Below are 72,089 nucleotides of genomic sequence, written 5' to 3' on the forward strand. Positions count from 1 at the left end.
CAAAACTTCAAAATGTATGTATACATTATTTTTTAGTTGTCAAAACATTAGTATAGCAGAGTTGGAAATCTCATTTCAGTCATTTGCTAGCAAATGCAGATGATAAATTAAGCTGTAATTGAAAGTTTCTGTGCTATTTTCAAACAAAGAAATATTTTGTTTAAACACATAATGGTTCTTTTTCTTCTGAGATACTTTGTATGCATACTGGAATCAAAGAGAGCACTTTTTTTATATAGAAGTTATCATGTCACAACATCTCAAGTGCATCACAGGTAAATCTGGTCAATTTTAGTGCCTGGTTTGTAGACAAACAAGCAGCCAATTCTGCACAGTTGATTCCATAAGCATCCATGAAATGAATGATCAATTAAACTGTAGTGATGAAGACAGTGGAAGTATTTGAAGGGCACAACATTATCCTCAATGATCACTTGAATTTGGACAAGTACAGTGTTGGTGTATTGTCTGTTTCACTCTATAAGTTGATGATAGAGGTCAACTCTTCAATGTTCCCAACAGGACTTTCAAAAGAGGTAGATACAGAAGAATGTTATCTTAACATTGACTGTCAGTACTTCCTTGGTTCCCATATCAAGCAGGGAAAATTGCATAACTCCATGATGAACATCTTCTACAAAGTTAAACACCTGACCTGTTGCCTCCATCATGTTCAGCTAACTTAATGTGTTAAGTCAGCCTTCTTCTCAAGATCAGTTCTACTCTCTTCTGATGCCTATGTATGATGCTTTCTTAGCTGGTCTTCCACCAACATTACCCTTGCTGCTAACGTTGGACTACTCATATCTCCATAAATTTTACTAGTTGTAAGAAATAAAAAAGAAAACTTGTATCATAATTTAATTGATACTCAGCCATACTTATTTTAGTTCTTCACAATATTCTATAGAAAGTAAATGTTAAGAAAAAACTTACTGGGAAAACTGCTGCAATTATGGACAAATCATACAACACCTGCTGAAGTATTGCCACCGGGAATTAATTTAAAGTTAGACCATTGGGTTTGGTACAATATTCCCTAAGATATTTCTAATGGTTGATTTTAGAGATTTACGGATCTCAATGCTACTCATTGAACCTATTCAAAAAAGCCACATGGAAAATCTGACACAAGGTTAAGGCCAACTTTTGCATCAAAATTTACAATTCTGCACCATTCAACCTGTCTTGGCAATGATTTTTTCACCAAACTGTACGGAATTTCAGCCCTCAAGAGTTCTGACGATTGACCGTAGATAAACTGTTAATTTATCATTCCCTTTCAAATGTTTGAAGATCAGCTATGGTTTACCAGAATTTCAGTTTGATACCAAACTATAATTTTGGGTGAATATCTGGGTTAACTATTTATGATATTACTCATTCAAAAAAAAGTCAAACAGATGGTATTACAAACACTGAATACTTAAATTGAGTCTCACATCAAGGTACAGCACCTTTCATGTCAGGATGACTTCTTGAAGCGAGTTTACTGTAAAATGTACAATGTGTATTTATAACCAAATACGCCAGCCAATCTACATGCAAAATGTCCACAAACAGCCATGATGTAAATGACCCATTGTATATGGAGGATTGTTGGCCAGACACCAGGAGAAATTCCCTTCCCTTTTCAAATATGCCATGATACCATTTAATGTTCACCTGCCAGGCTGACACAATCTCAGTTTAAACCATTTCATTTGAACAATCCATACTGCAACAATCCATACTGAATTGGACGGCTAGCCTAGACTGAGTTCAAAAAGTCGTGGCACAGGGCTCAAACCCCAAACTTTCTGACGCAGAGGCAAGAGTACTACCAACTGAGCTAAGCTGATACACAGATAACAGGTCAATAAGGGATGCTAAGCAAAGGACAACGCATGCTGATTTGTTCAATAGAAAATAGATGACTGTTGAGAAATGCAGCTGTTAGTTGAGTGAGGAGTGAGGTTTGAGGAAAGTGATATTGGTTTTGGATGAAATCATGCTGACTCATCGATTTCTTTTTCTTTCATTATTCTAAAATCAAAAGCAAGCAGAAAAAAATCAAGTCAACACATTTCAGCATTTGGTCAGCAGCATTTTACAGAAATGTTTCACAGCTTGATGCACTTGAGGGTTTAGCAGGTTAAGCAGAACACTGCACTTAACAAAATCAATTCTCCTGCCTTTAGCTTCATTGATGTAGGTTAATTCAACATCACAAGAGGTTCAGAAGAAGAAAGCCCTTTGTCCCTTTGTCCCATTTGATTTCATTATTAAAGAATAACAACATTGATGTCTTCCCATTGAAGTATCAATTTAGTTTTTAAATGGTTCGGTGCCCTGGCCTTATCAGCCTTCCTGGTCATTCATTCCAGTTGTTGATTATCCTCTGTGTAAAGAAATCTTTCCTGGTGTCCATCCAAAAGTAGCTCTTAACATCAACTACAAATACTAGATCTCTGTTACATGCTTTTTACAACTTTCAGCTAGTGTCTTTCTGGCTCAGTTGGTAGCAATCTCGCCTCTAAATCAGAAGGTTGTGGGTTGGAGCCCCAGGTTGGGACTCATACTTAACTGACACTTGAATGTAACACAGCCATGCTTCAGATGAGACATTAAAGCAATGTCCCGTCTTCCTATTCAGGTGGGCATTAAAGATACCATATCACATTTGAAAAAAGGTCTCCTGAATAAAATTGGTCATTCACATCATGGTTGATGTATGTTGTATGTTGCTATATGTGAATTGGCAGCTGCATTTGCGTACAGATGCACAATCATGACTGCACTTTACAATAAATCATGTGAAAGCTCTTTAAAATATCCCAATGATGTGACAGGGTGCTGTATTATCATAGAAACATAGAATTATAAAACGCTGCAAGTGATGGCTCTGCTTGGAGCAACCTTTCTCTATGCACCACATTTTTAACCTTAATTTATTTGACATTAAACTCCTATTAAGAGCAAGTTGTTTCTTAGCAGTGTTAATGCAATGACATTTGATAGCATGGCTTCTGGAATATGTTGTGTTCGACTCTGCTTCAAAGCAGACAGAGAGTCAGAGATAGAAGTAAAACATACATAAGCTTCATTTGTTGCCAACACCATATTTATTCATCTTAACATATGCAGCATTTTCTGAGACTGTCTACATTACTATAGTTTTATTGTGATAATTAATCCTGTATACATGTCCACACAGATTCACTGCCAGCTACCTGAAACATGTAAAATGCACACTTACAAACATGCACGTTTTGGGGAAAAAATAATCTTCACTCGAAGCACTGAATCATAATGGAATATAGTTCCATGAATGCTGACCACACTCCCATTCCTTGGTTTAGTGGCCATTCTTCATATGTGAATCCAGGCAATTGGGTGTTGAATGCTATTCAACCACAAAAGGGTGGAGGAAAATCATGCCAGCTGAATCTATTACTGCCATATAATACTGAATCTATCTTCAACTAATATTATACTGTCCACTGCGGTCACTAGATAATAATTAGTATAAGGAAAGATAGCTGATGTTTCTCCTCCTCAGTCCTTTAGCCAAAGGCATCTTTCACACCACTGTTGACATTTTCATATCAACTAACTCAGCTCAGACTTAGAATCAAAAATGGCATTTTCTTGTCTCTTTATCTCAGTTTCATATTGAACAGAAAATTGAGCAGCAGAAATTGAACAGAAATATCAGTGGAGCCCAAATATTTGTTAACTATTCACTGAACAAAGGACTACCCCATGTGAAGCGCGCAATATAAATACAAGTTGTTGTGTTCTTGTTTTTGACAGTATAATATTAGTTGAAGATAGATTCAGTATTATTTTGAAAATGGAGAACATGCATGAATGTAGCTTATGGAGACTAGATAAAGGTTATTGAGTAGTAACTCACAGTGAGTTATTACTGCTGACTTTTGTGCCCGGGTGTACAGATGCAGTGGATGTATTATAAGAGCTATAAGAGAAGATTGTAACTTGGGTGAGTTTCTGTGGTTGGTTAAATACTACTTTTTCACGCAGGTCTCAAAAGGTCTGTCTTTGAAATGAATTACAGAAGGATATAATTGAAACCTTGTATTGCCAGGCAACTAACTGGAAGCACTTCAGTAGCCAAAGGTACTGAATTCATTGCAGGCAAAACGAGGTTCCAGAGGGTCTCAGTGATCACTTGTTTCAGTGAAGTAGGCAATTTAGTTTGATTATTTTCAAACGGACATACTTAAGTCACTAAACTGCTATGCAATCTGTACAAGAGTGCAAACCCGCCATAGTTTACTTAACGTTGGAGTCTCCACACATACCACTGGTGAGGGCTTTCTCTTAAAACACCTAATAATCTGTGTGATTTTAAAAGACCAGACATCTATGAGGTTTAAGAATCCATCATCACATTTCCTTTGACCTTCTTTAACAGAACTGAAAGTGACCATGACTCCACTTTGGAATGTTGAAACCAAATTTGAGTTGCTGATTGTGGTTGTGGATAAATATCAGGTCGTGAGATCTGTGAGAAATTCACAAAACCTGTCAAAAAGCAGAAAAGGCTATCAAGCAAAATGACTGTGTTTCTCACAGGCATTTACTCTTCAGCTTTCTATAGGACTCTTACAGTTGCTGTTTCGCGAATCTCACAATCCAAATCATACAATCTTAACTACATGATCTGAATCTCACAATCTGATATTCCCAAGATGGAATGTCCTATTAGTAATTTAGAAACAATTTGCAAAATCTCATTTTGGACCCCAATGTAAAGGCATTTGGGGTGATTCCACAAAACAATTATAAGATCACACTGACAAGAGCAATAAATCTACTCCCCAAACTCTCATTTATAAAGCAGAAATTCAGCATTCCCATCTATCTTTGTATCTTATACCTTGCATTTTGCATTATATCTTATGATGTGAGACATTTGTTATTAAGATTATAAATTTCAATTAATTTACAGCCATAACTTTCTTCCCAGTACAAAGCTAAACTTTGTTTGCTCTTGTTTAGATTTACACTGGACCAAAGATGAAAGACCCGCAGAAGGTGATAGGGTTTGTGATTTGGTGTGAATTGGGTTGACAGCTTCAAGTGTCTATGTCCATTTGCAGTCTGCTACTGTCCTCCTCACTGTTTACTACTTTTCCTAGCTTTGTATCATGCTTATTAATCATGCTGTATTAAATGCAAAAAATGTTTAAAACTCTTTTTCAATGAAATAAAATGTTGTTGTGGGTTTGCATTCACTAGGTTATAAACATACCCAACATGTTTTCCTGTCTTGATTGTAATTTCATCCCCAATTTTCTCCTGTCATCCTGATGATTATTTCACTATTCCTTCCTTTTGTTTTAGTTATAACTCATCCAATACTATTATTTTATGTTTCTTTAAATCAGTTAAAACGTTTGGTCTTCCCTCATAATAACACAAAACTGCATGTATTTCATGATTTATGTCTAACGTTTGATTTTTTCTATTTCTATGCCTTATCTCATTTGTGCCCTCTTTACCATTTTCTTACCATGTTCAATTCATTTCTATTTTTTAGTTTTATTTCCTAATTGATCTTTCCAATTTACCCAATGGAAATGCTGTAAACTGTCCAGCACCTTGGGACGTCCACCCGACGTGAAAGGCGCTACACAAATGTAATCTTCTTGTTGTTGTTGTTGTTGGTGTTTCACATTTCTCCCCCATTGCCTTAAAATTAGCTTTGTTTCAAAACAGCTTCATTAATTTTATTATTTCTTATTCCAAACTATACAACAAGGTCAGATCTAATGAGATTAGGATGACTGTCTCACAACAACCCACAGAACTCTGCATTTTTCACAATCTCAGTCTCACTATTGAATATTAAATCAAGTGTGACAACTTTGCCAACCTTTCTTGGAAGCAATACTGTACAAGTTCTGTATATTTGCTTCCCCTTTGAAAGATCTCCACTATGAAATTGCTTCAATTCAGGCAAATAGTATCATCAATAATTTGCAGAATAAATAGTAACAGATTATTTCCACTGGTCAATAGGTCAGTAATGAGATGGTGTGCATTTTTAAAAAAAATGATCTGCTCTTTTTTTTGCCCTGCTCTCGCTGGGTTGTGATCCAACAAGGGTTAGTCACCCTCCATGTCCAAGTGGGTATTGTTAAATTGTGAGCCATGGCATTGAGAGTCAGCAGGCTATTCGACTATAGGTGGTATCAGAGGCCACCCAAATTTCACACATGCACACAGCCAATAGAATGTGCTGAAAAGTGACCAGGAGCAGGAATCATTACTGTTCATCCCCTTCATAACCCTGGGCTCCTATATTTTTAAGACAATTGCAAGAAGAATTAAAAAATGGTTGGAATGTGGATTTCTCTGCTATAATTTTTGTTGAATCCATCAAACTGTTTAAAAGTTAATTAGATAGATGCTTGCAAAATAAGAATATTAAAGGGAACAAAAGAGTGGGATTAGATGAGAAAGGTAACTTGGAGAAAAGCACCATTATTGACTCGATGGGATGTTTGGGTCTTGTAACTCTATGATCTCATCCCTTCCATTTATCTGAGGCTTTATTTATTTGGAACAATTATATTGACATTGCTCTGAAACACTATCCAAAGTGAAGGGCCCTATATGAATGCAAGTTGTTGTTGCTGCTTACTCAATTACAAATGTGAGGTAAAGCAGGCTGAATTAGATTATCAAAGAACACAAATAAAAATGCAATGCAACTTAATTAGTGTATAGTTTACACTTGTAGCTAAGAACTCAATTGTATGGTATAAAAATATACTATTTCCTATCATTCTCATTTGAATCCCTTAAGATTCTGCACTTGCACTTGTCGGATGTCAAATTACCAACTAGTGACTCTCCACATTCGGGGAGGTAAGTGGGGTCTCCTTGGAACTGAACTGGCTCCAAGGAGACTTGTTTGCCAACAGAATTTCAGAATCAAGCCCACCCTCTGTGGCGGACTTGGTAAACCAGTGCTGAGCCAGGCAGGTCTGCAGTATCCAGGACACTGCTATTGACAGCACAGCCAGCTTAGCTCATCGGCAGGACTCAGCTCCTGTCAACCTTGCAAGTCAAAGTCCCAATGAGTTGGGTGGTCCTAGCTGGACAAGCAGCATGAAACTTGCCAGAGAGTACGTTCAATGGCAAGGTTTAGCTGGTTAGACTCCAGCAATATCCAAATGCACATTTGGGATCACCAAGCCTTGGTTCTTTCCAGCCTGCATCTAATACTTTCTGGAATTAGGTAAGCAAGATGTATCCCTCGAGAGAGAGAGTACACATTCCATTCCAATAAACATCTCTGGAATTTCCTTATATAGATGGGATGCATGGAAGTCTGTTTGGTTTGGATACTCGTAAGTATGGTGATGAACGTGTCAAGTACCTGGCCGACTAAATAAAAATAATAATGTTTTGAATTTGCTGCTATGTTCCTTTAAACTTCTCTCTTGGCTTCCGTAATCTCTTTTAACTTATTTCTGTTCAGTTCACATACTCTAATCTTTACAGTAAATCTTGTGAAGACCTTTGAGACATCTCAATGATGTGATAAGCTGTTATATAAAATGCAAAGATTATTATTAACGTAGCTTGATTGATTCAAGATTATAACTTGTATTGTTAAAATAGCAGCATTTTCATTCCTTTTGTAATGGGAAATTCCATTTCAAAAACATTGAATGCAAAGGTAACTCAATGGCTTCCGGGATCTGTAATGATGCCCATAGCTATATTTGCAGGATCGGATTGCTTTCAGCAAGCAGAGCAGGATGCTCCCAGGAGACCAGAATAAATTGCATGAATTGATGAAAAGCATCAAGGTAAAACATTAATGCTAGTTTGGCATTGGCACACATTCTCATTAAGGAATATGTGCTTACAGAAACTCTATTGACATAGAATTGGGTAAATAAAATGGAAAAAAACTGTTTGTTATCCAGCAAGGTAAAATTCCTCTGTTGCCATTTGCTCAGATATTCCAATCCTGCAGATATAGCTGTGGCCATCAATACATATAATGTGCCTTCCTGGAAGCACTGGGCTATTTTTTCCAGTTGTCAAAGAGTAGACAATCTGTAGGACTTTGTAAACTGTGATGAATTACATATCTAATTTTTTGTGATTTACGTAAATCTAGTTTAAGTCTTAAGTGATTCAAGAATTTAGTTGTCATGTCCCTGAGCGATCTATGGACAAGTAGCATAAAAAATGTTTTTTGCTCTAAAGTTTGACATCTCCATCTGCCAATGGTGAAGATTTTGCACAATGGAGAGGATAGATTGTGTATAATTGACTTGGTTATGCCCCACTATCCCACAGGGCCAGTTTATTATAATACAGGTGTGAAGAGAGCCAGCATTAGCTAACCAATATGGTGCATTGACTCCGTGCCAAGATAAGTACCAAAATGAGTCAATAAGCATATATGTTATAGTCCCGCATTCAAGTGCTGTGTATTTCTAGTGGATCAGAAATTACAGCATTACCACTTTTTGTACGAGAAATATCAGCTTTTATAAAATTCACATGAATTTTAGCATTACGTATTTGAGTGTGGTAAGATCTGATTTATTACAACCAATGATACGGTCATATGATGTTGCAGGACAATCTTTCTTCCAAAACAGCAGTACGAGCTCAGGTTTAAACTGTTGCATTCATTCTTGTCTTTCTCTTCTATATACATATTGCAAGACAACAAGGCTTGTGTATAATGGGTCAGTGAGCAGGCATGAGAGTGTAGGGAAGAAATTTCACCCGGGGTTAGACTTACTCTATTTTTACATATCCAGATTTTGGTAAATCCAGATTTTGGCAAATTGTTGGATTCAGTTTTCTATAATCGTTAAACAAATTATCAGAAAACCGGCTTCAAAATGAAGGCTGTATTTAAAATGTTGCCAAATTTTGGAAGCTTTAAAATGCTATATAAATAATAATTCTAGAATAGAATCTTTCCTCGTATAATCAGTGGGGTATCTGTGGAACTGATATCTAGAATCTCTCTTGTGATTTTGTTTTGAAAGAACATTATTCAGCCACCAGCAGGAAGATCTGATGAATTTTGTTTCTTTTGGGGGTCTTTCACTTGTTCCTTTTGCCACTGCTCACCATTGTTGTTGTCTCTTTGTTGTTCAACAGAAACATACACTTACATAGCTGCTTTCACATTGGGTGAAGGTTTACAAGTACTTCACAATGATGGAAATCATTGAGAAGAGAGGACAGTCAAGTTTGAACAATTTGACCAAAGGCATGATAGAAGAGATTTTTTTTAAAGGAAAGAGTTTTTTGAATTAAAGTAGAGATGGTGCAAGGTTTGCAAGGAAGACTTTGAAAGAATGGAGGCATGGCAATTAAAGGCTCGGTCACTGTTAGTGGGACAGAGGGAATGAGGATGGAGGAGAGTATTTGTGGTTATTTCTGTTCCTTTTCCATTGCCTTTGTTTTGTTGCTCAGTTTCTGCTTTCCCTCCTGAATCCTATAAAAAGGCTTCTCTGGCACAATTGTTTTAGTTGAATAGTTTTTATGAAGGATCCTATCATCAACATTAGCCTGTATGTTTCTCTGCCAGACTCTGATTGACTTATGAACATTTTCTGTTTTATTTTAAATTTCCAGTGTTACTTACTATCTTACTATGGAAACAACCATCTCAATGTTCATTTTATGTTGGATGCTTAAAATAAGTAATCCTTCTCAAAATGAGCTGAATACCATTAGGTCAATTGTACTTTGACCAGCAAAGTGTAAAGACATTTTGAAGCTAGAGCAGCGATGGATAGCTCTGCATTGCTAAAGCAAAGACAAATGTTCAGAGAGTACAAACACATCAGAATTTGTAGCCTGATATGAAACTTGGCCAAACAAATATTCTGTTGATGTTGCGGATGTATTGTAAGCTGCTTTTTAAAATTAGCAATCTTTTTGCTGGATTTCCCATTATATAAAGAGTTGAAACCAAAATGAATTGAAACCAAAATGAATATTATGATAAGCACATAATTGTCTCTGTTGTGGTTCTGATTGTGAAGTTTGCAAGAAATGCATGAAAACGAATTTGCGAGCAGGCCTATTCAGCGACAAAGAAAAACATACTGGTAATGCTTCAGTTGTAATCCAACCATTCCTCCATTCAGATTGCTAAAGCAAACACGGCCCACAGCAGTGAAACAGCAGGATTTGATTATCATTAAGATTTGGTTCGGCCTCTGTGTTTAAGTTGCCTATGGGCAAAACAATGTTATATCAAGGGTTGGAATGCTGCTTGGGCAAACGGGTTCATTCCTTTGTTCCAAAGATCAGTGCATGTCTGAATTGCTCATTGTGCTTCATGTCAGACATCTCAGTCTTTGCATGGTTTGATCATCAGTTGTGCATAGAAATAAAGCAATTCACTTTGTAACAGCTCAGAAACTGGTGCAGCCTTTGCAGAAACTAACCCCCTGGAGTTACAAGCTGATTAATCTCCAAATAATAAGCCACTGCTGAATTTTTGCACACAAAAAATGATGGATTTAAATTTTAGTAAAACTGACATGTTCCCATGTTTCAATATTTATAATCTTATAAACTTTTTTTCAAATGCATTTCCATTTTGTTTTTGCATGATACGGCAATTCCCCCCCCCCCCCGAGCTTTACGTCGGCATATATAAATTTTCTCTTCTAATAATATCTGCATTTGATAAAAAGCATTATAGCATTGAAACATATAGAAGTCCTTCACACAACGTATTACTTTGAAGTGTGGTAATTATTGAGTAGACAAATCCGGCAGCTAATCTGCATAAAACCTCCCACAAACAGCAGTGAGGTAATTCATTTGATTTCATAATTTCAGCATCTCTGTCCTCCACTTAATTTTTTCCTTTGTCTTTCTTTACCCGCATCCTTCTTTGTGTGTCCTTACGAACTGCTCTCTTCCAATCCCCCCAGTTATGACGAAAGGTCATTGACCCGAAACGTGAACTCACTTTCCTCTCTCCAGAGATACTGCCTGATCTGCTGAGCATTCCTGGTGACTTTTGTTTTTACTTCAGATTTCCAGCATCTGCAGTATTTTGCCTTTAGTTATTTTTTTGCCTTTAGTTATTTTTAGATAATTTTTTCTTCCTCTCTGAATCAGGAGATACTGCACTGGGTTCTTCTTCTTGAAGAGAGCAAATTATACAATATCTATTTGAAAGCACACATATCCATTTGGGTCCATTGATAAAACTGCAATGTTTAAATTGTATTTCTTATATATGATCGTGCATAAAACAATTGTTTAAGGGCATATGCTTCAAAACATATTGTGTAATATTTAGAATTACTTGAATAATATGGTACCTACTGCTCATGCTTTTCTGCCAAGTCATCATCCTTCCTAAGCTTTCCCTCCCTCTTTGCATGTTATGGGATGCATCAAATTTGAAGGTGCTGGGGTTGTCACCTGATAACCTCTGTGCCATTTGGCAGGTGATAGTTTTGTCTTTGAACAAAGCAGCAAAGGAGATTAAGACTTGGTGATTCACTCCTTAGAAATGTCTTCTTATAGCACTTCCACTCTCTCACCATGACATAATCACTGCAATTTCATATTTGCTTTCTATATTACTGCCAGCATTTCTGTGTCAGTACAGCTTGTTATTTCATGTCAATTACAATGTCATCGTATTCTCATCTGCTTAAATATCTTTTGATTCCATGGTGTACAACAACAATGTACATTTATATAGCACCCTTCACATAGCATAATGTCCCAGAGCCAGGACAATGTACCATCATTAATATTTTTCCCGGGTGCTGTTCTTCAGCTTGTCCTGTTTCTGCTTCTGGAAGATCCTAAAATCCCATGGTTCATTTCTGCGCATTGTGGGCTACCACCCTCCCCATGTTATTTTATGTTGAGAGGGGTTTGCCCCCTCACTGCACTACATATTTGCTACTGTCATTCCATTATGATTTGTACAGCATTTCCCAACTACTTGCAGGGCCTCTTTCAAAAGTATCTTTCCACAAATTTGCTATATTTACAGACATATTTACAGATCCCTTTAATTATTTACATAATTGATAACATTAATAACAACTGATGAGGAAGAGTTTTGACTAACTTTTATTACTTAATGTTGGTTGTTCATTTCATATTCAGGGACACCGAGGAAGGTGCCAGCTTGGCTCAGTTGGTGGCACTTTCATGCCTGGGTTACAAAGTTGTGAGTTCAAGCTGTGAGTCAGGAATTTCAGTCACAGCCTAGGCTGACATTCTAGTGCAGTGCCTGGGGAGCGCAGCATTGTCAGAAGTTCTGCCTTTCAGCTGAGATGTTGGACAGTGTTCAAGTGTTGGCCTGCTGTTCAAGTGGATGCTAAAGATCTCATTAGACTATTTGAAAAGAGTAGCGAATTTAACCCAATCTACAAATTTACCCCATTGTGTCCTTAAATGGTGCACAACTGGAGTGTGTCGCTTTTTTGAAGCTGTCGTCATTCAACTGACCTGCTGCTATGCAACGTGGAATTAGATACTAAATCGGGTATGTCAGCATTGATTCCTATAGTTCTGCTAACTTTTACAAAATTACTATTCTTACAAGTGGCATTTAGAAATGTTAGGCCCTTATCTGATTTTTTAAAATGTTTCTCTGAAACATTTGTTTGACAGACCTTTTTTTGGGGGGGGAGGTTAATGGGAAATGGTTGTGTAGCATCCAGCGTACTGAGCAGCAGGAATGCACATGATCAGAAAACTTTGAGATGGAGTCTCCAGTTTTTCATAATGCATTCCTTTACGAAATGTTGGACACATTACCCTTTGTGTCCTTATAATAATCTTTATAATAATCCACAAATTTGGTATAGCAGCTTTCAAGTTGGGAGGATATCTCAATGGGCTTACTAGGATTTCTGTAAAGTGGAGTGACTGTATTTGTAGGCAAACACAGCAGTTCAATTGTGCACAGCAATCTCACACAAATGGCCATGAAGTGAACAACAAATTTTAGTTGGGGTTTATTGGCCAGGTTACCAGGAGAAATTCCCTTCTTATTTTGAATAGTACTACGGGATCTTTAATATCCATGTTAATAGGACATCGGTTTAATGTCCCATCGAAAGGACGGTGGCATATCTGACAGTGTAACACACCCCAGCACTGCATTGGAGTGTCAATTTTAGACTGTGTGAGTTCAAGTTTTGACTTGGAACTTGAACCCACAACCTTCTGACTCAGAGGTGAGAGTGTTACCAACTGAGCTTGGTTGACACAATTGGTTTGGTGCCGTGTATTTACGTATTCTAAGTGAATCTTATGTATGGGGAGTCAATGTAATGTGAAAGTCCTTCAAGCTAAGGCAGAATTATGATTCAACAAGGTAACTGGTAATCAAGATGAGCTGTATTATTTTAGTAATTGTCAGGATAACAAAATACTCAGTTAGAGGCTAACTATCACTATTAACATTCTCCCATTTTAACTCTTCTCTGAGATATTTCATGAATAATTAACAAGGCTTACATTGAAATATAGCTATGGGCCAATGGTGTTTTACTAAAGAACCACAGTTGATATGCTCTGCCAACCATAATATCTTTGTCCTTTAGCAGTCATATTAATTTATGTTATCCTTCCTGTTGAATTTTACGATTGGGATTTACTGTTTTCATCTTCCGATGCAGCATAAGATGCTACTGTAAGCACCACATGGGACTTGTGTTTGTTACAGAGAAGTGAAGCATTACTTTGCGACACATGTTGAATGTGTCACGCCTTAAATATGAGTGACAAAAATGTAGACCTCTTCCAGTAAATGGTAATACATCACACCAACCCATGGGACTTCTGCTCTCACAGGTTGATGGAAATTCTAAATTAAGGAATCTAGTTAATTAATACTACAAATTATACCCTCATTCCTGCCTGTAATCCTCTCCAACCTCTCATTATATGTATTCAAAGTTACAGAAAATATTATGCTATATCATATTTAATTCTGAATTGCGACCACACACCTTGTGGAGTCCTGTAGCTCAGTGGTTGGAGCACGTGCCTCGCAAGCGAGGGACCTAGGTTCGATTCCCGGTAGGGCAATATGCTGGGCAAGTTTCCTTACTCCACATACCTCTGTTTACCTAGCAATAAGTAGGAACCCAGTCGTGGAGTCCTGTAGCTCAGTGGTTAGAGCACTCGCTTTGCAAGCGAGAGACCTGAGTTCAATTCCAGGCAGGGCGAAACCTTGGGCAAGTTTCCTTACTCCACACGCCTAATAATAATCCCTCCAAAAACCAAAAACAATAATAAATTGGTAATTTTCAATCTACGACTGTTTGTGGGACATTGCTGTGCGCAATTGGCTGCCACGTTCGCCCACAAATATACAGTCAATTCACTTTACAGTGTGTGTTCTGTGAAGCACTTTGGGATGTCCTCCCGACGTGAAAAGCTCTATATCAAATGCAAGGATTATTATTATTATTATTATTATTGTTAGTTGATTGGCACATCGCTTTTCTGGGGATAATAATTACTTAAAAAAAAGAAAAAATTGGTCACTTCAATCCACGACTGTTTGTGGGACACTGCTGTGTGCAATTGGCTGCCACGTTTCGCCCACACAATATACAGTCAATGCACTTTACAGTATACTCTGTAAAGCGCTTTGAGACGTGATAAGGCGCTATATCAGATGCAAGGATTATTATTTATCAGTATTATTATTATTATCTTTGGTGATGTACATTTAGGGATCCTCAGCAGCCTTGAAGTGGGGTAAGATCTGCCTTACTGGACCTCACCAGAGATCAAGGCTGTACATTGCACAATCCAGCATCTCTTGGATGCTGTATAGCTAGAAATCCTAAACAAAAGCAGAGGCAAAGGTGATAGGTTACATATTACAGTATTTTGGGACTCTACATTTGTGAATCCTTGTGTAGGTGAAAGTGCTGAATTATATACCAATGTACCCCTGAGATATTGCAAAGTTATATTCGCAGTGGAAGTCAAGAATGTACAATTTTTACTGTAGCATCTAATTGATGTTGCATATTTGGAACATCCAGCTAGGTAAAGGTGGTTTGAATTGTACTGCCACATCTCTCCAAGTCGATGTTTTCTTGTTCACCAAACATGTCAAATGCCTCAAAGCCACTGAACAATCAAATGTTTCAAATTCTGTTTATGCAATAGCAATGCAGCTTACTCAATGTTTCAGTGTATATCTCAGCATTTCTCTGGGCTTCAAGCGTGTAATTACTTAAATTGCTAATGTCGGTTTGGATCAGTCGTTAGCTTTCTTGTCTCTGGTTCAGGAAGTTGTGAGTTTGAACTTCTTGTTAAGACTTAAATTCATAGTCCACATTCACAGAAGGAGTGCTGCCTTGTTGGAGGTGCTGAATGAAGAAAGTAATGTTAAACTGAGGTCTTTTTTGCCTGTTCTTCAGGTTGACTTTAAAGGTTCCGTGATACTATTTTTGAAGAGAAGGGAACTTTCCTGGTGTTTCTGGCCAACATTGGTTATTCACTTCATGATTGTTTTGTAGAGCCTTGATGGTAAATTCATACTTTCATATCGTTAGCCAGTTCTTAGGATTGCTTGATAAATTTGATGAAAATCTATTTGTTTGAGGTTAGGTCAGATTGTTTGGGGGTCGAGTTTGACCCAAAACCCTCACAGAGGGACAATCTTAAGATTTCTATTGCTGGACCTGGGGTGCTCTGTACCATTGGTTTGTTGTAACATAAGAGGGCTGGCTACTCATGCCCTGGGCCAATAAAAAATTGCGGGTGTACTTTCTCTGCATTTTCTGCTCCAACAACTCATGGCTGCTATAAGCAGCCCCTCGGGTACTAACCATTACATACAGTGCCCTAAGCCCCAGGCTTCTCGTGCTGTTTGCTCAATGCCGCTATTATGGCTGGAGTGACTCCAATTGCACATGCGTGGCGCGGTGAATTTTGGAATCGCGGAAGCGGCACGTTGCAGGAAATCGCCTTCGCTGGTGAGTGAACCTCAACAGCGAGAGCAGCTGCATCACACACTGCTGTACTGCCAGTGCTGTACTGTTCAAATTACAATATTGCATATTTTAAACATAACTACATTTTCAGGAAATATATGCCTATACTTTTAATCAGGGTTATTTGACTTTTTAGCTTGACCAATACAAAAATGTCCAAACATTTTTGTAAATCCCGTGAGGAAGCCAAGGGGCGGCTTGTCTCATTATCCGTCTGTCCCTCAGATTGAACTGCAATCTCTCAGATGACCTTTATGAAGAAGGGGTGTGTGGGGGGCGCAGTTGTTTTGCTATGTTTGCTGTCACACAATTGACCATGTTTACAAGTATACCATCAATGAGCACATAAAATCTCTGAAGCATTGTTAACTCAAGACAGCGGCAATCAAGAAAAAAATGCAGGTAAAATACTTTTGATATGTATAATATTAAATGAAAATGCATCATTAGTTGCTTTCACTTTAATTTTGAAAGAAAATCTTAATTTGTACGATTGCAAAGGATAATCTCCCTCCTTTTTGATTGAATTTTAAAAGCACATAAAACAACCACAGCAAACAAAAACAAATAGTCAGAACATTTCTAATGACAAATGCATCATGAAGATCAATTTTTATTTTTTCCTTTCTGGATGGATCTGGACCTCAGAGACAACTTCCTCTAACAACCTGCTTCTCTAGAGGCACTGCATCATCTATGGAGAGGAAAGAATTCATATTGGACTTTGGTGTTTGACTAGAGCAGACACACAGCTTGAAAAAGCTCCGGCCTTCCAAGAGTTTCTATGCAAGTACACAAAACAAGAAGGGACTATTTCAACACCATTGTAGCTTTGTAATACATACTTAAAGGAGCTTATTCCTGGGCATGAAGCATTTTGAAGAAACATGTTGAGGATATGGATGTGTACTTACTCCTGGATGATACCACTGATTGCAGTGGGTGCAGTGTTCTGGCAGTGCTGCCACAGCCATTGTAGAAAGTTGGGGAGAAGCCTCTTCTTATTGGAGTAGAAGTCTTGCAGTGAGTCAACCACTCCACTGTGTCACAAGCTCTTCTAAGCATTATAATGCAAAATTGGTTAACTTTTATAAAGTACTTGCAGTTGCCACAGACAGTGCAAGCTACATAATCAAAGCATTTAACACAATTCTGTTGGGATTGTTTCCTAATGAAAGAACAACAATAAAATTACAATTATCGAGCGCCTTTCACGTCAGAAGGATGATTCAAAGCACAGAACAGTCAGGTGTCGGGGCCCGAGCATGTGGGAGGGATGGTGTTGGGATGAGGGAAGGCAGAGAGGTTGGAGGGCGACCGAAGGCACAATCGAAGAGATGGGTCTTGAGACCGGCCTTGAAGGAGGCAAGGGAGGAAGCGAGGCCAAGGGACCATGGGATGGAGTTCCAGAGTGTGGGGGCAGAGAGGCTGAAAGCCCGGCCACCGATGATAGGGCGGGTCGGGCGGGAGACATGGAGCAGACCGGAGCCTGCTCCGGAGCGAGCAGGCAGGTTGATAGGGAGTCAGCAATACATGCAATACCTATTACATGCATTGCCCAGCTTCTGAACTTGATTTTAGAAATTTGGTCTGTTATACTGGAGGACTGAAACACAGTAGTTGCTGTGGTCAAGAAAGTCTTCTGCCAAAATCCAATGCGCCAGCATCTGTACTTGGAATTTATGGAGACGAAGGATAGAATTAAACCACAGATGCTAGTCTTTTGCGGTTCAGATACGTTGGTGCTCCTGGGTGAAGGCTGCTGAATATTTGTATGAGTACTTGCCTGTGTTCGCCGAATTTCTTCAAGGAATTGCATCAGAGGCTTTAGCAGTGAAAAAACTGAAAATGCTCTTGAACAATAATCCTGCAGAGTTGCAAGCCAAAGCAACCTTTGTCACAGAGCACTCATCTGAGCTCATAAAACTCATTGAAGAATGTCAGACAGCAGCTGTGCCTCAGGGCCACAGTCTGTACTTAAGGGTGCAAAATTTACATTTGTTTATTGATTTCTGTGCCACTGCTGATGCATAGGATTACAGACCAAAGACAGTGGGAAAGTTGGCAGCCTGTTCTGAGAGGGAGAGAGAGGCATCTGCCAACCTTTTCCAGAGAATCATGCAAGACAGCAGTGAAAAGTTGGGACTGGTTTTGAAAAAGCATCCATCAATTACTACCTATAAAGCAGTTCATATGTTTGATCCTCAACAGCTAGCAACAGTGGATGCCGAAAAGACTTACATAGTAATGTGATTCCTGTCCTTTCAACTATCTCAAACTTGGCATGTTTATAAAGCAATGGAGAAAATATTCCAGCTAACCACCAAATAGCAGCATTGTGGGGAGTTCAGCCTGAGCCACTTGTCACCTCCTGCCTGGATTACTCAAATGCACTCCTCGCTGGTCTCCCCAGATCCACTATTCAAAAGATCCAGCTCATTCAGAACTCTGCCGCCCGCATACTGACCTGACCACACTCCGTACCCACATCTCACCAGTTCTGGCCAGGCTCCACTGGCTCCCCATCACCGAACAGATCGACTTCAAGATCCTCACACTCGTGTTCAAATTTATTCATTCCCTGGCACCTCCCTACCTCTCCGACCTCCTCACTCCCCAATTTACCACCCGGCCCCTCTGCTCGACAGGCACCACATCTTGCTCATCCCTCGCACCCTCTGGCCCACCATCGGAGGTCACACTTTCAGCTACTACGCCCCAAAATTCTGGAAAACTCTCCCTCAATCCCTGGCCCCCTCTCTCTCCTTTTTCAATTCCCGCCTGAAACCTTCCTCTTCGACTGTACTTACGGCCACTACCCACCTCCCCGCTCGGAGTCAGGCTCCGCCACCGTTAGGCGCTCTGAGACGCTATGCTACGTGGAAGGCACTATATGAGCACAAGTTGTTGTTGTAAAAACTTGCTAAAATTTTATTTTAAACATCTTAATTTCTCTGCAAATTGTGTTGAAACTCCACTTTTGCATCTTTTGAAAGTTGTTATGTTCTGTGTTTGTTAAAGAAAACATTAATAAATTGTTTTTGGCCAATAATCTATGATGTGTTATTTCTTCATGTTTAGGTTTTAAAAAAGGGGAAAGAGAAAAAATGTAGGTCAGCAGCAAAGTGTGTCTTTGAATTAACCTCCCGCAATTTTCCGCAATATTTGTAAATGAAAATATTTCTGCACTTTTCTATTGGCCAAGCAATGTGGAATGGCTAAACGGCAATGGACTTAATCCTTCAAAATATATATTTTTTGGTCAGCCAGGCATCTGATCCATGCAAAAATACATTACCATGCTTCAGAGTATCCAAATCAGACTGAAAAATCTATATTTATATGCCACCAACATATGGAAATTTCCCTCTGTCTGGAATAAAATGCACACTCTTTCCCTGGAATTATGCACCCTGCTTACTAATTCTGAAGAGTATTGTGTGCAGGTTGGCAATAACCAAGACGGGAGGAACCTGAAGTGTGATTTGGGGTACTGCTGGAGTTTAACCAGCTAAAATCACACAGTTTGCCATTGAGACCACCGTCTGGCAAGGTTCCTGCTGCTTGTCCAGGTAGGATTACCCTACATTATGACTTTGTCTTGCAGGGTTAATGAATGCTGAATAGGATGCTGAGTGTTTCCAGTTTCCCAGTGACCAGGATTCCCCTCTCTTTTTGACCAGTATCACAGGATCTTTAACGTCCACCTGAACAGGCAAATGGGACCTCAGTTTAACATCTCATTTAAAGGATGGCATCGCCAATGACAACGGCAACAAATTACATTTATATAGCAACTTTCATATCATAAGACCATCCCAAGGCTTGAACAGTCAAGGGTATGAACCCGAGCTATCCTTCTTGAGGGGCTCTATATAAATGCAAGTTGTTGCTATTGTTGTACACTTGTATGTATACTAATTCAATGACAATGTATGAGGGTGTGTGTATCAACCAACATCTCAAAAACTGATTGACGTAGAGACATGATTTATACCTCATCAGAAAGGTCTTGCAAAGAACTCAAACTTCTTAAACTGATGGAACTTATCACCAAAAATCATGTCTTTGTTACCTCTACATCATTGAGTGTCAAACGCGTGGTCTTCCTCATGCACACATTCTTCTGTGGCTCATTGAAAAAAACGGCCTAACCAAATCAAATCGACAATGTCATCTCTGCAGAACTGCCAAACCCAGACTGAGACCGTGTGCTCTTTGAAATCATAAAGAAACACATGATTCGTGGCCCATGTGGACAATTCAACTGAAAATACCTAACCTGCACTTCACCCCCTCCTGCTCAATCTCCTCAGATTTCTCCTTCCTGCTCTCTTCGCTCAACCTCTCCCTCCACATCAACTCCACCACTCACAGTCACGGCCACCCACTCGACTTGGTGATCACCCGGGACCTCAGTGTCTCGGATGTCACTATCACCGACAAGGCCGTCTCCGACCACCACTTCATCCCCTTCACCACCTCCACCCCCCTCCCCACCTCCACCAGACCCACCACCATCTTCTACCGCCCCTGGAAGAAGTTACATCCACAAACCCTAACCGCTGCCTTGGAGTCCTCTGAACTCCTCTCCCTCTGGCCTTCAACCCTCACTGACCCCTCCTCCTCTCAACCCCAGGCTACTGTTTTCTACCACATCCCGACTCCTCCGTCCCTCCTGCCACCACATCTCCTCCAACCTTCACTGCGAGGAGATGCTGGATTTCCTTGAATCCAAAATCAATGGAATTCGCTCCGCGGTCACTTCCCCTCCAACATCCACCCACCCCCTCCCTCCCACACTCCGACTCCTACCCATCCTCCCCTACACACTTTCGTACCCGTTTCCCCACCCTCTGTCACCAAACTCATCCGATCCCTGAAACCCACCACCTGCTCCCTTGACCCCATCCCCACTCCACTCCTTATCTCCCAGCTCCACCTCCTTGCCCCACATATCACAGACATCGTCAACCTATCCCTCTCCTCTGGCTCTGTTCCCATTCCCTTAAAAACTGCCACCATCACTCCCACCTTGAAAAAACCCTCCCTTGATGCGTCGCAGCTATCAAGCTACCGGCCCATCTCCAGCCTCCCCTTCCTGTCCAAGGTCCTGGAACGAGTTGTCGCCTCCCAGCTGCGCTCTTTCCTCTCCACACATTCATTATTCGAACCCCTTCAGTCGGGTTTCCGTGCTGCACATAGCACAGAAACTGCCCTGGTCAAGGTCACCAATGACATCCTGGCCATCTGCGACCAGGGCTCCCTCTGCCTCCTCGTCCTCCTCGATCTATCGGCAGCATTCGATACTGTCGACCACGCTATCCTCCTCCACCGCTTGTCCTCCCACCTCAAACTTCAAGGCCCTGTCCTTGAGTGGTTTAGGTCGTACCTCTCCCACCGTCTTCACTTTATTTCCACGAATCGTTCTTCCTCCATCCCCCGCACTGTCTCGTGTCGTGTCCCTCAAGGCTCTGTCCTCGGTCCCCTCCTCTTCACCCTCTATATGCTCCCCTTGGTGACATCATCCGCAGACATGGGGTTAACTTCCACATGTATGCGGATGACACCCAACTCTACCTTTCCTCCTCTACCCTCAACTCCACGACCACCGATGTCCTGACAGCCTGCCTGTCCGACATCGAGTCCTGGACGAGAGACAACTTTCTTCAGCTCAACGTGCGTAAAACTGAGGCCCTCCTGATTGGCTCACGTCAGCGCCTCCGCACCTCAGGTGCTGACAGCATCAGCATCCAAGGCTGCACTCTCCACCTCTCAAAGCCAGTCAGGAACCTCGGGTTCTGTTCGACCCTGAGCTGTCCTTTCTCCCTCATATCCGCGCCACAACTGGCACCGCCTTCCATCACCTCCAGAATGTCGCCAGACTACGGCACTACCTCACCCCTCACGCTGCTGAAACTCTGGTCCACGCCTTTATCACCTCAAGGCTGGACTATGGGAACTCTCTCCTTGCCGGCCTTCCCGGCACCTCCCTCCACAAGCTGCAGGTCATTCAGAACTCTGCAGCTCGTGTACTGTCCCGCACCAGGCTTCGGGACCACATCACTCCCACCCTCGCTCGCCTCCACTGGCTTCCCATTCCCCAGAGGATCGATTTCAAGATCCTCATCCTCACCTACAAGGCCATTCACGGCCTCGCTCCCTCCTACCTCTCCGACCTACTATCCCCCTACCTACCTGCCCGTACCCTCCGTTCCTCTGGCTCCGGTCTGCTCCACATCCCCCGCCCCAACCGCCCTACCATCGGTGGCCGGGTCTTCAGCTTCTCAGCCCCTAGGCTCTGGAACTCTATCCCCCAGTGCCTTTGCCTTGCTTCCTCCCTTTCCTCCTTCAAGGCCGGTCTCAAGACCTTTTTCTTTGACCGTGCCTTCAGCTCCCGTCTCGACTCTCTACCCCCTCCTCGCTCCCTCCCTTCCATCCCCTCACCCTGATCATTTCCCCAATGCTCGGGTCCTGACCCAACTGTACAGCGCCTTGTGACGTCCTCCTGACGTGAAAGGCGCTCTATAAATGGAATCTTGTTGTTGTTGTTGTTGTAACTGAGTTTTTAATCTCTTTGGAACCATCCGCTATACCTCCACACAAACTCATACTAAAGGTTGGATGCATAATTATGCTGCTGAGGAATCTGGATACACCAAAGCTATGCAACAGCACAAGGTTGGTGGTAAAACAATTGATGCCACATGTTATGGAAGCAACTATTCTGACTGGTCATTTCAAAGGGGAAGATGCATTCATTCCTCAGATCCCACTGGTCCTAAGTGACTACCCGTTTGTGTTCAAAAGGCTCCAATTCCCTGGTCAAATGTGCTTTGCCATGTCAATTAACAAGGCACAGTGGCAGAGTTTAAAGGTTGCTGGTCTTTTCTTGAATACACCCTGCTTTTCCCTATGTTGGATGCTCATGTGTGGGTTCATCTCAAAACCTGTACAGCATGGCCGAAGGAGGAAAAACTGCAAATGTAGTCTGCATGGAAGCATTGCAATAACTCGAGAACCTGCCGTATCACACAGTAAACCCCTTTGGTTAGCATAGCGAGAGACCTGAGTTCAATTCCATGCAGGACGAAACCTTGGGCAAGTTTCTTTACTCCACACGCCTAATAATAATCCCTCCAAAGAACAAAACAATAATAAATTGGTCATTTTCAATCCATGACTGTTTGTGGGACATTGCTGTGTGCAATTGGCTGCCGCGTTCACCCACAAATATACAGTCAATTCACTTTACAGTGTGTTCTGTGAAGCGCTTTGGGACATCCTCCCGATGTGAAAAGCGCTATATCAAATGCAAGGATTATTATTATTATTATTGGTTTGATAAGATCTTCTATTGTTCTTGAGCTAAGACCCAAACAAGCTCATCGCGCATGTATGGCAGTTTTGCTTAAGATGTACACACAGTGTTTCTGGCATGTTAACTGGTTTGTGAGTGGTATCACTGAAATCTACATTCCATATTGCATCCTTTGGTTGCAAGCGTAGTTGCAATGGATACAGCTAGTATTATATATTATGTGAACAATGCAGTATTGTCCCAGAGCTACCCTGGAGTGTCAGCCTACATATTGGGTCTCAAGTCCCAATATCAAGCTTGAACCCACAACCTTCTGAGCCAGTAGCAAATGTGCTGGGTCAGGTAATCAGCAGCTGGAAAGGATTACTTAGGAATGGTGGTTGAGGTCAGGTTTAACAAAGCGCTTAAATTTGTAATAGGAGGATAGCAGAGCTGCTATACTAGAAAAATAAATGTGAAAGGGAATGATGTGAGGTGTATTTGTGAGTTAACAATAATAAGATCTAGTAAGAAACATCATTTATTTTGTGGTGCAGGATAATAATCGTCAGTAAAAGAACTATCAATTGCTATGATGCTTATACATAAATAATACTGTTAGACAATTCATAGTTGTCAATACAAGTGACTTGGACAACTGCATAGGTTGAGTGAATTTTGTACTAATACTGAATGGAGCAGTGGAACTTGTTTTTTGAACTGTCTAGCCCCACACAGTAAGTTTTCTGCCTCAACCATAGTATCGGTCTTGACCAGTGTTTTGGGTAGAGCTGAGGCATTACCCCACAGCCAAAGGGGAAACCAGAGTATAAGTCATGGGATTCTCTCATACACATCTCAGGAGCTGATCTTTGTCCTGTACTGCCAGAGACTTTGTAGCATATTATCTGTCCACTTTCTAGTTTTGGGGAAGATGCATGTCATGGGTGAATTTAAAAATAACTCAAACACAGGAAATCAAAGGATTCATTGATTTATTGCTTGCCACGTTTTCTTGTTAGTACATTTCAGCAGGCTTGCCTGCAAGGCCACGATCAATGAAGAGCAGTAACTTTTGATTCATACTTCAACACAGAGAACAGAGTAGTCATGCAGAATGTTTCTGAGAGTAGCTAAGGAGTCTTGTAGCTCAGTGGATAGAGCACTCGCTTTGCAAGCGAGAGACCTGAGTTCAATTCCAGGCAGGGCGAAACCTTGGGCAAGTTTCCTTACTCCACACGCCTAATAATAATCCCTCCAAAACAAAACAATAATAAATTGGTCATTTTCAATCCACGACTGTTTGTGGGACATTGCTGTGCGCAATTGGCTGCTGTGTTCGCCCACAAATATACAGTCAATTCACTTTACAGTGTGTTCTGTGAAGCGCTTTGAGACTTCCTCCCGACGTGAAAAGCGCTATATCAAATGCAAGGATTATTATTACTATCATTATAAGCAAAAGCAGAAATGCTTTTTCTTGGTTACTTGTTTTTGAACCAACATGTGCCATTTCGTCCATCAAGCCTGCTCCCTCTCGCTTTTCAACGAAGCCATCTCATCCACCTAATCTCAGAAATGTTCTGCATGAATACTCTGTTCTCTGTGTTGATTATTTTTGAATGCACTTAATAATAATCCTTATCAAATGTAATAAATATTATTATTATTGTGTGTTTTGCAAAACATGTATTCCCATCCCAGCATTGTTTAGCTCTGGCCAGTTGCCCCTTGGGAAAAGAAACTGTTGTGCCTTTGATCCTCTCACTCCCCTCAATCCATAAGTAATGGTCCATCTCAGGCCATTACTTAATCTCCCTTAACTCCTCAATCGCTATCCCCATGGCCACCTAACCTACTTCCATCTCCTACCGCCACTGGAAAAAAAGCTCCCACCCACACCTCCCTCTCCGCTGCTTTGGAGTCATCTGAACGCTGGGCTTCCTCTTGCAATGACCTATCCTCCTCCGACACTCTCCTTCACAACTTCATCCCCTCCACTCTCGATGCCCTTGCTCCGATCACTTCCCGAACCATCTCCTACTCACGGAACTCACCCTGGTACACCAGCCACCTCCGTTCCCTCAAGACACAGGTGCGTGCCGCCGAACGCACCTGATTTTAATCTAACTTAGCAGTCCATCGGCAGATCTGGCTAGACCTTATCAAAATTTACTGCTCCGCTCTTGCCTCCACTAAATCGCCCTTCTACTCCAAGATAATCTTGGATGCCAAGCACAACCCCAGACTCCTCTTCTCTATCACCAACCGACTCCTCCACCCACACTCTCACGCCGCCCTCATCTTCTCCTCCAACCCCACCTGCAAGGAGATGCTAGACTTTCTCAAAACCAAAGTCGAGGGGATCCATTCAGTGCCTCTGCCCTTCTGACTACTATCCCCTACCTATCTCCCCCTCACATTCCAGCCCCTACCCATCTGTCCCTCCACACTGTTGAACTTGTCTCCCACTTCTCTATCACCTCCAACATAACCCACATAAAAATGACCACCTGCTCCCTCGATCCCATCCCTACCCTTCTCCTTACCTCCCAGCTCCACCTCCTTGCCCCCCAACTCACAGACATCATAAACCTCTGCCTGTCCACTGGCACCATTCTCACCCCTTTAAAAATGTCCATCATCATTCCTATCCTTAAAAAAGCCTCCTATTCCTGCTCTCAAGTAGCTGCCCCATCTCCAACCTCCCTTTTCTTTCCAAGGTCCTCTAATGAGTTGTTGCTTCCCAGTTTTGCTCCTTCCTCTCCCGCCACTCCTTTCATGAACCCCTCTGATCAGGTTTCCGTGCCGCCTACAGCACAGACACAGCTTTGGTCAAAGTGACAATGACATTCTGTGTCTAGGGCTTCCTCTGCCTCCTCGTCCTCCTTGACCTCTCTGCTGTCTTCGATACCACTGAGCACTCTATCCACCTCCAACACCTCTCCATTTACCTGAATGTTCATTGTTCTGTCCCTGAATGGTTCAGATGCTACCTCTCACACCATCTCCACAAATGGATTCTCCTCTAGCCTCCGCACCATCATACATGCATTCATAACATCCAGGCTTGATTATGCAAACTCCCTTCTTGTTGGCCTCCCCAACTCCTCCCTCTCTAGATTGCCCCTTCATCCCCATCCTCACATGACTCCACTGGCTTCCCATCACATAGAGGATACAGTTCCTGGTCCTCACCTTCAAAGCCCTCCACAGTCTTGCTCCCCCCTAGCTCTGCGACCTCCTAAACCCCTACCATCCTGCTCGCTCCCTCGCTCAGCGGGCTCTGGCCTGCTTTATGTCCCCCGCCTCGCCTATTCCGCCATTGGCGGGCGGGCCTTCAGCCACTCTACCCCCATCCTCCATCCATCTGCCTCGACCCCTCCCTTGCTTCATTCAAGACCCGTCTCAAGATCTTCCTCTTTGACCCTGCCTTCGTTCACCCTCCTTAACCCTGCCCTCCACCATCACCAATTCCGACCGTCAGTTTGGGTCTGAAACTCTGATTGTCCAGCACCTTGGGACGTCCTCCCGACATGACACGTGCTATGCAAATGTAACTTTGTGGTCGCTGTTATCCTTACAGTCTTCAGTCATGTTCAATCATTTACGTATCCAACTCTTTTTTTAAATGAGTGAAACAACATCAGACTAGCTGCTTTGTTTCCTCAGCCTGTTCAAAATAATCATTACTGAATAGGGAAGAAAAACATGTTTTTTTAATTTCCAATGTTGCTTGAGGCTTGTTAATTTTGAATGTGTATTACGGTATTTTGTAGTGCAAGACTGGGGGAAAGGGTACCTGTGGTGTGGTGAACTAGTTTCAAATCCAGTCAAGGAGCAGCAGTTAACTAATGTTGTAAATTGGCAGAAGGCATTTATGTTATTTAGTATCTGTTGGCAATGTAATCGGATGTGTGCTTAAGCAGTAAGAAAATGGATGGTTCCTGAGAAATGTTTGGCACCAGGTACTGAATAGCAAGAGGATGTACATTGTGTGGCGTGATGATTCTGGATTTTGACAGTCGTAAAAGTCCGGGAGGATTCCATAGAAATTGTAGAAAGGAGGAGTCAGAATTAGGTAATTGTAATGATTATCACATCAACCAGAACAGGAAGTCAATGGTTAGCAATGGCCTTGAGTGCAAACCCTTCCTTCCAAGTGATAACTATTGATTGCTTTAAATCACAGTTTTAGTCAATAATCACTTGTGATCTTATCATTTGCCAGGATTTTGACACCCCTGTGTCTTGTGATCACATGATGGTCATCCTACCCCCACTCTATACCCTCTTCAACCCCCCCCCCCCACCCCACCACACACACACATCAGCTTGGGTGTGTAAAGTGCTTTGAGATATCCTCTCAATGTGGAAGGTGCTATATAAAGGTAGAGTATAATGAATTGTCGTTGTTGTTGTTCAACAGTGTGTGCGTATTATTTTTGGTTCCGCTGGGTGGTCTAACACATGCAGAAACTCATTACCATGCATAAGAGTATCCAAACCAACAGAGTTCCATGCATTCCCCATCACATGGAAATTCCAGATGGATTGTTGGAATGTACATTGGGGTACTGCTGGAGTCTAACCAGCTAAAACCACATAGCTTTAGAGATCATTGAAAGACAAGTCTGGCTAGCTTTTCCACTGCTTATCCAACTAGGAACAACCAACCCATTGGTTAACGGGATCTAAAGAGTTCCTGCCCCCAGTGTGTGTGCATATGTGCGTTTGTGTATGTGTGTGTGGACGCTGGTAATTGATACCAACCAACTGTATCCCAATGGAAGAAAGACAACATATTGTCATGCAGAAGGTTATTAGGACTTGGAACTCTTTTCCACAAATGCATGTTGAAACTAGGACTAGGAAGTAATCCTTCTTAGTTGGATCTCAATGTATAAACATCATTCTATTTTAGATACAAAACACTATTCTGCACTTTACCTTTTTAAAATAAATAATGGATCTCGGTATGAATACAAAACACATTAAGGTATCATGGGATGCATCTATGCAAAAAAAACCTGAGATCTTTAAATAATGCATTAATTTATTGTTTGGATTTCATCACAGGATAAATATATGTAATGAGACCATCTCATATGTTTATTATATATACCATCTTACTTCTGCAATACATGCAAATAAATGTATTTCTGTCTAAATATGGCTGCAATATATATATTATGTTACTGTTATTATCTCCTGAAACTCCATTCATATTATTTCTTTTGTTTTGTAATTTTATTACCAGAAAGTGTAGGGAGAAATTCTGCTAGGGTTTAGATTTACTCTATTTATATAACATTTTAGAGCTTCCAAAACTTGGTAAATTCTTAAATTTACTCCTAACTTTGAAGCTGTTTTCTGTAAAATTCTGTAACTTTTTCTGTAAATTTGCCAAATGTTGGATGTTCTAAAAAGCTGCATAATAGAGTGAATCCTGGCCCAGGTGGTATTTCTCCTCTTTGAATTCCTGAGTTATTATAACTTTTGATTGTCTTTTACTGCTGGATGAGGGGATATTTATAGCCCGGCACATTCAGGAACAATACAAATCTTCAATACCTTTTCAAGAACATTGCAAACCACTGGAGCAGATTCTTCTCTTCCCTTAATTTGCAACTAACATCAATGCAAATCTGGCTTCAGTACAGTACTAGTAAGATCTGCTACAACAACAACAACTTGCATTTGTATAGAGCCCCTCACACAGCATAGCATCCCAGAGCACTTACCCAGTTGCTGGCAGGTCATTGATCTTTTTGTGTCTGGTGAATAGATCTTAGCAACAGATGCAAACATTGTGTGCAGAATGCTAAATCCTAAGATAAGTAGAGTCCTGCAGCTTAGTGGTTAGAGCACACGCCTCACAAATGAATAGACCTGGATCCAATTTCCGGGCAGAGTGAATTGTTAGGCAAGTTTCCTTACTCCACATGTCTCTCTTTACCTAGCAGTAAGTAAGAAACCGTTTGTTAGTCGATTGGCGGATCGCTTTTCGGGGGTAATAATCCCTTAGAAAAAATAAAAAAAATAATGTGGTCACTCAGTCCATGACTGTTTGTGGGAGACTGTGTGCGCAATTGGCTGCTGAGTTTCACCCACAAAATATACAGTCACTACACCTCACAGTATATTCTGTGAAGCGCTTTGAGATGTCTCAAAGACGTGATAAGGCCCTATACCAAATGCAAGGATTATTGTTATTCCATATCTGATTTTACTGTTCTATGAATTGACTTTATCCAGTTTTCTTATGTTCCCAGAACACAATTTTGCTGTTATAATTATGTTCATTTTTATATTGATCAAAACTGGAATAAAATGATTTTCTCCTCATTTTCTTTGGGAGAATAAATTATGCTGAAATCTTACCTATGTCCTTCAGCAGTCAGCCAGGATCTAGAAACTGGTGGTTTACAGCATGATTGTGCCTCAAAGTCACAAATGGGGATTCCAGTTGATAACTGGCAAGAAATCATGACTTACTCATTGGAGCTCCATGGTCTACCTCTAGTGTTTCACGGTAGGATTTCCACAGGTCAGCTCTAATGCACTGCTTGCTGATAACTGACAGGATTCCCTATTGGTACTCATTTCTATAGTGTCTTTCATGTCAGGAGGATGTCTCAAAGCACTTGACAATGCTGGCTGGGTACCCGGAGTGGGAGAGGAAAGAGTCGGGAGGGGAAAGATGACCGAACGCGTAGTCTAAGAATTGTTGCAGATTTACACACCTCAGTAAATTTAATACTGCTTTAATATCTCAGAAATAATAATGTCAAAAAGGTTTTATTTAGGATCAGCTGGCAGTATATACAGAAGAATCATTATTTTAGTGAGGCTCATCACCATTGAAGTTAACTGAAAGGAAACCCTTTTTGTCATTCTTTTGTACTTTATTGTAGATTTTCTCAGAACCTCAGTATCTAATGGGTTTAAAATTAACCATTATTTTTCTTTTGCTTTGGAAGCACTCATAATCATTGTTCAAATGTCAGTTACGTAATATGTCCATATTTATAAAGATTTTATGTGTATATGTGTCTTATTACTCTGAGGATTTTGTATTGTACACTGGTTTTATCTGATGAGGGGTGTGAAAAGTCTGCCAAGATGTTTTGATTCATTGCTTCAAGGTAGCATTTCCTCACCTTTCTTAATAGGTTTGGAAACTAATTAAAATCTGAGAAAGAACCAAGGCAATCATTTGGAGGGTCCTGCAAGAAATTGCACATGCGCCAAAGAGAGCAAAAAGGCAACAACCTAATTTACAATTTGTAACACTTTAGGCAGTCAACAGAGGGGAATTAGTTAGTACCTTGTAACAAAAACACAGCTGTGCAAAGTGAAAGTCACAAGAGCTTCTCTGCAAACTGGTATTCTGAATTCAGCTGAACTTGGTGCCATTCGATCCAGGGGATCAAATCATCCTGAGAGTGAAACAAGTAAATAAGCCTGTTGACATAAAATATTTTAAAAGGTTACTAGCTTTTTCTTTGTTTTGGTCAGCCAGGTGTTTGAAACATACACAAACCCATCTTAAGAGTATGAAGGATTTAGGGAGCAAACAGGAGAATGGGATTGATTATTTAAAGAAAAACCACCAGGGAAGACTTGTTTGAATGAATGGGTGGTTTTGTGTGCTCGAACATTCAAAGAAGAACTCAACAGCAGGAGCTGTGAAACACATATGTACTTAAAATAGTTATGTCATTCTCTAAGTATCTCACTGAAAGCAAAACCAAACTTGCTGTTTTCTTTGGAGGAATTAGTTCAGATGACTGTCTTTTATCAAGATCTCGAAAAAAANGAGGAGCAGCAATGGTAGAATCCTGACTCTCCCACACAGAGTCACGATTCTTTTCAATTAGAAATAATCAAATCAGTTTATTGTACTGAGGAGACACAGCTGGAGAGGAACTCATGTTGATTTCACTCCCACACTCCACCATTCCTAACAATGATTTATCCTGTTGATTTATGTTTTTTTCGCCCACAGATTAAAGAATAGCCATAGCAAAATTCACTTTGTACCTGGAAATACAAAAGGCGCTAGGCCACAAGGATGTCAGTAATTTTCAGTAACAATCCATAAAACTTTTAGGATAATGTGATCTAATTTTGAGGTACCATATATCTCAAGAAGAATAATGCAATATCAAATGTGTTAAACTAATGCTTGACAAATCTCGATCTCACAAATTAAACTCAAAGCAAGTGTAGCTCCTTTAAGAACAGCACATATAAAAATAGAACACCTTAAAGACAATTCTGTCAGCCTAAATAGTCAGTAATTATTGTTGACCCAGAAAATGCAGTCTATGAAAATGAGAAAAACAGTCTGCAGTTTAAGCACTTTTTAACTGCAAAAGGTACAATAAAAATTTCCATGGAAACAAGGTGGAGCTTATTAAATTTTATTTTATTTTCATAATTTTATATTTGAGGTTTAAAATCAGTTCTGGTTAGGTCATTTGGAAAAAAACGTTCTTCTCTTTTCAAATAATGCAGTCTTGGTTCAACATCTCATCCAAAGGATGGCACCTCCGACAATGCAGCACACTTCCAGTACTGCATTAGAGAGACTGACTTAGCTTTGTGAGTTCAAAATCCCAACATGGGTCCTAAATCCACAACCTTCTGACTCAAAGATGAGAGTGCTACCAACTGAATCCCTGTCAGTGATTTAAATCAATCATTTCATCATTTTGTATCATAAGATTGAAAAAGTAACAGAGAAATTACAATAATCCAGCAGAAGTGGTCAGATCATACCCCAAACTTGAATTTAAAAGCCTGCAGATTGTAACAGGAAGGGAGGAATAAGCTGATTCCGAGGATGAATACGGATCACCCATGCAACACAGGAGTGAAAGGGAGATGCTGAAAGAGACTTCCTAGATATAGGAACAACATTCAATTCTGAAAGAACTGTGTGGAGAATTCATGCCACCTCTATGCCGGCAATTTAAGGATGGAGAGTGAGAAGATGCTTTATACTTCCTGCCCGCTATTGTTTTCAACTGGGCTGGAAAAAAACACTTTGCTCAGTCGCCTTTTTTTAAAGTGTCTTGGGAATTGTCTTTGCCTTCGTTAATTTCACAATCTGATAAGAGCTAACAGGAAATTGGAATTAAAGGAACAAATCCAGTATATCACATTTTAGACCATAATATTACCTTTTCTGAGAGCATATCATTGTGTTTTTGAAAAGCACAACCTTTCAGATATAATGATGTGGAAAAAACTCATTAAGCTATAGAGAATAACCGATAAAAAAGACGTTGTAGGACTCAGAAGGCGAGGTAATTTTTGTGCAAGACATTAGTATTGTAGTTAGTGTTCACCAAAGATCTTCTGCAGTAGAGGGCAGCAGCATCTCACAAATAGTTATATTTGTAATGCTGTGTTAAAGCAGTCATGTCTGTATGGCAGAACAAATTAATCAAGCTTATTTTTTGGAGGGGAGAAGGTTATGTAGTCGCTAAGGTGAATGCCTGTGAATAATGGTGGCAAGTAGGAAGGTACAGGTTAGTGGCACTGCAAGAATCTTGCAGGAATGTGACTATGATATATGGCACCTTAAATTGGTACCAAGAGACATTGCTCTCTTCTGATAAGCAAGTGTAAGCAAGAAAGATCTGATACTATATAAAATAGGGTGCTGGTTCACTGTCTGTGGGTTCTGTACTAAGCAATGAGATTGGATCATTCAAACTCACAGTCTGAATAATTACTTGTTTACTTGGCCTTTATTGGAATTTGAATCTGTGGGATAATTGGAAGTAGATGAGTGTATTGCTATATTCTAAATTGCACGTCAATACCATCTTTATGGTTGCTAAACTTTAAACCACTGGGCCTTTTATTAAACAATTTATTTCAATGTATTAACTTAAAATTATCCTAAGTACTGGTAATTATGAAGAAAATCATGGAGACAACATTTTCTATGAAAATGATTTAAAATTAAAGTTCATGTAGTATCATTTAAAGCTGAGATATAGACATTTATACTGAACCTAAATGGATTTTTAATATATCAATTAATTTAGTGTAACCCATGCAACTGAAGCATTATATTAATATTTTATATTCATTAAATGTCAGTTCAAGTAACATGGTGAATATTTAATCCTTGGTAAGGTTTCTGCCCTGTAGTCTAACATCCTATTGTGAATTATTTGAATATGTACAAGTATGAAAGGAGAAATATTAAGAGGTTTCTTGCTGAAGGCAGACTGAGTAGATCAAGTAGCTGAACACTTGACTTCCATCCAGGAGCTTATGCGTTGGGAGTCCTTGGGCGGTTGCCACTCAAATACAGCCTTGCCTGGGTTGCTAGTTGCAATGTCACATGGAAATGAGGTGTTCCTTCACTGAACCACCTGCTCAAATAACATCTGTTGTCAAACAATAACAGATTGACACTTATGTTAGTCACAAAGAAATATACAGCCTGGACTTTCCCACTGTACAAGCTTGAAGAGAGTGTGTGGGAGCTCAATTCTATATTCAAGAGGAATGAGAAAAATAGAAAATAATACATATTTTACTTTTCAAAAAATGACATGCACTAGTATCCTGATTTAAATTGAAGAGTGCATAACTGGAAATACAAGAATACTTATTAATGTGAGCAACATGCAGGTGGGCATGAAGAGGTAGCTAAAGCAGATGGGGGATTGGATTATCATATATAAAGGCATGCTCTGCTCTTTATTTTAAGAAGCTTGTTAACCTTCTCAGTCAAGGTTTCTTGCTGGAGATATACTTAGGCTTTAAGTGACGGGAGCACTGAACACTTTAGAATGCCAAGAGAATTCTAATGTTAACTTTAGAATCATCATCCGATGCCTTGTGAAACTTTAATTATCTTTTCACTCAGTCTCTTATTCAGGTGGTTTCCATGACGTCGGGTTGTTATGTATAGAACACTTTGTTAATGTATTCTGGTTTAAATTCAGTGGTCCGTAGGTAGAAAGGTTGGTTGTTTTTAACCCTTTTGTTGTTAGCCTTTGTGGCACAGTTAGAATTTGCATTTGTTCTGAAGCCATAAACAGAGTGCTGTTAGGTTCTATGCCCTTGTACACTTTGCATTTCCTATTTGTTTAAGGCCTCAGATAATATTAATCTCAACCCTGAATTATTATTCATCATTCCTTTGAAGATGTTTTAATTTTCACTGACTGGGTCCAGTAATGTAGTGCCTCTAATTGCTAGTATAGTAGTAAATTATTAGTTGTTGCAGGCTTTGCTGCGAATGTTACTTTTATCAAATAATTAGGTTTTATTTTGTTTTGGTTAAGAAAATGTTGAATTGCTTTGTATTCATCAAGTCTTATAACGAACTTGACTACTGTCTCATGTCTGCCACTTGCAGAACATTCCCCAACAAATCCCATTCTGTCAAGAAGATGGTCTTTGTTTGGCACTACAAATCAGACAACTATATTGGTCTTAGACATTTATTTGCTGCTTCTGGTCAAAATGCTGTTTCTACTCTTGCAATTCTTCAGTCTCTACTAGTGAAGTGATTGATATTATTCTAACAGATTTGGAATCTCAGCCCCATTTGTCAGATCAAGCAGCATGCATGGAAATTCAAACCTCCTTACTATACTGTTGTCCCTTGTAAAAAAAAGCCGATCACATCTGGCATCTTGATGAATATGAAGCATCCTGAGACAACTGAATCACTGCTTGAAGCATTTGTAAACCTGTTTGAATAACTAAACATTGCTTTAAAGAGAAAAGTTTGAATTGCTGTACTTCTTAAAGCTGTCTGCCAGAAATTCTTTTCTCTGCACTTTGTTAGAATATACACTTTTTGTATACTGCTAGAATCATAATAGATGTTGTGAATGGGTTAACTTTTAAGTTAAGTGTGGGGGACAACTGGACTGACAGTCATGGGATAGGACTCATCTGGTTTTCTCTGTTTTTGAAAGAATAACAGACAGGGGCAGGAGGTCACCTCTTATCAGTAAATGACAACAAGCCCACAGAGCTAACAGTCCAAGGTACCAGTCGACACAGGATCTCGACTGAGCAATAAGTCACTAGATTCTGACAGGGCCTGCCAACCGACAGAAGGCAACCCTCAAGAATAGCAATTAATGAGCAAGTTGCTTAAACTAGAGGGCCTTGGTACCATCCCGGGATACTGATAAGAAATAACCAGTCACTTAAAAGGAATGTACTAATGATCCCACACCACAAAATAATGAGCACCAGATACAGCCCTAAACTGATCAATCCTCTATCTTAGACAATTAGATCAGATAACAGGGGTCTTAAGGACAATGTGTATGTGGGCTGAGGCACGTACACCCCATGAGGTGTTCACGTGAACCCAGCATGATTTCGACCGGGTGATCTAATGTCCGCACCATGATTGGATGAACATTGGTATAAGAGTTCTGTTAACTTTGTGTACGGGGCTGTCCCGGGTCGTGGAGACAAGGATAAGAGAGATGGAGCCGTCCCGGACTGCGGAGACAAGGGTACGGAGATGGAAGACTGAGAGCTAGAAACACTAAGACTGAGGATATCAGATGGAAGATTGAAAGCTGTAAGCAAGACTGAAAGCATGAAGAATCAAGCTTGTGTGCTGGAACTGTTGAACTTGAGATATCTATAGTGGTGTTATTCTGTTATAAGATCTGTTGATTGTACCGGTCTTTGGTCTGACCCATCGGGATATTGGGGAATAACGAACGAATAATAATAAAACAGTCTGATATCTGGTTAGAGGAATTAGCGTTATTTCCTTACAGATTTGGCTGATTTTATTTTCTAACAACTTTTATTCTGATGATTTGGCAAGCGTTTCTGGTACCTGTCGTATACCTAGCGAAGGCTCAGGGCTTGTTAGATGGCAAATGGCTAACTGATGACTATTCTCCTGGGTTTTTTGGGGGAGGGGGAGGTAGTTAGCGGGGTTTTATTGAAGCTGAACTAGCTCCAACATGACATGCTTGCCATCAGAATATCAAAATCAAGTCATCCCTCTATGGTGGCTGACTTAATAGTCCAGTTCCTGAGCCAGGCGGGTCCACAGCACTCCAAATTATTGCTGATGATAGAGCACACAGCCAAGCTTATTGACAGGACTTGGAAAGGACAGTTTAGTCATTTTTACTATTCAGCTCCTGCTAATCCTGCAAGCCAAAATCCTAACAGGGTGGTCTTAGTTGGGCACGCAGCGGGAAGTTTGCCAATTAGTGCTCTTAATGGCAAGCTATGTGGTTTTTAGCTGGTTAAATTCCAGCACTCCCAACACACACTTTTGGGGTCCCCTAACCATGGCTCACACCCACCTGTGCCTAATACTAATTTAGATAATCAGGGTCCTTCTATTGGGAAGAGAGTGAGCATTTCATTTTGGATACATGGAAATGTTCACTGCTATATAGTTTCCACTAAAAGCTTTCTTGTACTTCAGTTTATAGTTTATTCTCTATTCTTCAGTTTATAGTTTATTCATTTTACATCAAATAATGGACTCCCCGAGCTCTCCCATTCTACTGACTCTCCATAACAATAAGCTCCGCCATTCATTATCTAAGTCTATCCACTCTGTTGTTGATGATTTCACTTTATATTCATTAATATCCTTCAGATTGTACCCCTTCAAAGCTCACAATCTTCCAGCCTCTTGCAATATATTAACTCAGTGAGGTCCATTCCCATTTGCGTAACAATGATTCATTATCAAGGAGTCCAATTTTAAACACAGAAAATGAGATCCCACTATGTAGATGTCAATCCACCTTACATTAAAACTAGCAATCTTTCAACTGTGACTTTAGGGAATCCCATTATGAAGATGTAGTGAAAAGATTGCTAGTTTAGTGATGAGTGTAAGGTGGAGTTCAATTTATTCAGAGAGATTTTGTTGCAAAAGGGTTAAGTGCAGAGACAAATATTGCAGTTTCATAACAAAGTATTGAACAATAAAATTATTCATATTATAATAATAATCCTTGCATTTACTATTGCGCTTTTCACATCCTCAAGACATCTCAAAGCGCTTCACAGAATATACTGTAAAGTTAATTGATTGTATATTTGTGGGCGAAACGGGGCAGCCAATTGCACACGGCAGTGCCCCACAAACAGTCGTGGATTGAGTGACCAAATTCTTCTTTTTTTCTTGAGGGATTATTATCAGGCACGTGGAGTAAAGAAACTTGCCCAAGGTTTCGCCCTGCTGGGAATCAAACCCAGGTCTCTTGCTTGCAAGGCGAATGTTCTAACCACTGAGCTACAGGACTCCAGATATGACCAGATTATGTAGTGTAATGGCTCTATTCATACAATTGCTCAGTTTGAACCCTATTAGAAGTATTGTATTGTTTGACAAATCCGTTTATGTTAGAAAGCAAAATTATTTTCTGAAAATGTTCAAATTGTTAAAACAGCAAACATAAGGCATTTCATGAATATAACTGCTTGGAAGGACTGAATACGTACCAAATGTTTAGTCTGATGCTTGATTTCAAACATCCTTTACAGGTGAATTCTGAAAATAAAATCTGTTTCATTTGTCAATTATAGGTAAAAAATTACAGCTAATAATAATGATAACAATTCTTACATTTGGTGAAGCACCTTTCATATCAGGAGGACTTACCAAAGCATTTCACACGATGCAGTTACTGTGTGTTTTTTAAATAAACAAGGCAGTCAATTTGCCCACAAACATTCGGGAAGTGAATGACCAATTTTATCTGGGAGATTGTCGGCCAGGACACCAGAAATAACGGCCTTCTATTTTTGAATAGTGCCGTGTGAAACATGTGCTTAGAAAAACTTTAATAGATTGCACGCAGACAACATAAAAATAGCATTAATTATATAGCTGGCTGTAATGCCTAATTTATATTTGTTCTGATTTAATAAGTGCTAGGCTATATAATTGGTGAGGTTATGCATAAAACCTGAATATTTAGTTAAGTCCATTTATCTGGCATCCATCAGAATTAGTCTCGACGTATCTCAAGAGAATTAAAGTACACTGAAAATATCAAGGAGAAATTTTAGGAAAAATACTGAGAGGGATAAAATGATAAATGGTTGATTTCTCAAGTTTTTCAACTACTTAATATAAATACACCAGATGGATTAAAACAGCAACAGCAATTAGCTGGTGAATATTCCATAATACAGGCCTTCAAGTGACATTTTGTAATGATAAGATTCAAGATTAAAGCAATCGCTTTAGAGATGAGTAGCTGTACGATAGTTGTAGGCTGCAGTATTCTGTGAACATATCAGGTAGAATATTTAACTTAAAAGGCTCATGTAGCGCCTTTGATGGTCCATTGGATAAAAGGTATTTATAAACTAGTAGGTTGCAAGTTCAAATCCAGGTCAGTGCTCAGTTTACTGACTTCAGTTAGGTAAGTATTTAGGGCACTACAGTTAGCCTCAGCCCATTAATAATAAGAATCAACATGTAAGACACAGTCAGATCTCTATCACAGTCAGCAAAGAAAGTCTGATTGTACGTCCCCAATGGATGGCCATTTCCCTTTCTTAAGGTATCTTGCCAGCATATATGTGTCAATTACATATGCAAGAAAAATAAGACGTTCATTATGATTTGCAATATAGGACTGTTCGCAATTTGTAAAATGTGAGTGTGATTGCATTTGACGTCAACCGCAAATATTGATATCCTTTTTCAAAAAATGGCAGAACAGATATAGTCATCATGTAAATAGATTCAGGAACTTTACAACAAATTGCATTTATATAGTGTCCTTCACACAGAATAGCGTTTCGGAACGTTGTACAGTGGCAGAATAGTAAAACCAGAGAACAAGGCTTGCAATTGAAGGGGGGTAAATTCAGAACAAATCCATAGAAACACTATTTCAGTGAGCGAATAGTAAACCTAGGGAGATGGTTGAGGCAGGCAATGTTGATTCCTTCAAACACAGATTAGATAGTTTTCTTTTAGAAAATAATATTATGGGATATAGTACGTAGGTAGTTCAGGACACGTGTGCATGCAACCGTGAGGAAGGTGGAAGGTGCACTAGATGGACATTGGTCATTTTTTGTCAAGCATTTCTTATGTTCTTATGGACACTGAGCAAGGGAAAAGGGTGAGCGGGACATGACAATAGGTGCATGGTCGAAGAAGTCTAAAGATAAACAGGGGGCATGCTACAACAACAACAACAAGATTCCATTTATAAAGCGCCTTTCACGTCAGGAGGACGTCCCAAGGCGCTGCACAGTTGGGTCAGAACCTGAGCAGGGGGAAATGGTCAGGGTGAGGGGAGGGAAGGGAGGGAGCGAGGAGGGGGGAAATGGTCAGGGTGAGGGGAGGGAAGGGAGGGAGCGAGGAGGGGGAAGAGAGTCGAGAGGGGAGCTGAAGGCTAGGTCAAAGAGAAAGGTTTTGAGACCGGTCTTGAAGGAGGAGAGGGAGGAAGCAAGGCGAAGGCACTGGGGGATGGAGTTCCAGAGCTTGGGGGATGAGAGGCTGAAGGCCCGACCACCGATGGTAGGGCGATTGGGGCGGGGGACGTGGAGCAGACCGGAGCCGGAGGAACGGAGGGTACGGGCAGGTAGGTGGGGGATAGTAGGTCGGAGAGGTAGGAGGGAGCAAGGCCGTGGATGGCCTCATAGGTGAGGATGAGGATCTTGAAATCAATCCTCTGGGGGATGGGAAGCCAGTGGAGGCGAGCGAGGGTGGGTGTGATGTGGTCCCGAAGCCTGGTGCGGGACAGTACACGAGCTGCAGAGTTCTGAATGACCTGCAGCTTGTGGAGGGAGGTGGCGGGAAGGCCGGCGAGGAGAGAGTTCCCATAGTCCAGCCTTGAGGTGACAGTTGTGGTGCGGATGTAAGGGAGAAAGGACAGCTCAGGGTCGAACAAAACGCCGAGGTTCCTGACTGGCTTTGAGAGGTGGAGAGTGCAGCCTTGGATGCTGATGGTGTCGGCGCCTGAGGTGCGGAGGCGCTGACGTGAGCCAATCAGGAGGGCCTCGGTTTTTTGCACGTTGAGCTGAAGAAAGTTGTCTCTCGTCCAAGACTCGATGTCGGACAGGCAGGCTGTCAGGACATCGGTGGTCGTGGAGTTGAGAGTAGAGGAGGAAAGGTAGAGTTGGGTGTCATCCGCATACATGTGGAAGTTAACTCCATGTCTGCGGATGATGTCACCAAGGGGGAGCATATAGAGGGTGAAGAGGAGGGGACCGAGGACAGAGCCCTGAGGGACACCACATGAGACAGTGCGGGGGGTGGAGGAGAAGCCATTTGTAGAGACAAAGTGAAGACGGTGAGAAAGGTACGACCTAAACCACTCAAGGACAGTGCCTTGAAGGTTGAGGTGGGAGGACAAGCGGTGGAGTAGGATAGCGTGGTCGACCGTATCGAATGCTGCCGATAGGTCGAGGAGGACGAGGAGGCAGAGGGAGCCCTGGTCACAGATGGTCAGGATATCATTGGTGACCTTGACCAGGGCAGTTTCTGTGCTATGGGCAGCACGGAAACCTGACTGAAGGGGTTCGAAAAGTGAATGGGTGGAAAGGAAAGAGCGCAGTTGGGAGGCGACAACTCTTTCCAGGACCTTGGAGAGAAAGGGGAGGTTGGAGATGGGCCGGTAGCTTGATAGCTGCGACGCATCAAGGGAGGGTTTTTTCAGGGTGGGCGTGATGGTGGCAGTTTTTAAGGGAATGGGGACAGAGCCAGAGGAGATATCGGTGATATGTGGGGCAAGAAAGTGGAGCTGGGAGATAAGGAGTGGAGTGGGGATGGGGTCAAGGGAGCAGGTGGTTGGTTTCAGGGATAGGATGAGTTTGGTGACAGACGGTGGGGAAATGGGTACAAAAGTGAGTAGGGGAGGATGGGTAGCAGTCGGAGTGTGGGAGTGAGGGGGTAGGGGGTTGGTAAGGGGTTGGTTGGTTGCTACAAGGATTGCAGGAAGGAGTTCCATATGTTAGAGGCATAGTGGCTGAAGACATGGACACCCCCATGTTGATGTGAAGGAATAGGTGTACGCGCAGTAGATCTGTGTTTATATCATTTGTCAGGAAGTTTTCTAAAAGTATAAGTAAGTCTGTGCTTAGAAAACTGAAGAAAGTTATGCGAGGTACATTGGGAAAAATGCCAAGTGATGGCAGCTGCCTGAAACTTGGGAGTAAAAATAAGCAAAGTGCACCACAGAGAATATACTTAATCTTTGTGATGTCACTAGAAATAGCAGAGCTCCCACTTTGAAATATCAGTCAAAATTTGCATCTGCAAAATTGAGATATTTGCAATCTGTTCATATGCACTTCTTTTCAAGATAAGTGTTGTTTACATTTTAATCCAATCTGTACAGTATTGAATAGTCTCTGACTACATTATGCTTATGACTTCAGCGTCCCCCATCCACCCCACCTCCCCACATTTTTTGCAGAAATTAGAAAAGGCTTCAGACAAAAGAAGGGGAAGACATTCTTCGAAGTTGATTACTTTTTGTTCTCAACAGAAGCAATGTTATCAAAATGGCACGTTCAGGAAATGAAAGATAGCAACAGGAATGCTACGTAAGAAACTTCATCACAACTTCTTGAACATGCTTTCCATGAAGTTTATGTTTTAATAATCCATCTTAAAGTGTTTTTAATGTACTAGAAGATGCCAGCTTGCATTCCCTCTGCCATTGAAGATTCCCAGACCATAATGCTGGTTGTGGGCAAGAATTTATTGTTTGGAAGCCTGAAATTCTGGACAAAAATAATCCTCTACAGTTATTTTTTGTTTCAGGAGTCATGCACTGTAATTTGGTTTTCCTTTGTGATAATAACACTTACCTTGGAAGTGGTTGTACACTTTCTGATGATGATGATGCCAAAGATCAGCAGGATAGAAAGAAATGTATATGTATCAGTGGACATGAAGAGAGTTGGACTTTCATTTGCTAAAGTCATTATTTCTAAGGCTACTCAACTAAGTCTGTCTGTGTTTTGCCCCCTCAGAGGTAATTCCCTTACAGCCTGAAACATGGATTGATCTTGGGTTCATATTACATTTTCTCTATTCCAGTATCTTGTCAGCAATATTTTCCAAAATAACACCAATTCTACAGAATATTGAGTTTAGTGATGCTTTTTCAAAAGGTTAGGGTGTTTCAAACTTTTTTTAGACTAGAAAATGAATACTTTGGTCCATTTTCTCTTCTTCATCCCTCCTTAATCTAGTCATTAAATTAAGATAAGGATAGTGAAACATGGACAGGCAAAATGTTTATACACAAAGAAATATTGAAGGCCGTTACCACGTTTCAGTAGATGAGGGGGTTGGGGAGGATTCTGGTTAGTTTCCCCCCCTAACTGAGGACTGTTAATACCAAGTATAAATCCAAAACTTTTACTTTTTGACTTGGATCAATTCATTCAACAGATCTGAACTTGTAGCCTTCTGCTCTTTATGCCTAGTGCTGAGCCAGGCAATGTTTTTGTCCACTGGGCCAAGAAGGAGTTTAGTTCTGACAGCTTTTGTTTTAATAAATTCATTGTTCTTCAAGTAGTCTGATTCAGGTTTTTCAAGGATCATGAACTAAAATCATCTTCAAAGCATCCAGGTCCCAGGTTTCAACAATATATGAGCATCAATGAATTGAATTTTTTTCCTTTGGGAATCATGAGTTCTCTGCTGTTATTCTTTTTTCATCAAAAGGAGGGAAGATAATCATTTGGCACATTGGACAGAATAGAATATATATGTTTAACAGTTATTATGCCAAACCGCAAGCTATGCAGATTTAATTGGTAAAACTGCAGCAGTACCCCAATCATGCTCTGGTTCCCCAAGTCTGGGCTCTTGCCAACCTGTGCCTTATACTCTCCAGAATTAGGCAAGCAGGGTGCATCCCTTCAGGAAGAGAGTGCACCAGTCACAGGGAAATTTCCATGTGTAAGTGCATATATATGTGTGAAACTCTCAGTTTGAAATATAAATATGGCGATGAGTTTCCATAGATGTCAGATAACTGGCTGACCAACAAACAAACAAACAATGAATTATAAATAATGCATTTAATTTTGAATGATCTATTGCAGAAATGTTGAAACTGCACTGCAATTGCCCCTTAATAAAGAAGTTGGCTGAACTGTGGTTTAATGAAATTCACAGGCTAGGACAAGAACAAGCAAAGCAAGCTCAGTGTCTATAACAAAGTTAATCGTGCATCTCTTCACAGGAAATTAAATCTCTTCATTAAGCAGTGTTTTGGGGAGATTAAGGGTTGTTTCAGTTGATAGTTTGAATATTGGGTTGATCTATTTGACATTGAAGCTGGGGGAGGGTGTGTGAATGCTGTGATATATAATGTGAAAAAGTCATAGGTGATAATTATTTTATTAATAGTCATTACATTTCTCAGAAAAATTGCGATCCAAACTATTTAAAACAGATTTTAAATTATCAATTGACTTGTGCATGAACTCTCACCTCTCCAACTTTGGCACAATGTTCCCAGCACCAACTGAAGCCTTCATTGCTGGGTTTTTCAGCTCCCCAAATGCTACCCACATAAAGAGCACTATATATGAATGAAAGTTGTTATTTTATATGGGCTAGCATAACCAAAAAGTGACACTAAAACACTCCTCTGTATGCTTAGTATTGCCCCTAACCATTCAGTAATTACATATTTTTGACTGACTTGCATTTAATGTAATAATTATCTCTGTTAGTAATTATTGTGTAACATATCACATTGTTTCACTTCCTGTTGAGAGATAGAAACATAAAAATGTAAAACACAGTAGGATTCCATTCAAACCTTTTTAGTGTATGTGTTTGCTTCTCCAAAAAGCCACCCATCCTTACCTCAATTCTCTGGTAAGAACAAGATGAAGAATATTTGAAAGATAATCTTTAATCTATATTTGAATTGTAACTGTATAAAAGGATATGGGGAAAGAAAAAAGGAATTGATGATTTCATTGGAGGAGTGAGCACCAGTGTAGACTTAATGGGTTGAATGGTTGTTCTATGAATTACCTGCAAAATGGGTATGGATGGTATTAATCGACTCTTACCACTGTATCTTCTGTTCAATATAACATGATTCCTACCATATGCGCTTATCATATAACCTTTATGAATGGGTTATATAATGAGCACATATGGTACCACTCATATAACTAACACAGTAAAGTCAGTATAATTTGATGTTGTTATACTGGCATAGCTTCAGGCTACACAGCACAGATGTGCACATGCTATTTTACACCAATTCCCTTGATTTTGTTCTTTAGTAGATTTTGATAATTCTTAAGCAGATAAAATACAGTGCAGACAATGTGTAAGCTGTACATCCATTATAGAAATGAACACTACAGTTTATGATTCTATGATATTATTGACTTAATACAGTAAAATTGATCATTCACATTATGGTTGTTGATGGGACATTTTTGTGCACAAATTGGCTGCCATGTTCACCCACAAAATACATAGTTACACCACTTTATATGATATTCTGTGAAGTGCTTTGAGACCTTGATGATGTGATAAGGTGTTGTATCAAAATGCAGGGTATTATTATTATTTTAATTTTTATAAGGCGGTTGCACAATATCTCACTTGGTTGATTACTGGAGTGTTGCTCAGACCTTTCTGAGGTTGTTAAATGAGTTGAATTGACCCTGACCCTGCCTAGCAAAGAGCATCATTGAGATTTGGAGGTGTAAACATGTACTCAATGCTTGAACTGAAGCCCGAATAAGTCAATAATAAACATGAGGTGTAAACATGTACTCAACCCTTGAACTAAAGCCCTAAGTCAATAATAAAGAGATCAAAACAAAAGGAAAAACATTTTTAATAGGGAAGTGAGGTGACATTGAGAGTTCTTGACTTGAAGAACTGATAGATGTTTCTAGCCAATTGTTCGAGCCAAATCTCACCTAGTTAGTACTACAGGCATTTTATCCAAGGACCAATACATGATTCATAGACATTTGTTGAGCACATAGAAATTAGCAAGACAACCAATCACAATAATAATGCCTTTCACATCAAGAAGATTTCTCAAAGCACTTCACAAAATTTACAAGATATACTGTAAAGTATAGTGACTGTATTTTGTAAGTAAATGCAGCAGCCAAATTGCACATAGTAATAATAATAATAATAATCCTTGCATTTGATATAGCGCTTTTCACGTCTTCTAGACGTCCCAAAGCGCTTCACAGAATATACTGTAAAGTGAATTGACTGTATATTTGTGGGCGAACGCGGCAGCCAATTGCGCACAGCAATGTCCTACAAAGAGTCATGGATTGAAAATGACCAATTTATTATTGTTTTGTTTTTTTGGAGGGATTATTATTAGGCGTGTGGAGTAAGGAAACTTGCCCAAGGTTTCGCCCTTCCTGGAATTGAACTCAGGTCTCTCGTTTGCAAAGCGAGTGCTCTAACCACTGAGCTACAGGACTCCACATAATAATGTCCCACAAACAGGCATGAAGTGAATGACCAATTTTATTTGGGGAATTGTTGGCCAGGATACCGGGGAAAAACTCCCTTCTCTTTTCTCCAGCTGAGCAGATAGACAGAACCTCGGTTTAACGTTTCAGATGAAAGTCAGCACCTCCAACACTCCAGCACTCCCCAGCATTGGACTGTGAGGTTACACAGAATCATAAACGTGAATGATATGTGTAATGGCAGATCTGATGTGAGAATTATCCCATGGGGGTTGGGGGTGGGTGTGGGGGAATTATAAACTGAAATTCCATATTTCTTAAATGTTATAATTAGCACATTAAAACATCAAAAATTATGAAGCATTTGTATTTCTTTTTCCATAGAATCAGAAATGGCTGCAAAGGAGGAGGCATTCAGCTTTTCAGGTCTAAAATGGTGACAGCTCTCTATTGGAGATAACCAATCCAAATTCCCTGATCTTTCCCCCGATTTATATCTTGCTATCATCAAACCAATTGTACTTAGAAACCATGTCCTGGAGATCTCAATGGCAGAGAATATTGAAGAAAGTGCCAGATTTATGGGAGAACAATGAATCTCTTCAGATTGTAATTTCCAAATTGTAAATTCTACTTTAGTATTGCTTCCTCTCTGTTCAGACATTTTTTCAACATTTAATTTCCCTAAAAATTATGTCCAGTTATAACCAGGATATAAAGAAACAGCTTTCATTTTAAGCACTTTATCAGTTGAGACAACTCAAAGTGCTTCACCAATAGTTACCGTATAGGGAAGGCAAATATAACAGACATGCATCATTGAAGTCCCACAATTTACCTTGAAGTGAATGACCAATTTATTTGGAGGATGGCTGTTCAGTTCAGTAGGAGCAAAACTTTTTTTGTCTAGCATCATGGGATCTTTCACAGTTAGACCCCCCACTCTCTGGAACTCCTACCTGGAGTCCTTACAACTCGCCGCTTCCCTTGCCTCTGCCTCAAAACCTTCCTCTTTGACACTCCATGACAGTCATTCCCACCCTGCTCGATCCCCACCCCTTTGGTTCCCACCTCGAGGTCGGGTGTAAACCCACTGGACTTTCCAGTGCCTTAGGACATCCTCCCAACATGACATTTGCTATATAATTATAAATTTGTTGTTGTAGATATGACTTCAATTTAATTACTATCTGGAAGATATCACCTCTGACAAAGCAGCACATATTTAGCACAACACTGGAATATCAGCCTAGATAATGAGATCAAACCTGAAATTGGTACAGTGCATCCTAAGGCAGATGACATTACCTGGACTGGGACTAATAATTCCTATTTCTTTTATTTCTGTGGTCTGGATGTAATCATACCATATATATATATATGGTATCTACAAATGGCAATTTCCTGATACCTGGAGTGAATACACACTGTTTCCCTGGAGGGATGCACCATGTTTACCTAATTCTGGAGAATCAGGTAAACAGGCTTGTGAGAAACAAGGTTTGGGAACTGCAGGATGTGTGCTGAGGTACTGCCGGAATCAAATCAGCCAAAAACACATACCTTTCCATTGATTCCACTCTCTGGCAAGCTTCCCGCAGCTTATCCAGCAAGGATCTGACTACTCAGTAAGACTTTGGCTACACGATTAACAGGAGTGCGAAGAATCCTTGATCTTAGTGGTCTTCCCTACCACGTTCTACTGAGGAGCCAACCTGGCTAGCCTGTCCTTAACGGTACTTTGGAGCCATCTTAACTCCATTGAGATTCCACTTGCTGACACTCTCCCAAGAAATGATTCCCTTGAATTAACTTCAGTCCCAGAGCACCTTCCTAACTGAGTGACAAACCTAAGGATACAGCAAAATAATATAAATTACATTGCACTGAGTAAATTGTTTCAACAAGACATTATGAAAGTAAGCAGACTACAGTAAGGAATGACATTCTCACTGAGATTGGGAGTGAAACAGGAATTTAAAAATGGAAATTTCTAATGGAAATTTGTTACAGGCTCTTCTAAGGGAAAAGACATTGCCCCCAAACCGCATTTAGTATTGAGGGCTTTTGATATATATTGATGAAGCTGCTACATAACTCTCTCATATATTATATATATATTGCATAACTATACGGTGTAGTGGGCAAAATGGTGTATGGATAAAGTTCTGTTTGACTGCAGTGTCCCACTGAGCCTGGAAGTGAGAGAAGTGAATCTCAACGTTATAATAAAATAATAAATTATCTTGGCAAGAAAACATAAAAAAAAACACCCTGGGCAGTTTAAAAAGCAACCTATAAATATTTATCACAGAAAAGAAAGAAACTCAAATGTTATTTGATTGAATAATTTAGTTTAAAGAAGATTTGCTGGGTGTTCTTTCCATACAAGGGATGGTGATTGGCATTCCTTAAGGCAGTTACTAAATTTAGTCTCATTTTATACTAAAACTTGGATTTGATATGGCACCTTAACACTTTGTGAAAATGTCTCAAAGCTTTTCACAGAATTTATGTCAAATGTAGTGACTGAACATATGTAGGTGAACGTGGCAGCTAATTTGTGCACAGCAGCATCCCACATACAGCCATGAAGTGAATATTCAATTTTATCCGGGGAATTGCTGGCCAGGACACTGGAAGAAACTCTCTTTTGTGTTATGTCATAAGATTTTTAATGTCCATCTCAACAAGCAGACGGGTCCTCAGTTTTTTTCTTTCACATGTGAAGGACAGCACCTCTGGCAATGCAGTGCTTCTACACTGCTGCACTAGAGTTTCAGCTTAAGCAATGTGATTTCCAAATCCCTTTGTGGGGCTTGAACCCACAGCTTTCTACCTCTGTAATTTGACATTAGTATTAATCATAAAGATTACAGAGAAATCTGTGATTTACTATTAATGTTTATGTAATCTGATTTAATATTAATGTGTACAGTTAGTCGGCTGCTCCAATTGCTCAATCAGTGAAATCACTGCTGAATGCAACCCTGAGCCAAACGGATCTCAAAGATTCCAGGTTGGTTTCCTCGTCTGTGCTGAGGTAGCTCTTCTTTGCTGAATCAGCATGGCTTGCCTTCTCTTGTAGCTATCTGATTACCCTCTCCTGGAAAGTTCACATGTCTGTTTAGTGGGTATGGACAGGTTCAGGGGCTGCAATAATTCAAATCAAATTTCATTGCATTATGTGCTGAACACAGATGATGAATAGTGACCTGGTTAAGGCACTAGTGGTTATCTAAGCACCTTAAAGCCTTAACCTAGCAAAGGCCAATGGCTTGAAGAGTGCAGGGAAAATATTACAGTAATCCATATACAGGAAGGTTCTCTGGTGCCAATTGTTAACAGTATTGCCCACTGGCACCATCATTAACTTTCAAAACTCAATTGCAACAGAAACAATGGAGGTAAATACAAAGAATTTATATATATTGATATATAAAAGATATATTCAAGTAAAGAATGCTTTTTCAGCTAAAATGCATAATCCAGAAAATTTCTTTCAGACAAATACATTATAATTCAGGCTCATTTTAGCAATTCACTTCAAAATGTGGAGTCCTGTAACTCAGTGGTTAGAGCACTTGCTTTACAAGCGAAAGACTTGGATTAAATTCCCAGCAGGGTGAAACCTTGGGCAAGTTTCCTCACTCCACACGCCTGATGATAATCCCTCAAAAAAAAACAATAATAAATTGGTCATTTCAATCCACAACTGTTTGTGGGACACTGCTGTGTGCAATTGGCTGCGATTTCATCCACAAATATATAGTTAATTGATTTTACTGATTTTACTGTTAATTGATCTGAGCTCAATATCAAGGTTGACTCTTCAGTCTTCTGGGGAGCATTGCATTGTCGAAGATGACATCCTTAGGAAAAACCAAGGTCCCATCTTCTTGATCATGTGCATTGTAAAGATACTATTCCACTATTTGAAAAGACAAGAGAATTTCTCCTTGTGCACTGGCTAATAGTCCTCAATATTCATTTATCATTCAAGTCATGACTGGCTATGGGACCTTGCATTGCAACTAAAATTAGGTTACCATCTTAGCTCAGATGAACAACACTCAGGGCTATCCTTTGAAGCAGGTGTGCTTACCAAAATTTAATTTATCCTTATAAGCAAACCATTATGTCGAAGTGGGAAGGGGTTTCAAACCAAGGAATAGATGGAAATATGTGACCTTTCAATGTGAGAATTATCACATTTAAGGTAATGTCTGGCTGGCTCACCTGAGCTCAGGCTTCATACCAGTACTTTGAGCTCATACTCTAAGATGACACTTCAGTGAGGTTCTGCATTGTTGGAGGTAGCGTCCTTTCAATAACAATCCTTGCATTTGATATAGCACTTTTTATGTCTTCTAGATGACTCAAAGCGCTTCATAGAATATACTGTAAAGTGAATTGTCTGTTTATTTGCAGGCAAAACATGGCAGCCAATTGTGCATAGCAGTGTTCCACAAACAGTTGTGGATTGAAGTGACCAATTTTGTTACTGTTGGGTTTTTTTCTTGAGGGATTATTATCAGGTGTGTGGAGTAAGGAAACTTGCCCAAGGTTTTGCGCTGCTGGGAATCAAATCCAGATCTCTTGCTTGCAAGGCAAGTGCTCTAACCACTGAGCTACATGACTCCACATAGATTACTATATATTCTAATGGATGAGGCATTAAACCAATAGTCTGCCTATTCAGGTATATGTTAATGATACTATTTCAAAAGTGAATGCAAGTTTCATCTGGTATCCTGGCCAACAATCCCTCTGATAAAATTGGTCATTCACTTCATGTTTACAAAATACAACTGCAGTATTGTCACTACACTTTACAATAAAATCCTATGAAACACTTTGAGATGTCCTTCTGACACAAACAGAGCTATACCAAATTCAAACCTTATTATCATTTAATGATTGTCATTCTCAAAACCCAGCAGTATCATTGATGATGATTGTAACCTTTGAAGGCAGCCTTTTGTGAATAATACAAAAAATCTTTCTGTCAGAGCATGCAAACCTCATAAATAACAATTATGCTTGCATTTGATTTAATACCTTATCACATTATTGAGACAAGTTAAAGCACATCAAAGGACTTTTCTGAGAAGTGTAGTGACTGAGTGTTTGTAGACAAATGTGAACATTTTGTAAATCCAGAGTAGAGGGAAGAATTCTTTCTGTTTTAATTATAAAATTGCTTTGGGCCCATTTCACTGTCAAAATAGTTCAGTGAACATGTCAGTTAGTATATATATTTTTAATTATGGTTGATTCACTTTTCTCTGTCTGCCTGCTTATAGCATCTTACTATTTGGCTGTCATTTTCCTCTTTTGATAAGTTAGGGTTCAACTATTGTGCCAAAGTGTTGCATGTGGGCGATGGGGGACTGCTTTACACCTGCTAAAAACAAGCAATTATTATCAACTGAACTTGCAATGTTTCTTACTAGATTCAATATGAGCACATTAGATGTGTTAAGAAACATTGTATAAGAGAATTATTATTATAATAATGATCCTTGCATTTTGTATAGCATCTTATCACATCGTCGAGATACCTCACTCATAGGAGTTACCTTAATGTGCAGTGACTATGTATTTGTATACCATAGTGTTAATGGTAGCATTTGGCTCAGTGGTAGCACTCTCGCCTCTGAGTCAGAAGGTTGTGGGTTCAAGCCTCACTTGGGAACATGGAATCACATTGTCTACACTGATGTTCCAGTGCAGTGTTGGAAGTGTGTTTCGTTGTTGGAGATGCCGACTTTCCCTAAAGAATGTCCACTTATCAACAACAACAACTTGCATTTATATTGATGTGGGTAGCATCTGTTTGATGCTGAAAAGAGAGGGGTATGACTGAAGGCACTGTCGAAGAATAAAGTAACTGGTTGCTGAAAATGCATTACTGACTCGTGGGAACTTCACTCTGACATGTTTAAATGTACAGTGCCTAGAATTTGAGTTCTGGTGGGATGGCGTGATGAACATTAGTTACTAGCAGCATTTGATATTTTTATCCTTTATGAATCCACTGTTACTGTGATATGATTTTATGTTACTCCATTTTGGCAAATGCAGTCCACAGGAGGCAAGTGTGCTACCGTGCTGTTCATTCAAACCTTTGCTGACAAATCTCTCGATCCACAGGGTGCTGAAACAGAATATTAAAAAGCAGCAGTATGCCATACAAATGACATGTTGGAGGCAAGTTCAAGTTATGTGCTGGTCTTTCTTTGCTGAAATTAGTATATTTCCTATTGCTGCTGATTTCCAAAAAAAGAAATCTCAAGAGTTTAATTGTGAAGCAGGATGTCCTCATTTAATTAATCAATGTCCCAATGCAAGGTAACCAGAGTTCACTTGATAAGCTACTTTCCAATGGCATCCAGTTGGCACATTAAAACATTTCACAAGAAAAGTGAGGAAAAATACACAATAGTATAATACAAAGGAACAGTAAAATTGATGACAATTTTGTGGTATTTCTTATCATGATACTAAGGAATCCTGTTTGATTTTCCCATGAACCCTCTGGGTCTCTGGGATTCTGTTTTAGATGTAGATCATGTCAAAAAANGAGTTCCCACAGCTGGCATGATGGACTATCGGTTACTGAAAAGGTTGCTCATTTATGTTATTTGGATTCCTACTTAAGAAATCCTGTTTGGAAATACCATGAAGCAGACCTCACTGGACTCAAACTGGTTTCAGAAGTTGAATCACAGGATAACTTTGCTAACTGATTTATCGGAAAAACACATCAGCACCGAGTGATGTTAGGTATCAGTTTGAAAACTGCGGGAGTAATGCGGATATTGGAGTGTCAGTTCAAGGGTACCATCCTAACTCTGATTTGTGTTCTTGAGCTCTACTGGTATCCCACTATTCGGTATTCCAATCCACGGATCAGCAAATTGGTGAGAGAACTCACCTCACAAACAAAACGACCGTGTTCAATTCCCGGCAGGACAAAACCTTAGACAAGTTTCCTTACTGCACGGGCCTCTGTTTACCTAGCAGTACGTAGGAACCCACGTGTTAGTCAATGAGTGAACCACTTTTCCGGGTATAATAAACCCATCAAAAATAATAATAATTTAGTCACTCAATCCACGACTGTGTGTGGGACACTGCTGTGTGCCATTGGCTTCCGCATTTCGCCCATAAAAGATACAGTCAATTCACTTTATGGTAAATTCTATGAAGTGCTTTGAGACGTCTCAACAATGTGATAAGCCACTATATCAAATGCAAGGATTATTATCTTTGCGAAACATTATGCCCTGCTCACCTTCACAAGGATTATTATTTTTGTTATTATTATTATGATCCAATGCAGCTTGAGGCCCAATAACAGAGTTGGGAAGGGGGTACCACACTGACCAGACAGTCTCGTTATCAATAATTGACACATCACATCTCACAATTGTCACCCCATAGTGTAAAAAGTAAAAGCAAGGCTTCTATTTGCTTCTCCCTCATGAATGCACCGTGTTTCCTCTTAAATAAGCTGGTGCTTTCTGCGTCAACCACAGAATACGCACATGAAGCTGGGTACACCTGCAGTAATTGAACATGTGTATTTCAGGTGTTACCTGAACCATCAGGTCAGGTTGAGAAGCCAAAGAAGTGCTGGTTTCAGAAACAGTACAACTAAAACAGCATTGCAATTTAGTTCAAATTTGTAGAGCAATCTTCTATTTGAATATATTGCAAGCTGTAATGTGCTTTTTCATAGTACCATAGTTCAATGTTATAGCCTATATTTTTTGACAATATTGTATTTTCTTGTAAAACTTTAATAGTCACAGCCTCTTTGGAGTTGCGTTCAAGCCTATGTTGTGGTATGCTGAATAAATGTAATGATACATAATTCACTATACAGTATCTGCAATACTTTATCTTCTGTCGTTCCCTGTCCTTGGGCATAAACTGTTCATTAGTTTCATCTCTCAGTTATGGGTCTAGAAATGGCTTTCACAAAACTGTCACGTTTGTCTTTAATATAAACAAAACAGCTAGTATAAGCAAAACAGTTCATCATAGACTCTGCACTTGAATACGTTATTGAAGCTAACATGGGAAACCAATGACCCAGAATATCGCTGTGTGGAAATTGGCCGCCAAGTTCGTCTACAAAATACATAGTCACTACGCTTTACAGTAAATCCTGGGAAGCATTTTGAGATGCCCTCCCTACATAAAAGTTTCTTTATCAAGTGCAAGGGTTATTTTTATTATTATCACTCTTACACTTAAGACCATTACTTAAAGATCAGAGTATTGTGAAAAATGTTTTAGGAGACAGTATGAAATCAGTCTTCCAATTAAGATTGAATTGAAGTGGAATACTAGTAAGCACTCCGGGACACTACCGCACATGAAGAGTGCTAGATAAATGCAAGATGTTGTTAGTGTTGGTGTAAGTAAAATAACAGGCAGTTGAACTGCTCTGAGCCGAGTGCATTACACTACAATACAAATTTATATCCATTTAACACCTTTCACCCAAAAAATGTAATCAGTTCACTTTGCAGTTTATTCTGTAAAGCGCTTTGAAACTTCTCAATGGCGTTATAAGGCGCTATATCAAATGCAAGGATTATTATTATTATTTCTTCCCTTCGGGAGGACATTCCGAGGTGCTGGATATCCAAAGGTGCATTGCTTTCCATGGACAGCTTTTAGCTAAAGCCAAAGAATTGCTATTGAGTTGTGGCGGTGGGGGGGGGGGGGGGGGGGGGGGTGGAATCACCATAATAAATCAATCTTGCTATCAACTGTATATAATAATAATAATAATAACTGTATAACTCACAGTCATTTAAAATGATTATTAAAATTCACAATTTCACGATATTTCAGTGAGGAAATATGAGGAAAATTGGAGCTAATCATGTGGCGCAAAACAAAGCACATGATCTTCACATGACATTAAACAATGACAGTTTGCATTTATATATTTATAATGATGTCCTCTCTCTCTGTAACCAGGGCCTCCTCTTGCCTCCTTGTCCTCCTTCAGCGCCTTGGGACGTCCTCCTGACGTGAAAGGCGCTCTATAAATGGAATCTTGTTGTAAAGATATTAACAAGTTGTGTCTGCTTTTCTGACCGCACCAAATGACTGAAAATTTCTTAAGATAAAGCGTAAGATAATAAAAAAGTCATATCACATTGGATTCTAAAGCAGATTTTTTTTAAACATTCAAATATTTTTGTTTTAAGATTTGTTTAATCGCAGCTGTGATATTTCATAACAGTGCATCACTCTGTACACTAAAAATATATGAAAACATTTTGGGAAGAATTCTTCCTCTTTAGAAAATGAATTGCATGACAGGGAATGAATTGGGTTGATAGCTGTAAGACATGTGGTCAGGTATAAAGGGATGGAGTGGTTTCTCCACTTTCGTGACTACTTATATGCTGACAAAATTGTTTTCCCATAAGAATCACACTAATTTAGAATCCATTTAGCAGCTGTACTTCTAATAAAATTCTAGTATAAAATGTTCTCTCATGCTGCCTATGTAATCTAAAGTCCATTCTCCTACCTCATACCTTGAAAAGGTTTTATGCTTTGAGAATTGTGATACGAATAGCATTTAGTCCACAGTAATGAATTCAGCAGATATTAAAATGCTAAGCAATTCCAAGTAACAACTGTTGTAGCCAAAAATTACAATGGGATACAGGTTGGACTGAAAGTAACATCAACAATGGGATATTCTATTCAATAAGTTTTGCTAATTTATCCCAGTATCCTGTGCACTGATACATTACTATAATTCAATTTTAACATTAATGTAAATGCATTGTAAAAAAATTATGGATTTAAAATTACATTACAATAATTTATAAACACAGATGGGCAAATCTGATAAACATACTGATCAGATGGGAATAGTATTTAGTCCACACTAATGAATTCAGCAGACATATCTTTCACTTTCCATGTTTTATAATATATACTACTAAAATTGGTTATATACTGTATACGAGTCTTTCTTAATTTGGCTTCTTTTTCATATACTAGTAAATATAGAGCACATGTTGAATTACATAGGAAGTAACAGATTCCAGTACACTATTCTCCTCCCCACCTCCCTCGCTTCCACCCGCAACTAGTACTGTTCAGTGCTTTGGGACATCCTCCTGATGTGAAAGGTGCTATATAAATGTAAATTTGTCTTGTATTGTACATGAAAATAATTCAATCAGATTTAAAAAAAGCTGATCAGGTAAATGTTGGAGTAAATGGCACCTCAGAATGCAATATGCATTTACTGCAGAGAACCACAAGAACATTTTGCTGACACAAGACCACTGCAAAAATCCGGTACTATTACTAACATTTGGAGCCTGCTGAGGATTGATAATTCACTGTCTGGTGCTCATGCAGTGTCAGGATATAATGCAACCCCCTTAACTCTCAGACGGGTGAGAAAGATGACTGGTACTTTCAGCAAGTTTTTAAATCATGCAAACAAATTATGGAGTAGTGGTACATGATGGTCTGTTCTCACCCAACAATCATGTAAACGTCAACTGAATCAGTTGGAGTCACGCATGCCTCTGAATCAGAAAGTGTGGGTTCAAGTTCCAAGTCCAAACTTGAACCCACATAGTCTAAGATTGACACTCCAATGCAGTGCTGGAGTAAATTGCACTGCCAGAGATGTCGCTGCCCTTTGGAATTTATATAGTCTAAGCTGACATTCCGATGTAGTGCTGGGCTTGTGCTGCATAGTTGAAGGTGAAACTTTAAACTGAGGTCCCGTCTGCCTATTCAGGTATATGTAAAAAGACCCAAGCACTATTCAAAAAAGGAGAGAGTTGCTGTCCTGGTCAATCCCCCAAATAAAAAAATGGTTATTCATTTCATGGCTGTTTGTGGTACATTGCTGTGCACAAATTGACTGCTGCATTTACCTACAAAATACACAGTACGTTGACTCTACAGTAAATCATGTGCAGCACTTTGAGATGTCTTGGTAAAGTGATGAGGCACTATATCAAATCCATGGATTATAAAAAGACACTATCACCATGGAGATAAATGTATCTGAGTGCCATCATAAAATGTAGACCAAGAACCAGGGCACACTAAAGGAAATGTCAATTCCCTCAATGCTCGATGCCTCAATGCTGTTTTTATGTCTAATTTGGTTCAATCATTTATATAGGTCTGCGGAGTTGGAGAAAAATTCAGCTTTTGTTAAACAACATAAGAAAGTGGCAGAATAGCAAATTTGACCGTGTATGCATTACATTGAAGGATTTAATTGCACTCCATCTCTCATCTCATCATACAATCAACCCATCAGACCACAGGCTTTTACTTTGGAAGGGTAGTAGCCATACATATCCATAATGGTTCACCTTGAATGAGTGAAAAGCAAAATGTAAAGAGTTTGTTACACATGCCACTCATCCCACTACTCCATTTAGCTTTCTAATGGATCTTGACATAGGGGCATTGCAACAAATATCTAAAAGTTCAGCTTCAATGAGACTGCTTATCAATGGAAATTGAAACACATCCTAAAAGTAAGAAGGAATTTTCAAAACCTTGATAATGTATTACTTTGGATGATGTTTTAAAACACTTCACTTCTTTCTTTCAATCTGCTGTACTTTATTGTTGCTATCTGGAAATACAGTTCCCTCAACTGTCTTTTCTCCCCCACATTCAAGCCATGACCCACTCTGCCTTCCTTCACCTCTGTAACATTGCCCAACTCCGCCACTACCTCACCCCTCAGGCCGCTGAAACTCTTGTTCATGCCTTCATCACCTCCAGGCTCGACTATGCAAACGCCCTGCTTGTCGGCCTTCCCAACTCCTCCCTCCACAGGCTGCAGATAATCCAGAACTGTGGAGTCCTGTAGCTCAGTGGTTAGAGCACTCGCTTTGCAAGCGAGAGACCTGAGTTCAATTCCAGGCAGGGCGAAACCTTGGGCAAGTTTCCTTACTCCATACGCCTAATAATAATCCCTCCAAAACCAAAAACAATAATAAATTGGTCATTTTCAATCTACGACTGTTTGTGGGACATTGCTGTGCGCAATTGGCAGCCGCGTTCGCCCACAAATATACAGTCAATTCACTTTACAGTGTATTCTGTGAAGCGCTTTGGGATGTCCTCCCGACGTGAAAAGCACTATATCAAATGCAAGGATTATTATTATTATAACTCTGCAGACCGTGTCCTCTCCAGCACCAAACTCTGTGACCCCATCTACCCCACTCTCACCCGACTCCACTGGCTCCCTATCCTTCAGAGGATCCAGTTCAAAATCCTGGTTCTCACCTACAATGCCCTCCATACTTCTGCGACCTCCTAACCCCCTACCAACCCACCCGTTCCCTCTGCTCAGCCGGCTCTGGCACGCTCCACGTCCCCTGACCCACCCACCACACCATTGGCGGGAGAGCCTTCAGCCACTCTGCCCCCAACCTCTTGAATTCCATCCCCCAATCACTGTGGCCTCGCCCCTTCCTCAGCCTCTTTCAAGTCCCGCCTCAAGACCCCCCTCTTCGACCATGCCATCGGCCACCCCCCTTCCCCTCCCCTCCCTTATCCCCCCAACCCCAGCTTGGGTTCTGAAATGCTGTACTCTGTCCAACACCTTGGGTCATCCTCCCGACATGAAAGGAGTTATACAAATGTAATCTTGTTGTTGTTGTTGCATTTAAACATGAGGAAAAAGAGCAGGTTCCTGAACAATCCCCATTCCCATTTTTAGTGCAATTAGTGTCAGTCATTGAGGTAAATTTAATAATAGTAATATGTAATGAATAATGCCAGGATTAAGTGATAAAAATTAATCCTGCCTTCGCATTTTGCTTGAAGTCACTCAGTCATCAGACGTTTCTTCTTTGTTTCTTTTCAACCTTATTATTTGTGAGCATAATTTCCAAAACCCTTCAGTGCAGTGGAACATAGATTTCTTGGGACTTAATCTATCAAATGGTACCATCTGTTTACCATTGAGATTGATTTGAAATTAAATGTTTCCTCCCTGGTGTCAGACGGTTTGTGTGGAGAGAGGTCGAGTTGAACAAGGTTAAAGGGTTTTCCTTTTTGAAACCTCAATCAGGACTTGGTGGAATGATTTGTAAATTCTCCATTAATGAGTGTACAGTGAGATTAACCTTTAAACTGCAGAGAAGTCTACTCCAAATAATTCACTTTATGTTAGCATGGAAGCAGCATAAACTTAATTTGGGACCTCGACAAAATATCTTTCAGTAGGTGAAAATACAACAACAACAAGATTCCATTTATAGAGCGCCTTTCACGTCGGGAGGACGTCCCAAGGCACTGTACGGTTGGGTCAGGACCCGAGCAGGGGGGAAATGGTCAGGGTGAGGGAAGGGAAGGTAGGGAGCAAGAGTCGAGAGGGGAGCTGAAGGCACGGTCAAAGAGAAAGGTCTTGAGACCGGCCTTGAAGGAGGAAAGGGAGGAGGCAAGGTGAAGGCACTGGGGGATAGAGTTCCAGAGCCTAGGGGCTGAGAGGCTGAAGGCCCGGCCACCGATGGTAGGGCGGTTGAGGCAGGGGATGTGGAGCAGACCGGAGCCAGAGGAACGGAGGGTACGGGCAGGTAGGTAGGGGGATAGTAGGTCGGAGAGGTAGGAGGGAGCGAGGCCGTGAATGGCCTTGTAGGTGAGGATGAGGATATTGAAATCGATCCTCTGGGGGATGGGGAGCCAGTGGAGGTGAGCGAGGGTGGGAGTGATGTGGTCCCGAAGCCTGGTGCGGGACAGTACACGAGCTGCAGAGTTCTGAATGACCTGCAGCTTGTGGAGGGAGGTGCTGGCAAGGCCAGCGAGGAGAGAGTTCCCATAGTCCAGCCTTGAGGTGATAAAGGCGTTTACAAGAGTTTCAGCAGCGTGAAATACAGAGGTCTATGCTAAAACATTTGCTTTGCATGACTGGCAATTTTCTTCTGAAGAATGGTTCATTGTGGGATGTAGTCATATCTATGAATTCCAAATGAAACACATGCTTTTTAAACCTTTTTTTCCTAAAATATGGTTCAGACTAATAACCTCCTGATAATAGTAAAACTATATTTTTAATCTTTTGAGATCTCAGCCTGGTTTAATAAACGTATGGTACAAGCAACAAAAAATCAATCACGATAAAATGCTTGATTTAAATCATTGACATAGGTGTCAGCCTGGCTCAGTTGGTAGCACTCCTGCCTCTGAGTAAGAAGTTGGTTCAAGCCCAAGTTGGGATTTTGTACTCACAGCCCAGGCTGACACGATGCAATGTTGCAGGGAGTATTTCATTGGAGTGCTGTCCTTGGAATGAGATGTTAAACCAAGGTCCTGTCCGTTTGTTTAAGAAGATGTTAAAGATCCCATAGTACTATTCAAAGAGTCCACAGTAATTAATTCACCAGATATAAACACATAGTCACTACAATTTACAGTATATCCTGCAAAATGCTTTGAGACGTCCTCCCAACACTGATATTGCACTATTTGAAAACAGAAGGGAGTTCCTCTGTGTCCTGAAAACAATCTCCCAAATAAAATTAATCATTCGCATCATGATTGTTTGTGGGACCCTCTGCATTCACCTACATTATATAAAGTCACTACACTTCACAATAAATCCTCTGAAGTATTTTGAGATGTCCTCCTGATGTGAAAGGTGCTATTTCAAATGCAAGGATCATTATAATTTAAAAGATCACATGGCACTATCCAAAAACAGATCGTAGGACTGAAATGATTATTATTTCATTAATATTTTTCCTGAAATTAATGTTGATTCGCCTACTTTATGATGATTTGAAAAGCAGCAAACACTTAAAAAAAGGGCTAATTGCTCTTGTGCGAGCACTTGACACATTGTTCATTACTTTCATTAGTTGCTGGCCAGAGACAAGCTCACTGTGGTAAATCAGTGTTATAATTAAGACTGATGAAATCATTAAGCTTCTCTTCAGCATTCACATTTCATCTAAATAAGGGTTGACGTAACTTAAAAGGTTTCTTGTCAAAACTAGTTAGTTTTCAGTAACTTGCTGTTGGTGCTGAATTTCAACAAAGGGCTCTTGCCTCAACTTTCTGCTGGACAGCAAAAAGTTTTACTTTTACTTTAAAACTTTGTGAAGTTTTGCAATAAATTAGACCGGTGTGTCAGCCTGGCTTAGTGGTATCACTCTCGCCTCTGAGTTAGAAGATTGTTTGTTCAAGCCACGTCAGGGTTAGAATCACATAGTCTAAGATGACACACCAATGACATGCTGGGGTTGTGCTGCATTGTCAGAGGTGCCATCCTTCAGATGAGGTGTTAAACTGAGGTCCCTTCTGCCTGTTCAGGTGGATGTTAAAGATCCCATGACACTATTTGAAAAGAAAAAAGAGTTTCTCATGGTGTTCTGGTCAACAATCCCTTCAATAAAATCACTCCATTGCTGTTTGTAGGACATGACTATGTGCAACTGGCTGCTGCTGCCCACAAAATACACACTCACTGGACTTTACAGTATATTCCGTGAAGCGGTTTGAGCCGTCTCAATGACGTGATAAGCTGTTATATCAATTGCAAGGATTATTATTATTATTGTTGTTATTATTTTCTCAGTTCATTCTAACGATTAAACTAGTAATGACAGTTTTACACACTACTGAACAGCTCTGATAATGAGATCCTTAGAAACTGTTACTGGAAATCGTCATCTAGATTGTTTTCTTTTTTAATCAGCAATAAGATATCATTGTGTTTAGATCATCTAGCTTATCCTATTTTAAAGTCTTTATTGCAGTATCATGTTCTTTCTCAGCTCCCCATTGAATCAGTGGGCTGTCCACTTTTTGAATCCTCAACCAAGCCAACCCCTCAAGGTTGCATTTTTTTCATGGAGTTAACTCTCTGCATGTCAGTGCATTTACTGACTTTAGTGGCATATGTTTACAATGGGAGCTTTTCCATTTCTAAAGCTGGACATTCCCTTTGTGGTTGATTGTGGGGCATTTTAATGTGCAAATTGACTGCCTTGTTTGTTTACAAAATACACAGTCACAACAACAGCAACTTGCACTTATATAGTGCCCTCTACGCAGGGTAGCTTCTCAGTGCATTTAACAGTGGTGGAGCCTGACTCCAAGCCGGGGGTGGGGGGGGGGGGGGGGGGGGGGGGGGGGGGCGGGGTGTGGGGGCGGTGACTGTAAGTGCTGTAGAAGAGGAAGGTTTTCAGGCGGGAATTGAAAAAGGGGAGATAGGGGGCAACGCGGAGGGATTGAAGGAGAGTGTTCCACAGTTTTGGGGGTTAGTGGCTGAGGGTACGGGGGACGAGCAGGAGGCCGGTGCCAGTCGAGTGGTGGATTGGGGAGTGAGGAGGTTGGAGAAGTAGGGAGGGGCCAGAGAGAGAAGGGATTTGAACACAAATGTGAGGATCTTGAAATCGATCTGTTCGGTGATGGGGAGCCTGGCCAGAACTGATGAGATGTGGGTACGGAGTTTGGTCTGGATAAGTATGCAGGCGACAGAGTTCTGAATGAGCTTAATCTTTTGAATAGTGGAGCTGGGGAGACCGGTAACCACACTGCAGTAAATCCTGTGGCATTTTTTAAATGATTCATCAACGTGATAAGACGCTGTATCAAAAGCAAGGATTGTCACTATTATTGCACACTTCATGTACTTTAATATTTCTATTTCTCAAGGGTCCATTTTGTACTTGATTCCCCCAATCCACTTTTCATCTCTGACTTTCTGAGACCGTACAGTCCAAAATTGTATTACTTTCCATGAGAAAAAATTCACTCTTGCCTCAGTCCTAACCTACTCTGCCTTCATATTAATTACATTGTGTGCATTGCCTTCAGAACCTTGAAAATATTACTATAGTTTGTCTGTGGCAATTGCTCAAACAAATATCCACATAGTGGCAAAGAGTTTGGTAGCACCACAGGCTTCTTTGGATGCTGAGAAATTCACTGTCCTACAACACCAACCTTGACCTGTTTACTACCTATGAAGTCGAGTCAATCAAGAAGGATATAAATGCAGACATACCAGATTATACAAATATGTATTCACTTCCAAAATAATAATCAGTTGAACATTATTTTCAGTCATTGTTGATTTTAATGGCCTCATTATCTATTAATATTCAAATGCTAAACACTATAAATTGAAATATTAATTATACTGTCAGTCAACCAAAGGCTCAATTTTTATTCTTTCTATTTGTTTTATTCTGATTTTGCTGTATTTCCTCCAAACCAATTATTTTATGACATTATACACAATGTTCTGGTTAATATATTTAGCTGGAATTATGCTGCAATTTCTCTGATTTTGCCAGATAGGAATTATGCAATATTTATTACAAAATGTACTTTTAATGCTATATTGATGTGTTTTAGTTGAAAATACAGCTATTTCAAATGTCATATTAATTTTCCAAACAAATTTCCTGTCCATTTTCTCATTTTCTATTAACCTCTTTTCAACTTGTCATATACAATGTGAGTCTAATGATGTTTTGGGATGCTTAACTCACAGTGATCCTTGTAAGCCCATTTTCTTGTCAGCTAATACAGAAAAGGCAGAACAAAATAATTTTTAACATAATGGCACTCTACACACTTTCTGGTGCACATTTTTCTCTGATGTAAACCTCACACTGATTTTTTCAGCAGTAATGACTGCATTACTGTACAATGTCGATAAGTAATTAACCAGCAAAATATTGACACAAATTGAAAACAAATATCTATCATGTTCTTTCCAACTATGTTGTAGCAGATTGCTGTAATGATATACTTTATTATTATGCTCATCATTGTCAGGAACCTAATGTCCCTATTTTAGACACTGAATTAACATTCAGGTCAGTTGTATCACAGGATTATAAATCAGTGCTTTAGCCTTCACACTATATGGTGATATATCTCAAAGAAATGCCAGTTTATAATAATTAGATTGAGATGAGTAACTTGCTAATACTTCAATATATTATATTAATGCTTTGGAACAGAAGGAATCCTGCTTAGTATATATCTCAGTGTACAATTAGACAAGCTAGGGATCTTCAGTCATGAGAGAAGATAACGCAGAGGGATTGAAAAGGTAAACACAGAACAATACTCTGGGATACACAAAGACAATAGAACGAGAGGACATTGGTTTAGAGTCGCAAAGTGTGATTTCAGGACAGATTCCAGAAAGTTTTTCTTTACTCAGAGGGTAATTAACGACTGAAACAGATTGCCAGGAAGGGTAGTTGAGCCCAGGATACAGAATTTAATTTAGAAGCAGCTTGATGCTGTGATGGGAGGATATCACAGTCGGTATTCTAAAATTGGAATAAGCTAAATTTGGATTTAATATAAGGCATTCAACTTTCATATTTCCCTTTCACACCTTCTCCCCAAATAATTATTTTATTTGGATATCAAGCAACCCGATCAATCCAGCCCCTCCTTTCGCTCAGTGATGCACCGACCTGCTTCATGTTCCCTCCTATCAACTTTCAGCCATTCTACTTCAACTGGAATCCACCCTGGATCCTTTCAACTTTCTCCCTGCTTCACCCCCATCTTTCAAGGCACATCTCAAAATGTACATCTTTGACTGCGGTTTTGCTCACCTTTCCCCTCTCCATCTCCGTTGGCTCCCAGCTCGGGTGCCCCTACAGCACTGAGCAGCACTGGGAGATGACCTTCCAATGTGAAAGTCGCTATGTAAATTGTTTTGAAAAATTGTACTGTAAGCAGGTGCTTTTGTTTTACCATTTAGGTGAATTTCTAATGTTTCTATGACAGCAACATTCGGGAGTCCCCAGTAGTCTAGAATTGCAACCCTTATAACCAGTAAAATCAGGATCAGCAGACCAAAGCATAAAGGTGAGAGTGCCTCTCTCAAATGAATGGTAGACAGAATGTCTATAGATTGTTTAAATATTCCCTTGAATATTCTCACTGGTGCCCTTATACATTAATTTCACCCCTCCTTTAATTGCCAAGGGACCTCTCAGGTAATCATTTATTGATTCAAGGCATCGTTCAAGCTTCCACTATGATCTGTGAATCATTTCCTCCGGAGGCCTGAAAGCTCCTCCTTAAATGTATGATAGAGATACGGTCTCCCCAGCGTTTTCTATCTTATACACTGCCAATACAATAGTTGCCCTTTTTTCCTCCAGCAAAAGATTTACAAGAGACCTGGGACTTCCTCACTCTGCAGCTGCCATTGCTTTCTAATGCAGGCAATTTTCTCTTTAGCCTTATGTCTGGCTTAGTTCACAATGTCTGAGCATCTAACTCATGTATTTTAGCAGCAAAGATTGCAGTTATTAATATATATTTATTAACTATATTTATTCACCATCTTCTGTCACACCATTGCACAGAAGGGGAAATAAATGGTTATTTTTCTAAACAAATTTATGTTTAGGGTTCATTTCCAGAACTGGAAACTATAAATTCCCATTTAAATGGATACACATTGTAATTTGCTCAACATCTAATTAAGATGTCCCTTAACATAACTATATTAGAAAAAACAATTTGTGAAATATGATTTGATTTTATATTTGGACCATATTAGTAAAAGGGAGATTATAATGGAAGGCTTGGGAGTAATTAGAATATCTTCTAGTGTTTTTCCTTAATGGCAGATGAGGTAAAAGATGCAATACATAATAAAACATGGAAGGGATGAAAAAAGACCTTCAGGCCATTTTGTCTCTTTCCTCCAGAATACCCACCCACATCACAACATTAAGATGTTTTTTACATTAGTCCAGTGTCCTGGTCTCAACCACTCTTCCTGGCAACTTGCTCCAGTCGTTAAATATCCTCTGAGTAAAAAAACCTTCCTGGTGTTTGTGCTCAAAATGCTCTTTACAACTTTAAACCTATGTCTTGCAGATTCCTAACTGTCCAGTACTTTGGAACATCCACCTGACGTGAAACGCGCTATACACATGTAATTTGTTGTTGCTTCTCAGCTTTGCTCCTTTCTCTCCCGCCACTCCCTTCTCGAGCCCCTCCAATCGGTTTTCTGTGCTGCCCACAGCATTGAAACAGCCCTGATCAAAGTGACAAATGACATTCTGTCCATCTGTGACCAGGGCTCCCTCTGCCTCCTCATCCTCCTTGACCTCACTGCTGCTTTCGACACCGTCAACCAATCTATCCTAATCCACCGCCTCTCCTCTCACCTCAACCTCCACGGCACTGTCCTTGACTGGTTCAGATTGTACCTCTCACACTGCCTGCACTTCATCTCCACAAACGACTTCTCCTCTACCCCCCGCACCGTATTGTGCGGCGTTCCTCAGGGCTCTGTCCTTGGTCCCCTCCTCTTCAATATCTATACGTTCCCTCTTGGTGACATCATCCGGAGACATGGGATCAACCTGTATGGGATCAACACGTATGCGGATAAGACCCAAGTGTACCTCTCTGCCTCCACCCTCAACTCCAGGACCACTGCTGTCCTGACAGAATGTCTGTCAGACATCAAGTCCTGGATGAGAACTAACTCTCTTCAGTTGAACGTCAACAAGACCGAGGCTCTCTTTATTGGCTCCCGTCAGTGCCTCCTCACCTCAGGCGCCATCAGCATCACCATCTTTGATTGCACACTCCGCCTTGCTAATCCAGTCCAGATCCTTTTGATCTTGTTTGACCCTCAACTATCTGTTCTTTTCCACATCTGCGCCATGTCCCGCTTTGCCTTCCCCCACCTTTGTCACCCGGCTCCGCCATTGTCTCACACCGCAGGCCGCCGAAACCCTCATACATGCTTTCATTACATCGAGGCTTGACTATGCAAACACATTCCTTGTCGGCCTCCCCAAATGATACTCCACAGGCTACAGATCATCCAGAACTCTGCAGCCCGTGTCCTCTCCCACACTAGGCTCCGCAACCTTATCACCCCCATCCTTGCTCAACTCCACTGGCTTCCCATCACATAGAGAATACAGTTCAAGATCCTGGTCCTCACTTTCAAAGCCCTCCATGGTCTTGCTCTCCCCTACCTCTGCGACCTCCTAGCTCCCCACCATCCTGTTCGCTCCCTCCCTTAAGCAGGCTCTGGCCTGCTTAAGGTCCCCCACCTTGCTCGCCCCACTATCGGCAGGTGGGCCTCCCGACACTCTGCACCCACCCTCTGGAACTCCATCCCGTAGTCTCTCCGCCTCCCCCACTCCCTCACCACCTACAAGACCTATCTCAATTCTGTGCTCTTCGATCGTGCTTTCGATCTCCCTGCTTCTCCCCCTGCCCTCCACCTACCCACATCCCGACCCCCAGCTCGGGTCCGTAACTCTGTCTGTCCAGCACCTTTGGATGTCCTCCTGGCGTGAAAGGCGCTTTACAAATGTAATTTTGTTGTTGTTTTTGTTGTTGTTGTCCCTACTCCCTACTGTCTATCACTGTCTTGGTGCATCCTAAAGTATTGTTCTGGGTTTACGTTTTCAATCTCATTGAAAAGGGATGAAGAAAAGATCGTTCGGTTCATCAATTGCTGCCCTTCCTCTCCCAAGTCTTGCAGAATCCCAAATCTACTTATGCATTTTGGAGTGGACAGTTAGCTGCAATATTACAGTTACCAGCAAAATTAATCTTTTGTGACTCAGAGTTGCTATTGGTGAATCCCATTGTGAAATTGCCAGTTTATTGACCCCATTATTCCTGTTATCTGCAAAAATGAAAAAAAACTACTGTTCTATTTAATCGAGACAGTAAATTGCAAACCTTGCATTTTCAAACCCAGTCACTGTTAAATTCTTGTAGTGATGGTAATATTAATCCCATTTGCTGTTCTGCACCTGCACAATCAACACAGAAATTCAATCAATAAAAGCTCCTGGAATCAGTAAACCAAAGTTTCACATGACACTGAAGTAGATTAATGGCATATGTTTAAAAAAAATAACTGTGCCTCTCATGAGCAGCATCTCACTGATACATGAAATTCAATATGACTGCAAAGCCTATGCACTAACACGCATTTAGCAAATTATATAATCCACTTGATTCTATCCTACCAGCACTTATACCATCATATATCAAACTTGTTTAATATGTAGGTGGATTGAGCTATAAATGTTATCAGTAGGGATTCCCCTTACTGTGTTTCAGTTCAGTAGATAGTAAGTGAATTTTCTTGCTACTGCATCTTTGGAGTTGTTGAATAGATTTCCTCTGCTTTAGTGAAACATTAGATGCCACTTAAATAGTTTTGAATGAGGCAGTGGTGCTCGAACCTGCTGTACCATATACTGTTAGGAATAGAGCTTAATCCTCACGCAGTCGGTGTAAACTCCAGTACAAAGTGCAAACCCCAGACTATTTGCTATCACCTGGAATTCTTCCAGAATGGAATACTGATCCTCTCAGTACTCTGGTGAGGAGACGGTCCAGGCCACAAACATTTGTGATTTTATCTTTAATAAACATCACTGAATTCATAGCTAGCGACACATATCAAGCAGCTCAAATGTCCAACCTGTTAAGAATAATGTAATCCCTGGATTCACTCCAGCTGAACCTGAACTATTTGCCTCACCCATTTCCTGAGATATATCAAAACTGTCATAGAGATCCTCGCCAGTAAAGTATAATAGCATGATATGCTTCGTAGCCTTGTCTATGATGTCTAAAACGATAAAAAAATTGTTACATCCTTTTGATTCATTTTCCCCATTAAATTCAAATGAATTTGGTTCTGACGATCTGAGTAAAAATTAAATAAAGACAATCGGAGTGAATCCGGCTAAAGCTGACAAAATTATGGCAGTCCAAAGTCTTCTCTCTTTCTCTTCTCACTCTCTCACTCTCTCTCTCCCACTTAGCAAAGAAAAGTTTCTCCAATATTCCTTCACATTCTCAAACTCGCCCTGAATTCAGTTTTCTCTTAACCTTGAAATCCTTGTTGCTAATGGAGTGAATAAAAGGAATACAAACCTATTTTGTTTTCCCTTCCACCCCACCCAGACCATCCACACTGCCTTCTCCCTCCGCCACAGCTCCTGTCACTCCCCATTCCTTACATGCCTTTGCACCAATTTCTCCCTCCTCCCTCTCAACCACAATCACAATCATGAAGTGCACCACCTGCTGCTTCAACCCCCTCCCCACCCATCTGCTGGTCACTCAACTTCCCCTCTTCTCCCCTCTGCTGGCTGACACAGTCAACCAGTCTCTCTCCTCAGGCTCTGTTCCACTCCCCCTGAAAACCGCTCTTATCACACACCTCCTCAAAAAACCCACCCTCGATTCATATAATCTTTCACACTACCGCCCCATCTCCAATCTACCTTTCCTTGCTAAAATCCTGGAATGCATAGTTGCAGGTCAACTTCGATCTCACCTCTCCCTCCACTCCCTCCTCGAGCCCCCTGGATTTCGCCCTGCCCACAGCACAGAGACAGCACTTGTCAATGTCACAAACAATGTCTTCTCTATCTATGACCAAGGTTCCCTCTGCCTCCTCATCCTCCTGGATTTCTCCTCCACATTCGACACAGTCGACCATGCCATCCTCCTCCACTGCCTCTCCTCCCTCATCCACCGCATTCATACTACTTGGCTCCCATCCATGTCTTCACTCCTGCAGATCTGAAATTCTCAACCTCCCTGGGCTCTTCCTCAGATTCACCGGACCAGTACGCAATCTAGACGTCTGGTGCAACCCCCAGCTGTCCTTCCTCCCCACATCCTGTCCCTGACCAGGACCGCCTTCTTCCATATTGCCCGCCTCCGACCGTACTTTACCCCAAATGCAGCCGAAACCCTTGCGCATGCATTTGTCACCTCACTTCTCACTGGTCTGCCCAGCTCCACTATTCAAAAAATCCAGCTCATTCAGAACTCTGCTGCCCGCAACCTTACCTGGACCAAACTCCGTACCCACACCTCACCAGTTCTGGCCAGGCTCCACAAGTTCCCCACCACTGAACAGATCGATTTCAAGATCCTCACACTCGTTTTCAAATCCATTCACTCCCTGGCACCTCCCTACCTCTTCGACCTCCTCACTCCCCAATCCACCACCCGGCACCTCTGCTCGACTGGGATCCGCCTCCTGCTCATTGCTTAAGCTCTCCTCCCCACCATTGGAGGTTGTGCTTTCAACCACTATTCCCCGAAACTCTAGAACACGCTCCCTCAATCCCCCTGCCTTGCCCCCTCTCCCCTCTTTCAAGTCCCACCTGAAAACCTTCCGTTTCGACCGTGCTTATGGTCGCCTCCCCACTCCCCCTGCGTCAGTGTCAGGCTTCCCCACTGTTAAGCACCCTGAGACATTACCCTGCATGGAGGGTGCTATATAAGTGATAGTTGTTACAATATAGATCAGGGTGAAATCCATCCCAGTACTTGGAGAACACTTGCATGAGCAAAGGTGCTGTCTTTTACATGTGACATAAAATCAAGGTCTATTCTGCCATTTCAGGTGGTGGCTGACTAACTCTTTGTCAATCTGATTGCTTATAATAATGATAATAATAATAATCCTTACATTTGATATAGTGCCTTATCACATCTTTGAGATGTCTCAAGTGCTTCAAAGAATATACTATAAAGTGAATTGACTGTATATTTTGTGGTCGAAACACGGCAGCCAATTGCGCACAGCAGTTTCCCACTAACAGTTGTGGATTGTGTGACCAAATAATTATTGTTTTTTGGAGGGATTATTAGCCCTAGAAAAGCGATCCGCCAATCAACTAACAAGTGGATTCCTACTTACTGCTAGGTAAACAGAGGCATGTGTGTGTGTGGAGTAAGGAAATTTGCCCAAGGTTTCGCCCCGATGCTGCTGCAGACATCAGCATTAAACCCAACGTAATAATAAGTAATAATGTTACACAGCACCCAATAATGATCTAGTGACTTCTCTCTGAGGTGTGTGCACCTAGTGCTAACCTCAGTCTTGTTTCTCCCTGAATATCTTGTGCCCTCACCCCCAAAATCACCCCCTATCCCTACTCCCCCTCCCCAGGATCCCCACAAACCCTTCCCTCCCACAACACAGCATAGAATAGATGTGTAACTCCATTACTCCCCACAGGAAAGAAGAGAATACTCAGAAAAAAATCACCATGAAGGTCTCTTGCACATCTTTCAAGGCACTATTGGAGAGCATTATTATTAATAATCTAATGATATTTTCATTTGATATAATGCATTTCACTTCAAGAGAATATCACAAAATGCTTGAGGATTTTGCTGTAACATGTATTGACTCTTTATATTTTGTGAGTGAATGCAACGACCTTTGCACACAGCAGTATGTCACAACAGGACCAATTTTATCTGGTGGATTGTTGGCCAGGACACCGGGAGAAACTCCCTTGTTTTGTTGAATAGGGCTACTGGATCTTTAACGTGCATCTGAACAAGCAGATGAGACCTCAGAGTTTTTAATGTCTCAAGGATGACACCTCTGATGATGCAACATTTCCCACAGCAATGCATTGGAGTGTCGGTCTAGACTGTTAAAATATGAGAGGAAGAATGAGAAGGGGTGAGGGAAATAAGCCAGTGAAACAATCCAAAGGGAGCTTTGAATGTCTAGGGTTAAATTGCCACTCTTATATGTTGCAACATGAGCCTCTACCAACGATTCCCAGCACTAGTCATCAATAAGGCACGTAGGAAGAATGTACTAACCAAAGCACAATGCTGCAAAACTAAAACAGCCATGAAATGGAATAAAAAGCCTGCGCTAAGTGGAGCGAATATATTATTCACTCCCATTGGGTCATCTTGCATACTTGCTCAACTCAGGTGAATGAAAGCTTCAGCTTGTGTGCCAAGAAAAAAGAATGATATTTTTCTATTAAGTCAATAATTCATTGCTATTGAAACATAGATAGCGTGGCACAATTTTATTCTTCCGCTTCCCTTTGCAACTCTAAATGTTGCTTGTTTTCAATTATTAGACAGGTGCTCCCTTGATATGGCACTGCCTTTCAGTGAATCAATTTAGGCTGTTACTTAAAATTTTCTTCATGGATGGTTAATCCTTCACTTTGAGGCAAACACTCCATTTACAGAGATGTGCTGCACATGTGATGAGAATATTGAGGAAGTGAAGTTAGTTACTATCTACTGCTAGACACAAAGCCTGCAACGCTGCAAAGAAACTGGCACACTGTCACTTGAAGTGCACGGAAAATAATTCCTCAACAGCTGGCAGTGGTAGGTAGGAGCAAAATATTGTGTTGCTATATGTGTGTTATGACAAACTGAAAATTATCTCCTGCAAATATAAATAATTTAACATTAATTTACGCTCGTAAATGAATGCCAAATAATTAACA

The sequence above is a fragment of the Callorhinchus milii genome, unplaced genomic scaffold (genome assembly GCF_018977255.1).
Source record: "Callorhinchus milii isolate IMCB2004 unplaced genomic scaffold, IMCB_Cmil_1.0 Scaffold3, whole genome shotgun sequence".
Lineage (NCBI taxonomy): Eukaryota > Metazoa > Chordata > Chondrichthyes > Chimaeriformes > Callorhinchidae > Callorhinchus > Callorhinchus milii.